The following is a 72,089-nucleotide window of genomic DNA, read 5'->3' as shown; positions in this document are numbered from 1 at the left end:
TACTTTTTTCTTGATTGTGGACTCCGTTTTTCATTATCATTCTTCTTGATCATTTTGATCCTGATCATCTTGATTAAATTCCTCTCATATTAGTTCCATTCTCATTCCAAAAATGCCACTTAAACCAGGTTGGAAGAATGTTAAAGAGTTCAAGAGATTAAAGGCTGATCTCGGGCTTGGAGGTTTTACATTATCCATTTCTCTTGGATCATAACCCACTTCTTCTCTTGAACCCGAATGTTTTTCGTTTGAACAATAGAATGATCAGAAAATTATTATTTCGCTCGGGCAACTGCTCGCTAGTCTGCCCATTCCCCTTTACAATCCTCAAATTCCATTATTCGATGATCTTCTATATGATACGAGGTTTTCTCGCGGCATATTCCAACTAAGTGGTGATTTCATCAGGATAATGGTTGAATACGCCCGTCGTGCGGCTGGGTTAGAATCTCTTTACCCAGAAGATGTGATGAACCCTAAACACGCACAAAAAGAAATCATCCCAGCAGATTACACTGTTGAGAATTTCTTCCTCCACTATGAAGTTGGTATCATGAAGAATGAGTCAACTCGCTGGGGCATTCGCTTGAATAGAAAGGATGGTCTCGCAGAGGACCAGAGGATCATACGGGATGTTGACTTTCATGACAGCACCAATAACACCGTGCGAAAATCAAAGAATGTTTGTTAGGTGGAGTACCCTATCATTTTGGAGGTTTCTTACATCTCTGGTAGGAGTGCTGATGGTTCAACTCTTCTACTCCCTGCGAACCTTGCCGCCTACAAACCTTGGGAGTTTAAATGGCCTAAGGAAAATGATGTGGTGCATTTATCTTTAACTTTATCTTTCCACTTATCTTCAGTGCTTTCTCTTATTATTTTCTCCGTGTTCAGATTTGTAAGCAGAATAAGAAGGCTAACAAGAATGCGTCACAGGCATCAACTTCGCACGACAATGAAGTAAGAAATACTCATTTAATTTTTTAACAATATTGTTGCCTCTGTTTCTTATCTTTCATTGTGTGCGTAGGTAGAGACTGGAGATGTTGAAGGTCTCAATGATGATGTTCCTCTCCCTAAAGGTGGTGGCGTTTTTTCAAAGATAAAGAACAGGTGAAAAAAGCATACTTCTAAAAAGAGAAAGTTATCTTCTCCAGCTTTCCCAAATACCAGCTCCCATGATGACGCGTTTCCTCTTCCTGATAATTTCTCATCAACATCTTCTATGGAGCAATTGTCAAGTATCTTTTCCAACTCATTAGCTTCTATTGGTGATGATGGACTAACTCACATTAGCTTCGATGAACTTTGTTCGAAATATAAAATCCTTAATAGAGAACATAGGTCCATGCTATCTGTCAATAATGGTTTTAAACGCCTCCTTCATTAAAATAAGGAGGAAATCAATAGACTTGTGGCGAGAAAGAACACACTCATTACAGAAAAGGATCAGGCAGTTCTTAAAGGTGCTAAACCTTTCAAGGAATTTAATGAAGTTCATCTCTAGATTCAGATGAAGAGAGATCCAAGTTATAAGTGAAAAAAATGCTCTTCTCGCCCGTGAAAATGAGATTCGCTCTCGTCTTCTTATAGAGAATGATGATGTGTTTGAATGGGATGCAAGGGTTATAGATAATGCTAGGACCGGTTTAGATACAAATGTTAGTTTAGAAGCTGTCCATACGGCATTGGTTAGGACCATCCCTTTCTGAAAAAGAAGGTTGCTTATAATCCTTACATAGTGTCTTCAATTTGTGTTGCTTTCTGAATTTTGTTTGCGTGCGGTTTTAATCTCTTTATTCCCTTTTGTAGATACTGAAAAGGGGCATCTTAAGGAGATTGAGGATTTAAAGGAGAAGCTTTCCGCCAGAAATGATAAATTCCTCGGACTTAAGAGAAACTTGGTGGTTACTGTTCCAACTTGAATAAGGACGCTCCGTGTCTGTTATGCGGCTGTCAAGGAGAGTGATGTGGATATCTGTACCAATCATAATATTCCCGTACCTGATTATGATTTTGCTGAGGTTTCCGCTAATGAAGAGGATTCCGAAATCTCTGACAGTGAAGTTGATTATGAAGAATATGAAGTAACCGATGGAGAGAAAAGCACTACACCATTTTTTCCGGAATAGCAACAACTACATGCCGTTGCAAAAGGGACTTGCAACAGTAGCAAGCCGTTGCAAAATGTGGTGTTGCATATTTTTTGCAACAGCTCTTAAGTCGTTGCAAAAAAAAATTCGCAACGATTTCCAGTTCACCCTGATGTTTTTTTTCCCGGCTTTGCAACGGTTTTGGCTATTGCGAAAAGGTTTAGCAACTGTTGAATGTTGTTGCTATATTATCGAAGCTGTTGCGAAATGGAAAATTCGCAACTGCTCAGTAGCAGTTGCAAAATTTAGAACCAAAAAAACTTAGAACGGCTAAACTTAGCCGGAACCGGTTTTAATATTCTAGTTCTAAATTTAACAACAGTTTCTGGCCGTTGCTAATTTTTTGCAACATAAAAAAAAAGTCAAGTCAACTAGTCGTCGACTTAGTCAAGAGTTCCCTGTGCCAAATTCAGGCCAAATCCAGGCCAAACACTACTGAGAGACACATTGAGTGCACACTAGGCAACAAAGTCTTCCATTTGAAAAATTTATTCATGCCAATAACATATAATCAATATACCCAATGAAGTTCAGTTTCTAAACTCAGGCCAAATCCAGGAAGAATACCAATGAGAGACACATTGGGTGCCACACTTAATAACAAAGTCTTCCATTTGAACAAAACATTCAGGCCAATAACATAAATCAATACCCGATAAAGTTCAGTTTTAGAAGACATTTCTTAAGTTTCTGAACAATGATATGAACAACCAAAAGATAGAAAATTTCAGTATATTTCTCAACTTCAGTTATGAGTTCACATATGAGTTCAAATTCCAGAGATGATATAAGCTAGTATAGAGGAAAATTAGAACCTCTAAGGCATACACTAACTACTACTTTAGAATCATATTATATAGGTCGTAGCATTTTTGTTTTCGGTTTTTCCTGATATATTATAACTGGTATATAGGTTCTAAATTTATGTTTCCAGTACTGTGTATGAGTAGAATTTCAGTATAACACATACCTGTCAGCAGGGGGTATGAATTTCACCATCTTTCCAGCATGTCCTGTTCTAGGAGTAACAAAGACAAGTTGCTTAAATTCGGTAGCAAAGACAAGTTGCTTAAATTCGGTAGCACATAGCCCATGTATTATCATAAACAAAAAAAATAAAATGGTAAATAGAAGCATAAGTGGAAAGGCAGTAGAATCACAAGAGGCACCAAGGCTTCTAATTCAATCTGACTAAATAGATCAAAGCAAAACAATATTCCTCAGCCAAATAGTTGTCAGCTAATTGGGGCATGAATCCATGGTTGAATCTGGAGTCAGAAGATGATCAATGCTAAATGAAACAAAAAGCACAAATTAAAAACAAACAAACAAATTTCATTTTTTTTTTGGATGAAGTCAAAGCCATTCTTTTAACTTCCTACAGTCAACAACAATTTTAACACTAACAATAAGTCCAAGAAGGCACTGCCAATAATGCAAAGACCTCAAAATAGAACAAAAAATTAGGAATTCTAAATTAGCACCAATCACATAGTCCAAGAAGGCACTATTCCAACTAAGTAGTGATTGCATCGGGATAATGGTTGAATACGCCCGTCGTGCAGCTGGGTTAGAATCTCTTTACCCAGAAGATGTGATGAACCCTAAACATGCACAAAAAGAAATCATCCCAGCAGATTACACTGTTGAGAATTTCTTCCTCCACTATGAAGTTTGTATCATGAAGAATGAGTCAACTTGCTGTGGCATTCGCTTGAATAGAAAGGATGGTCTCGCAGAGGACTAGAGGATCATGAGAGATGTTTACTTTCATGACAGCACCAATAACACCGTGCGAAAATCAAAGGATGTTTGTTGGGTGGAGTACCCTATCATTTTTGAGGGCTCTTACATCTCTGGTAGGAGTGCTGATGGTTCAACTCTTCCACTCCATGCGAATCTTGCCGCCTACAAACCTCGGGAGTTTAAATGGCCTAAGGAAAATGATGTGGTGTGTTTATATTTAACTTTATCTTTCCGCTTATCTTCAGTGCTTTCTCTTATTATTTTCTCCGTGTTCAGATTGGTAAGCAGAATAAGAAGGCTAACAAGAATGCGTCACAGGCATCAACTTTGCACGACAATGAAGTAAGAAATACTCATTTAAATTTTTAACAATATTGCTGCCTCTATTTCGTATCTTTCATTGTGTGCGTAGGTAGAGACTGGAGATGCTGAGGGTCTCAATGATGACGTTCCTCTCCCTAAAGGTGGTGGCGTTTATTCAAAGATAAATAACAAGGGAAAAAATCCTACTTCTAAAAAGAGAAAGTTTTCTTCTCCAGCTTTCCCAAATACCTGCTCCCATGATGATCCGTTTCCTCTCCCTGATAATTTCTCATCAACATCTTCTATGGAGAAATTGTCAAGTATCTTTTCCAACTCATTATCTTCTGTTGGTGATGATGGACTAACTCGCATGTGTGATGCGGTTGCTAAGATTTGCGATGCTCCCTCTTTGAGTCATAAGTTTCTTCATGGATTTTCCTCTACTTTAACTCCAAATTTTCAATTCGCGCTTGGGTCTTTGGTGAGTTTTCTTCTTGTGCGTCAGCTTTCGCTAAAGTTTCATATTTCACTCATTTTTTCCTCCTTTTCCTCGTTGATTTATAGTTCTCGTGTATCCTATGCGGCCACCAATGATTTGCATAGGAAGATTCACCATCTTGAAACGGAGAACCATAAAGTCAGTGATGAGCTTTCCAATTATAAGGACAGGGTGGTTGATCTTCGTGAGAGGAACAATCAGCTTGTGGGTACTTATTTTTCGCTCCTCCTCATTTTGATATCTTTGCATTGCCTTCGTCTTCTTTTAATTGCTTGTGTTCGCATAAATCTACAATTTGTCTGATGAAGCGTCTAACCTTCCTAATGTTGATGAGACCCTTCTTGAGCATCTTAACTTTTCCTTGAACAATTTCCCTAATGATGGGTTAGATAACATCAGCCTGGATGAACTTCGTTCGAAATATAAAATCCTTAATAGAGAACATAGGTCCATGCTATCTGTGAATAATGGTTTTAAACACCTCCTTCATTAAAATAAGGAGGAAAGCAATAGACTTGAGGCGATAAAGAACGCACTCATTACAGAAAAGGATTAGGCAGTTCTTAAAGGTGTTAAAGCTTTGAAGGAATTTCATGGAGTTCATCTCCAGATTCAGATGGAGAGAGATCCAAGTTATAAGTGAAAAGAATGCTCTTCTCTCCTGTGAAAATGAAATTCTCTCTCGTCTTCTTATAGAGTATGATGATGGGTTTGAATGGGATGCAAGGGTTATTGATAATGCTAGGACCGGTTCAGCTACAAATGTTAGTTTAGAAGCTGACCATACGGCATTGGTTAGGACTATCCTTTCTAAAAAAGAAGGTTTCTTATAATCCTTACATAGTGTCTTCAATTTGTGTTGCTTTCTGAATTTTGTTTGCATGCGCTTTTAATCTTTTTATTCCCTTTTGTAGATACTGAAAAGAGGCATCTTAAGGAGATTGAGGATTTAAAGGAGAAGGTTTCCGCCAGAAATGATAAATGCCTCAGACTTCAGAGAAAGTTGGTGGTTACTGTTTCCAACTTGAATAAGGACGCGCTCCGTGTCCGTGATACGGCTGTCAAGAAGAGTGTTGTGGAGATATGTACCAATCATAATATTCCTGTACCAGATTATGATTTTGTCGAGATTTTCGCTAATGAAGAGGATTCTAAAATCTCTGACAGTGAAGCTGATTATGAAGAATATGAAATAACCTATGAAGAGAAAAGCACTACACCATTTTTTCCGGAATAGAGACAGCTGCCTGCGGTTGCAAAAGGGACTTGCAACAACATCAAGCCGTCGGGAACGTGGTGTTGCATATTTTTTGCAACAACTCTTAAACCGTTGCGAAATTTTCCGCAACGGTTTTCTGTTCACCCAAGTGTTTTTCCCGGCTTTGCAACGGTTTTGGCTGTTGCGAAAGGGTTTAGCAACTGATGAATGATTTTGCTATATTATTGTCGCAACAGCAGGGGGATGAATTTCACCATCTTTCCAGCATGTCCTGTTCTACCAGACCTATGAGAAAGATCTCCTAAGTGCTAGGAAGCTCGTAACTATCACCTTTATATAAAGAGATGATATTACTGAACAAGAGATTGATGATACACAAGACATATATAGTAAGGATGTACCCTGAATCTCAAATGGAAAGCATCCTTCCCAGCAGACTTGGTCATGTACTTGTTGCCAACATCATAAATTCTAATGGACACAGAAACGGAACTCACCAAATGGACACAGAAAGGAACTCATCAACTCCTTTCTTTTTCATGCCACGACAGTACCTTGACTTTGGGTAAGGCTTGTTCTTAATCTGCCTGTAACACCTAGCAGGTCCTGCAATATTTAACCAATGCAACAAGTATAAGAAAAAAGACTCAAACCTTTCTCTAATAACTCATATTGCATGTCAATAGTGAGTAACAAAGACAAGTTGCTTAAATTTGGTAGCACATAGCCCATGTCATATCATAAACAGACAAATAAAATGGTAAATAGAAGCATAAGTGGAAAGGCAGTAGAATCACAAGAGGCACCAAGGCTTCTAACTCAATCTGACTAAATAGATCAAAGCAAAACAATATTCCTCATCCAAAATAGTTTTCAGCTAATTGGGGCATGAATCCATGGTTGAATCTGGAGTCAGAAGATGATCAATGCTAAATGAAACAAAAAGCACAAATTAAAAACAAACAAACAAATTTCTTTTTTTTTTTGGATGAAGTCAAAGCCAATATTCTTTCAACTTCCTACAGTCAACAACAATTTTAACACTAACAATAAGTCCAAGAAGGCACTACCAATAATGCAAAGACCTCAAAAGAGAACAAAAAATTAGGAATTCTAAATTAGCACCAATCACATAGTCCAAGAAGGCACTATCAAGAATTCAAAGACCTCAAACATTATCAACCGAAAAAAAAAATATAGTACTGTATGATATTAAACAAGAAGTTATATAAGTTTTGAAATCGTTTCAAATATTAAGAGCCTTGCTAGATAACTTGCACAACATTGTTTCCAAATGTTGTCTGACAAGTAAAGGACATAACGAAAGATACCATGTGGTGATTGGACATAGGTACAGAGGCTCATGAAATTGAAAGAAACATATATAATGTGAAAAAACAAATTAGGTAGACTGGCTAAATTGACTAGTAGGATAAGAAAAGGTCAAGTCAATCTTTCGTTGACCTAGTCAAGGGTCCCCTACAACATTGTCAGGCCAAAATTCAGGCCATAATATTGAGAACATATCAGAATCACCCTAATAATCTAATATTCAGTAAGAAACACTGAAAGCATACAAAACATAACTTATTAAGACATGCATAACTCATGCTGTAAAACAACATTAGAATTTCAGGTGACTGCATTTATAAACCTAAGTTAGAGAAGAAATAGCAAACTCCAGATACATACGAAAGAATAAATATATTGCAAAAAATCATTATACTTGTGACTTCGATATATCCCTGAAATTCTGGATTAATTGGTAACCTATTACATCCAACGACAGCTTACGAAATGTGTTGAAAAAGGAAACCTAACAATCTTAGTAATCTGAACACGGTGCAGTCTTGGAAAATCTGGCCATACCATATTTAATTGTGAATAATGATTGTGTTCAACACCATAGAGCCAATTATCTTGGATTATATCCTATTGAGCACCTGAAAATCATAAGTGACAAATTAGTAATTAGTGCACATTATGCTACTTATGTGAACTTGCTCAAGTGATGAAAGTAGGTCAAAAACAAAATTAACATACACAAACAAATACCTGAGTAACATGATTCTCATAGACATTTTCTTCAGTATTTGTGCCTGAACCAAATAGAATGTTTGAGAAAATTAGTGCAAGTGGTGAAACGGATAATGTTCTTCCAAGGTTCAAAACCTATCACAGGATTAAGTGAGCATGAAGCTAAATGTCAACATTTTAATAACAAAGAAAAGATTAGGAAGCTATAGGGGAGAAGGCATGAAATTACAGGGCTAAGAGAAGTGAGAATTGGAGAAGGCATCTTACCGCAGGCATGCTTTCGCTAAGGATGAATGTTAATTGAGTGTACAATCTCAGATGCCACAAAGGCACCACTATCAACTCCACCAAAATAAAAAAATCATAATTCATTGTCTGAAACAACAAACCAAATAGAGTAAGAAAGTTACTTATTCTCATACTTAGTGGAATAGAATCATTTTATCAACCAGATGAAAAAGTGGCAAAGACGAACCTGTATCTCAGTTGGAAAGATAGCACTGAAGAGCATCAACCAGTTTATTATAATAAGTTAAGTACTTCAATTTTACTATTATTTATATAACAACAAAAAGAATATAATAAAAAGCAACCATACCCATGTAATAAATATCCACTCATTGAGAAAAAGCAAGCATTACATATAGCTAATATTACAGTTAGTATCAAATCCTCCATCATTACCTGATATCTTTGCATAGTGAAATGGTAATCTTCTTCTGAATTCTCAATTCATTTTGCAAAGTCCATACATATAAACAAACTAGTATTAGTTTGAATTAGTCTGAATTCTCAATTCATTTTCCAAAGTCCATACATATAAACAAACTAGTATTAGTCAGTAATAAACATGAAAAATTAAAAAGTACTAGTACCAGGAAATGGCAGCAGCCGTAGGCTCATTGATGATACCCATAACATTAAGACCAGCAACGACCTAGCATCCTTTGTAGCTTGACGTTGAGATTCGTTGAAGTATGCAGGGACTGTAACAAAAAAGTTCTTAACTATAGAATCAAGGTATGCCTCAGCAATCTCACGCATCTTAATCCAGTCCATGGATGAGATTTCCTCAGCGGCGAACTGCTTCTCTTCTCCCTTGTATGAGACCTCAATCATGGGAGATAGAACATTGAATGGCCAGTTCTTGATACCAACTTGGACATCGGTGTCACAGAAGCTCCTACAATCAAACGCTTGGCATCTGTAAAGCCAAAATCATATTAGTGATATCTCTTGACAGCAAACATATTTGGTAAACTACCATCAAAACAGATGTAACTAAATTCCTATACTATTGTAACAGTGAACTAGATTCATGGATACATATGCAAAAAAAAAAAGATTGATACTTCATTCACACACAAGGTGGTAACATCAGAACTTTTAAACTTATTTCCATCGGACTAAACCCTACCATCTTGTATAATTATTAAAGAGACATAAACCCTATTTATACAATGAACAGTTCAGACTGTGAATGAAATCGTGAATCAGTAAGCTACACATGCTTTCAATTCAGACTTCCTAACCATAAATCAAATTATAATGAATAATGAATTATGTACATATATTGTTGTATCTAATAAACCACTACTAAATCAGATCTATGCTCCAAAAACGAATCTAACAAAACATTAACAATAACAAATATAAGAAACATGCAAGAATGAGCAACTTGTAGACAAATCAGTTGCTTACTGAATCATATTGTTCTGCAGCCATTCACCCTCATACCAGTAACCACAGAAGATACTTGACAAGCCCCTTTTGAGCAACATACACTTTTCTATGAGCTAAATCATCATGTTCCTTCATACCTACACAACAATAGATCATCATGGACATTCATTAGTCAATTACTAATACAAAGAGTGAAGAATTGAGCGATGGGTACTGAAACCTCCGACAAACAAATCAAAATTCGAACTACCAATCTAACAGAAACTCTAAAGTCTAATAAAATTACCTTTAGATGGTGGAGACATAGTTAGCTAAAATTAAGATACAAACCAAAATTAAAACAAAACAAAATAAATAATCATAAACCTTAATACAAATGAACAGAAAGAGTTCTTGATTTGAAGAAACCCTAACCTGAGTTTTTTTTGTTAAGGGAGAACATCAAGTCTTCATCATTAGAAAACTCTAAAACCCATATCTAAGAAGCAAAACAAAATTTAGTTAAAACCCATAGGTAAATTCTCTCCATTATAGCAAAAACCTCACAAAACAAAGAAATTTTTCCAAGAACCCTAGATTAAGCGAACAATGTAATCTTCTTCACCTAAAACGAAATGTTTTGCTTAATTTAATCGAGAAATCTTCTTCAATTAAAATGAATCGAGATTTTGTCTAAAGATTGAGTTGTTAATCGAGTTTTTAGACTGAGAGGGAATGAAAACTTCAGAGTTTTTTGGACTGGAAAACAGAAGTCGGCTAGAGAAACAAGAAGTGTGAAGTGAAGAGGGAAGATGAAGCGAGGTCAGTGTATACGAAAATGTTTGGTGCACCGTGCGGTATGTACACCGTGTTAGAGGAGAGTGGGGACCATTCCTGCCCCACTCCTTGTCCCGATGTTGAGAGGGGATCCTGGACTGTCCGATCCCCTCTCGGTGCATATCACGATGCACAATCACGGTGTGTCTATCACAGCCGAAGTGTATATGGGTTAGGATTTAATTTAATGGTTTAGATTTTATTCTAAAATCGGTATCTACCGCGGAGATTTACACACCTAAATACCCGTGTAAAATTTAGGTGTTACCAGGCACACAACCAGGTCGCACACGGGAAGTTCTGGTGTTACCTGGCACACAAACAGGAAGCACATGTGGTTTCTCAGCAGTTGCGAATTCGCAACTACGTAAGAGCTACTGCAAATTTTATTTGCTATTTTGGAAAAATGGTGTAGTGAAGCGACTCAGAGGTTGAGAAAGATGGTAAAGACGATATGGTCGGGAAATAGACGCACTTTTTGTATGTCCTCCTCCTCTTCGCGCTTGTGAATCCTTTATCAGTCTCTTGTATAATATTCTTCTTTTCCCTCTTTTGTATACCGGATGCTCCTAGTTTTTGGGATGTTTTCTTTAATGTGTACTCCTAAGCGTTTGGGGCTTTTTTATTCAATGTAAATTCTCCTTGTGTTATATCTGCACGTAATCAAGAATAAAAAAAAATACTATACTTTCTAACCGCTACAACTTAAATCAATAATGATAATATATTGCATAAGTGCATGAGTGTATCATATGAAGGCGAATAACATTTCATATTGACAATTGTATTCCCATTCTTGCCTCTATTATTCGCGTTTATTTGATTCACAAACATATACATGAGTGCGATATGGTATAATTATGCGTACGCTATTATCCGCAGTGATTATATTATAAGTTATTTATTGTACCTGAATGTTTTTATCTTACCCTTTTATACCTTTTTCTGCGTCTTTATTGATTTCTGCCTCAGTTCTTACCTCTTTATTGATTGGCTTTTCCCCTCAATATTGCCTCAGTTGTTCTGCTTAATTATCATTTTCGCACCTTAGCATTTTTCTTTTCTCCTTGCTCTTGTTTGCCATCATTTTGCGTTAATTTCGCTTCTATTTTATGTTGCGTCTTTATAAGTGCTTGTTCCTGGATAAAAATGTTAGATGCATATATAGGTCTATTTGTGTTTGTTATGAGGTCTTATCGAGCCTCTCTAAGCAGAGGCATTATTATGCCTCCCCTTGTTGATAGGTCTTATTTTTGCTCCAAGGTATTGTTTTTGGTCGGGCGACAAAATCGCAGACAGTCTTTACACTTTCATGCAATGACCCATTGATTTTGCCTTATCATCTTTCGTATTATTGCCTCTGCAGGATATATTGTCGTGCCAATACGACAGGCCTGTACTCTCCCTTGAGTCACAACCCCATGATATTGAAGACTTTTGACACAATTCATCTCCCTAAAGGAGGGTGCCGCCCTTATATTACCCTGACTGCCCCTTCAAAGAAGCTCCCCCTACCGGGTTAGGGTGGACTCTTCCCATCCAGTTATGCCAACAATCAGCTATCTTCGTGATCTCGTACGAGATCACACCTTAGTGGGGTTTCTTTGGGGCCGAGTGCATCATAGTCAGGACTTGTCAATGATGTCCAGGTATGCTCCAGGCACCCTTGACTCAACCGTATACCGCGGCGTCGTGATCGAGTTTCTGCACTTCTTAAGAGAGAGCTTAGTACCTTAGTCTTTCGACTAAGGAGTCTCTGTTGGATAGGCTTTCGTTTCGCCCCAATTATACATGACTCAGTTCCCAGGGATGGTATGGCTCTCGCCCGAGTCATGCATTCTAGGTTTTCCCCAACCATGACGTGATTTAGGTATTATTGTTGCATCTTGCAATTATGCGAACTAGGGTGCACGCCACGATTGGATGCCTAGCCTCCCTAGATAAAGGTATTAATTTTTGTTGCCTCCTATTGAGGTCTTATTGTTGCCTCGTTCTTGTACTTGTATCTTTTTATAAAATATTCAATTTTGAAGAAGTAAAATTTTTCATTATCATTCATATCGTCAATTCATACATTGTTGATTTCTTCCTTCTTCACATATTCGCTTGCATAATAACTACTACTTAACACATCTTATCCACTACTACTTTGCTGAAATGTATTTTTATTGCCGCATCTCCTAATCGTAGTACTTCTTCATGTATATTTGGTTCCAAACCTGATCGAGAATTTCCCCTTTGCTTTTCCATCTTTATCAATCAATTCATACATTTCGCTTCCAGCATCATTCTTTATAGCATATGTTCCATCCCAAACATTCCTTTCTTTTCCAATTCCACCTTTCTTGTAGTGCGGTATTATTAGCAATACTAGTTCTCATGGCTGGAATTTACCTTGTTTTAATGCGGATGTTGTCGCCTCAGCGTAGATCTGCTTTGCTGCATCTTTATTTTTCTCTGCATCTTTGCCTCTCACCATCGCTGTTTCAGTATAACTATTATTCATTTCTTCTCCCCTGGTCACTACATCAACCATCAATAAGTATCTGTGTGTTCTCCTCCTTTTATTTGCGCGTTCTTCACTCTTCTCAACATAAATTTCATTACAAACTTTTGCTTCCAAGGTATCTCTTCTGATTACTCCTACTCCTTGGGGTAGTAGAAAATTGATGCACTGATGATATGTAGATGCTACCCCCAAAATATTATGTAACCATGGTCTGCCTATCAAGGCATTATATGGAGATTCAACGTCGACCATGCACACAAAAAGTTATTTCAGTGGACATAGTGTTGAGTGGAATCCGCATTGTGAATTCTCCTTTTGGCTTATTAGCTGATCCATTGAACCCATAGATTTTGTAAGTTGAAGGAATAATTTCTTCATCTTTGCCACCCTTGGTCTTATACGCATGGTAAAATAGTATATATACCGAGCTTCCAGAATCGATCAGTATACTATTTACTGCCCATGCGTCTGCGTCATTGTCTTCTTCTCCTTCCATTTTTCATTTGGGTATGCTTTCCAACTTAACCACCAATGAGTTTTCATGTAATTCTCCTCCTCCTGGTACTTCTTCCGCGCTGAATGTGATTGGTTGCTTTTGCCAAGCCTTTAGTTTTGACACCTTTGCCAGGTTGAATATCTCCTTTCCTTCATCATCTCTAGCATATAGGCGGCTTAATACATTATCATGAAAATCCTCAATACTTTTTTATGAATGAATGATTGAATTGGAGTATAAGCTCTTTGCGTTCACTCCCACTTATATTGCGTACGTTTTCTTCCCTGCATCCATTCCTGATGCCTGGCCTTCTGGTGGTGGTGGTAGGTTTTGTGGTTGTGCGGCTAAGAAATGATTTAATTTTCCTTTATCAATCATTTTTAGTATGATTCTTTGAACATTTCGACAGTTATTAGTGTTGTGACCGTGGAAGCGATGATACGCACAAAATTCTCTACTTCTTCTTCCTGACGGTGGCTCTTGCCCTAGATTTGGTGGTGCAGGTATTTCTTCCATCAAGATTACCGCCTCCCAGATCTTATTTATTGTTGTATTCAGGTGCGGCATTTTGATTTCTTCATAAACTTTGTTGTTTCCACCTGGTCCTTGGTTATAATATCTTTTTTGTCCTCCATATCCATCTGCTTGGTTGTCATAACTGGGAATACTGTTATTACATGATTGATTGTTATATTGTCTTTCTCTATATTATTTTTCATACATTTCTTGATCTCTACTGCTCATTGCTACCTGCTTTTGCTTATCCTCCATCACTATCTTTTCTTGACTCCCTTGGGATGTGCTTACGACCGTATTTGTTGTTCTTGGTAGTAGGCTTGCATTCCCTTCATTGACATTTGTAACCGTAACTGGATAAGATTCCATATCCCTTTGTTTTTTTTCAAGAGAAATGTACTATTATTGGAACTCGTGCAGGTCTGTCATAGTAATAATATCTTTTATCCTGAATATCTTCGTATACAAGAAATCAGTTGGAAAAAGTGCGTTAATGAAAACCAAGATGAAATTTCTCTCATCCACCCTTCCAGCCATCTCACTACACATGGTCCTCCAACGTGTGGTTAGGTTACGCAAGCTTTCATTGGTTCTTCTTCTTAAGATGAATATCTTCACAATCCCTGGACGTAACATGTTGTTACTGATGCATGCTCTTAAGAATATACTTTGTAGATGATTGAATGATCTGATTGTTCTCATTGGTAACCCTTCGAACCATTGTAACGTTTCCCCTGTTAGACTTGCAGTAAAATACTTACATAGGACCGCATCGTTATCTTCCCATCGCAATAAAGATCTATTGTACGCCTTTATATGATGCACTGAACATGTGGTTCCATCAAATATATTAGTGAAAACAGGTAAAGTGTATTTATCTGGTATTCCTTCCATTTGTATATGCTTTGCGAAAGGTGTTTTGCCTGATTCTTTTATTGCTTCGTACAATTGCCGCCTTCCTCCATCTCTCTGTGTTGTCATCATCGTTCTTACTTATGCTAATTCTCTTAAGATTGTTTCGTTCATAGTTTGATCTGCATCTTGCTGTATAGGTCTTTTCAATCTTGCTTGTCTTACTCTGTTGTCATGTATACTTTGACACAGTGCCTCTTGTAGTTCTCGTTATTCTTCCTCTTCTCTTCGTCGCCTGCGTCTATCTCTCTCGTTCCTTTCATTTCTTGCATTTCTCCGCGCTACCCTGCGTTTTTCATCTTCTTATACCTGGTCGCGTTTATTTCGCAATATTTCTTTGCCTTGTAATATCATCCTTCCCTGTTCTTCATTACTTTCATCCTCCTGATCATAGTATGTGCGGTCATTTTTTCCCTGTTGTGCATGTTGATTTCCCCTATTATCTCCTTGTGTGCGATGATATTCACCTTATTGTATGTATCGATCCTCCAAGGTTGGTGTTTCATGCGATAATGATCCCGCCCTTCCTGTATATTATCTCCTACCTGAAAATTCCCTACAGTGTTATCTAGTGGTTTCTCTCGTCTATCATCCCAGCGGTTAGATCTGGTACGTCCTGACGTGCTCCTACTTGTCCTTGATCTTGAGCTTGAACATGTTGTCATTGATGTGGTTTGTGACCTCCGCTCTAACAACCTGTTATTTTCTTCTCTTAGTTCATCATTCTGACGCGTCAAGTTCAGACGCACTTCTTCTTCTCTTCTTCTTTCCTCAACTAATCTTTGTCAAAGCTATTCTATCGTCATATTCTCCTCATTTTCTCCTACTAGCCCTTCTTATCCAATTCTTTTCTCGTTTTCATCCGCTGTGTCTGTATCTGTAGTATGAACACTTACCTCATCATAATTCTTACGGTTGTTTTGCTCTTCTACTTGCTGGATCTGAGATTGAACCTGTCTATTCTGGTTGTTTCTTTCACCCATTCTTGACGATCTGCGTGTTCGCCTCTTCTTCTTCCTGCAATTCTCCTACTCCTTCTAACTGGCGTTACGTTTTCTCCTACAAATGTTTGTCTCACCATCTGAAATTCCTGTAACAATATCTTCTCTTGACAATGAAAAAGGTGTTCTTCAAAGTACTGAAAATGTTATTAAAGAAAACTTCGTTTCCCAAATGAAAATGGTTTGCTTTGTTTTATAGATCTGAGTTTTTAAAACTCTCAAAGATGAATGATAAGACAATTGAAAGAAAATAATATTTTGAAACATATTTTTTAAAGAGATTCACTAATAAGTAGTATCCTCCAAGCTGTATTCTAGCGCCAAAATGTAGTTGCAGGAGATCCCTCAACTACACCCTAGTGATAATCTATCAAATAATCTAAGAAACCATGATGAAATACTCTAGATCTTTTATTAAAAACTTAGAACAAATACAAAGAAGATATGATGAAACCCTAACTTGAGAAACAAAAAACAATCTCTCTCCTAAAATTATATCCTCAGCTCACCAAAAAGATCTCTCCCTTTTGCAATGGCCTTTGGCTCATTTTATAAGAGTTTACATAGTGGAGTACAGCTAATAAAGCCGCTATTTTCGGATCTGACGTGCGTCAAAGTCGTTGAGACATTTATATTGCCGCACAGATTCTTTGTTGACGCATAGATCTTCACACTTTTATCTTGACTTAGTGACATCATCAAATTCGACATCTTGGATATAAATGTGCTTCGTCTTCGCATAATGCTAAATATATTAATTCGCGTAACTAATGAGTGTGCGGTATTTTGCACCCACATTTTGCCTCTTCTCTTATCGTACATTCAAAGAAGAGGCGATGAGAGAAACTTTAATTTTCTTCTTGCCGCACATATCCATATTTTCGTATTCCTTTCAACCGACATTCTTCCAAGTTTTTGGCATGCCTATTCCCACGTGTTGACTTCACCTCTTATCATTTCACACGTCCCTGTAGGATCTGACAACCGTCACTTCGTATCTATCTCTCCATTAATGAGTCTGTAAAGGGATATCTCCGGAAGAGGAGATGTGATACTTTATATACTCTAGTACGCTTTCTCCTTCATCTTTTTACTCTTTCTCTCATTTTATTTTCTATGCAACTTTTATTGTTCATGTGTTCTTCAGTTTTTTGATTGACCATCATACTATACTTCGCGCTTTCTTTCCATCTTTAATTGTTTCTTCTATCTTCTTCTTACTTTTTTCTTGATTGTGGACTCCGTTTTTCATTATCATTCTTCTTGATCATTTTGATCCTGATCATATTGATTAAATTCCTCTCATTTTAATTCCATTCCCATTCCAAAAATGCCACTTAAACCAGGTTGGAATAATGTTAAAGAGTTCAAGAGATTAAAGGATGAGCTCGGGCATAGAGGTTTTACATTATCCATCCCTCTTGGATCAGAACCCACTTCTTCTCTTGAACCTGAATGGTTTTCGTTTGAATAATGGAATGATCATAAAATCATTATTTCGCTCGGGAAACTTCTCGCTGGTATGCCCGTTCCCCTTTACAATCCTCAAATTCCATTATTTGATGAGCTTCTATGTGATGTGAGGTTTTTGCGCGGCATATTCCAACTAAGTGGTGATTGCATCATGATAATGGTTGAATACGCCCGTCGTGCAGCTGGGTTAGAATCTCTTTACCCAGAAGATGTGATGAACCCTAAACATGCACAAAAAGAAATCATCCCAGCAGATTACACTGTTGAGAATTTCTTCCTCCACTATGAAGTTTGTATCATGAAGAATGAGTCAACTCGCTGTGGCATTCGCTTGAATAGAAAGGATGGTCTCGCAGAGGATTAGAGGATCATGAGAGATGTTTACTTTCATGACAGCACCAATAACACCGTGCGAAAATCAAAGGATGTTCGTTGGGTGGAGTACCCTATCAATTTGGAGGGCTCTTACATCTCTGGTAGGAGTGGTGATGGTTCAACTCTTCCACTCCCTGCGAATCTTGCCGCCTACAAACCTCGGGAGTTTAAATGGCCTAAGGAAAATGATGTGGTGTGTTTATATTTAACTTTATCTTTCCGCTTATCTTCAGTGCTTTCTCTTTTTATTTTCTCCGTGTTCAGATTGGTAAGCAGAATAAGAAGGCTAACAAGAATGCGTCACAGGCATCAACTTCGCACGACAATGAAGTAAGAAATACTCATTTAAATTTTTAACAATATTGCTGCCTCTGTTTCTTATCTTTCATTGTGTGCGTAGGTAGAGACTGGAGATGCTGAAGGTCTCAATGATGACGTTCCTCTCCCTAAAGGTGGTGGCGTTTCTTCAAAGATAAATAACAAAGGAAAAAATCCTACTTCTAAAAAGAGAAAGTTTTCTTCTCCAGCTTTCCCAAATACCTGCTCCCATGATGATCCGTTTCCTCTCCCTGATAATTTCTCATCAACATCTTCTATGGAGACATTGTCAAGTATTTTTTCCAACTCATTATCTTCTGTTGGTGATGATGGACTAAATCGCATGTGTGATGCGGTTTCTAAGATTTGTGATGCTCCCTCTTTGAGTCATAAGTCTCTACATGGAGTTTCCTCTGCTTTAACTCCAAATTTTCAATTAGCGCTTGGGTCTTTGGTGAGTTTTCTTCTTGTGCGTCAGCCTTCGCAAAAGTTTCATATTTCACTCATTTTTTCCTCCTTCTCCTTGTTGATTTAAATTGCTCGTGTATCCTATGCGGCCACCAATGATTTGTATAGGAAGATTCACCATCTTGAAACGGAGAACCAGAAAGTCAGTGATGAGCTTTCCACTTATAAGGACAGGGTGGTTGATCTTCGTGAGAGAAACAATCAGCTTGTGGGTACTTATTTTTCGCTCCTCCTCATTTTGATATCTTCGCATTGCCTTCGTCTTCTTTTAATTGCCTGTGTTCGCATAAATCTACAATTTGATTGATGAAGAGTCTAACCTTCCTAATGTTGATGAGACCCTTCTTGAGCATCTTAACTTTTCCTTGAACAATTTCCCTAATGATGGGTTAGAGAACATTAGCCTGGGTGAACATTGTTCGAAATATAAAATCCTTAATAGAGAACATAGGTCCATGTTATCTGTGAATAATGGTTTTAAACGCCTCCTTCATTAAAATAAGGAGTAAATAAATAGACTTGAGGCGAGAAAGAACGCACTCATTACAGAAAAGGATTAGGCAGTTCTTAAAGGTGCTAAAGCTTTGAAGGAATTTCATGAAGTTCATCTCCAGATTCAGATGGAGAGAGATCCAAGTTATAAGTGAAAAGAATGCTCTTCTCTCTCGTGAAAATGAAATTCTCTCTCGTCTTCTTATAGAGAATGATGATGGGTTTGAATGGGCTGCAAGGGTTATTGATAATGCTAGGACCGGTTCAGCTACAAATGTTAGTTTAGAAGCTGACCATACGGCATTGGTTAGGACCATCCCTTTCTGAAAAAGAAGGTTGCTTATAATCCTTACATAGTGTCTTCAATTTGTGTTGCTTTCTGAATTTTGTTTGCATGCGGTTTTAATCTTTTTATTCCCTTTTTTAGATACTGAAAAGAGGCATCTTAAGGAGATTGAGGATTTAAAGGAGAAGCTTTCCGCCAGAAATGATAAATGCCTCAGACTTCAGAGAAAGTTGGTGGTTACTGTTTCCAACTTGAATAAGGACGCGCTTCGTGTCCGTGATGCGGCTGTCAAGAAGAGTGTTGTGGAGATATGTACCAATCATAATATTCCTGTACCAGATTATGATTTTTTGGAGATTTTCGCTAATGAAGAGGATTCTTAAATCTCTGACAGTGAAGCTGATTATGAAGAATATGAAATAACCGATGAAGAGAAAAGCACTACACCATTTTTTCCGGAATAGCGACAGCTGCCTGCGGTTGCAAAAGGGACTTGCAACAGCATCAAGCCGTCGTAAACGTGGTGTTGCATATTTTTTGCAACAACTCTTAAACCGTTGCGAAATTTTTTCCGCAACGGTTTTCGGTTCACCCAAGTGTTTTTTCCCGGCTTTGCAACGGTTTTGGCTGTTGCGAAAGGGTTTAGAACCAAAAAAACTTAGAACGGCTAAACTTAGCCCGAACCGGTTTTAATATTCTGGTTCTAAATTTAACAACAGTTTCTGGCCGTTGCTAATTTTTTGCAACATAAAAAAAAAAAAACAAGTCAACTAGTCGTTGACTTAGTCAAGAGTTCCATGTGCCAAATCCAGGCCAAACACTACTGAGAGACACATTGAGTGCGCACTAAACAACAAAGTCTTCCATCTGAACAATTTATTCATGCCAATAATATACAATCGATATACCCAATGAAGTTCAATTTCTAAACTCAGGCCAAATCCAAGAAGAATACCAATGAGAGACACATTGAGTGCCACTGAATAACAAAGTCTTCCATTTGAACAATATATTCAGCCAATAACATAAATCAATACCCAATAAAGTTCAGTTTTAGAAGACATTTCTTAAGTTTCTGAACAATGATATGAACAACCAAAAGATAGAAAATTTCAGTATATTTCTCAAGTTCAGTTATATCCTCAACTCACCAAAAAGATCCCTCCCTTTTGCAATGGCCTTTGGCTCCTTTTATAGGAGTTTAAATAGTCGAGTATAATTAATAAAGCCCTTATTTTCGGATCTGACGTGCGTCAAAGCCGTTGAGACATTTATATTGCCGCACGGATTTTTTGCTGACGCATAGAGCTTCACACTTTTATCGTGACTTAGTGACATCATCAAATTCGTCATCTTGGATATAAATGTGCGTTCGTCTTCGCATAGTGCTAAATATATTAATTCGCGTAACTAATGAGTGTGCGGTATTTTGCACCCACAAGCACAACCTATTCAAAAAATTTAAGAAAAAAATTAAAATAAATTTGAAAAACTTACCTGCTGGGTTGTACATAGACGGGTCTAAAAGGAATTAATTCCTCGTAATCCGGATTAGAACCATATTGCCATAGCCTGCCATTGTACCGAGGTAGTAATGAATTTCTTTACTTTGCTAGGTTGTGTAACATGTGAAAATGGCACCAGGTATTTTATGAAACCAAGATGTGAAAATGGCGCTTGGAAAAGCGTCAGAGTTTAAGACTTCAAGTCTTGTAGGATTGACGGATAGTCAGGCATGGCCATGGCCCCCATTGGACCAAAAAAAAGAAAAAATAGTACAGTACTGCACTTCTCGTCCCTTCAATTTCGTAACTCAATAATTTTTAACATGTAAATGAGCTCCGGAAAAACATTTCATGGTTTTGTAGTTTGTTTTAGCCTTAAGGTATCATACATACCACAAAAAAAAACTGACGGATACTGAGTGATTGGTGAAGAGTGTTGCAACTCCCACCCAATAACTGACAATGATAAAGAAGGTCGACTCCTTCTCCGCCGATGTCAGTATCTTCGAAGCACATGACTACAGTTGTGCTGATAGATATGGAAACAAACATATTTAAGTTCATAGTTTTTTTCCGATATCCGAAAGTAACAAATCCAATTGTCTTAACTCATAAATTCACAAAAATTAAATTGATTCAATATTCTCTCAAACATAAAGCAGTTTATCTGTCCGCAATGATGCATCAACCTCAAAGATTGCAATCAATGAAATGGCTTAAGAGTCTTTATGCATTGTATTACGTCTGATTTATTTAGAACTATTTACAGCTTAGTCTATTTTATTAAAGCAAACTTATGCTCATGAACGGCACATCTCCATCTCATGAAAGATCAAAATTTTATGACCGCACTTCGCAAGCAAGTAGTTGCTTTGATACATACAAACCTTCGCCTACTTCTTATTTTATTTTCTTGTTCCCGGAAGTTTATTCAAGAAAACAATCACTTTCTTGAACCTGGAATTTAATCACATAGCTTATTGGTTTTCTCCGGTATCCCAAAGTATTTTGTGGCATTTGTTTATCTGAAGAACTCACTAACGCTTTACATATTCGTTTAGATGATCCTCAAACAAATTCCTTTCTATTTTTAACTATTTTCAAAGTTTTGTAATGCTCAAAGATAGCAATGAAATGACTTGGAACAACTAGTTTGATCACTTCAATTTATCTCCAAAAATAAAGATTAAAACAAACTCATACTCATGAATGAATAATGAAACATCTCAATATCATGAGAAATCAAACTTTCATGAGCCTATTTCACGAATATACTGACATTTATTAACTTTTTTTTTTTTTTGAAACCTAGCGATAATAATAGGCAACTGAAATTACGTTTGGTTGCCAAAAAAAAATCATATTAGAGCTAGAAGTAGGTAGGAAGGAAGCCATATTTGTTGTACAGTTAATTTGGCAGATTCAATCATGATATTTCTTTGCTCTGGTATTTAACTAGCAAGGAACCATATTTGTTGGGATGGGGAGCCGGAGACCCAACTTTACTTCTTTATCCTCTTCATTTCTCTGGCCGTGGTCCTGAATGATACTCTATTAATCAAGAAAAGAAAAAGGATTTTTAATCTGAAATACTTATCTTAACGTGCTAATGGTTATTATAAAGGCAAACAATGGCTGTTGGTAAAAAAAAGAAAAAACTCAGAATTTACAATTTTTACCACAACCACTCTCTCAAACACCTTCCTTCTAGTTTACAATTTTCAACTTTTGTCCATATTTTTTTAAGGTATATATTCATTATTCAAGAAATCAACATTCAAACTATCTCCGGGTATACAGGTAAATAATAAATCATCAACTTGATACATTAAAACGCGTATATCTTCAAAGTTCACTAGCTATATACATATTCATATGCGACTTGGTATATTTTTCTCGTTTCCTGATATATACAAGGAAGCGTTTATACTCTATACGGCTTTAGCAGTCAAATATAAAATCGTAGTAGGCGGCAAAATTGAATGATCTAAGAGCTGAACGTTCACATCTCCTTATGTGTCTTCTTGAAGTGTAATCCATGCTAATGATAAAATAAAAGACGAGGAGAACCAATCAAACCCTCTAGTTCCATTAAATAGTAGGTTTGTAATGCTATATATACGTTATACGATCACCTTCATATTTACAACAAAGATGAAACAAGCAAATATGAGAACATCTTTCTTACTATTAGTTTCAACATTGTTATCTTTCTTTCTCTTATTCTCGAAATCGTCTGCAAATTTAAGCTCAACGCATGGGGTTTTCCTAAAATGCATTTCCATTCATTCTGATATTTCTATCCCAATCTACACCCCAAAAAATGCAAACTATTCATCTGTCCTGCAATCCACTATGGCAATGCTAAGATTCAATACATCCTCCACTCCCAAACCTTTTCTTATATTGACACCTTTGAAAGAATCTCATGTTCAAACTGCCGTAATTTGTTCTAGAAAGCATGGAATTCAAATGAAAATTCGAAGTGGAGGCCATGACTTTGAAGGACTTTCATATGTATCAGATGTTCCATTCATTATTGTCGATTTATCAAATCTTCGAGACGTACATGTGGATGTAAAGGGTAAAATAGCTTGGGTTCAATCTGGTGCAACCACAGGTGAAGTCTATTATGAAATTTCCAAGAAAAGCAACACTCTCGCCTTCCCTGCTGCCATTTGCACAACTGTGGGTTTCGGTGGTTTTATTAGTGGAGGTGGGTACGGGGCCATGCTAAGGAAATACGGAACTGCAGGTGATAATGTTATTGACGCTCGAATTGTGGATGTTCATGGTCGAATACTCGACAGAAAATCAATGGGAGAAGGCTTGTTTTGGGCCATCCGTGGAGGTGGTGGAGGTAGCTTTGGAATTGTCCTTTCATGGAAGCTCAAATTAGTATTGGTTCCACCTACTGTAACAGTTTTTAGAGTAGACAAAACCTTGGCAGAAGGTGCATTATCTCTTGTTCATAAGTGGCAAGATATTGCACACAGGCTCCCTCAAGAACTTATCATATTTCCCTCATTACGTGTAGTGAATGCTACTACTACAACCGGTGAAAAAACAATCACAGCATCATTTAGGTCCCTATTTCTTGGGGATGCTAAGAAGCTTAAAATTGTGATGGACGCAACATTTCCTGAGTTGAGTCACAGTAAAAATTTCATCGAAATGAGTTGGATTCAGTCGGTACTTTTCTTGGATGGACTTCCTTTTAACAGTTCAATTGATATTCTAGGGAGGTTGCCACAAGCTAAGTCAAACTTTAAGGCAAAATCTGACTATGTGAGACAACCCATTTTGCAAACTGGTCTAGAATTGATATTCAAAAGACTGCTAAGTGATGAGCAAAATATGATGGTTTTTATGCCTTATGATGGAAGAATGAGTGAGATTTCAGAATCCAAAACTCCTTTCGCCCATAGAAATGGAACCTTATTTAAGATTCTTTACATTGCTTCCCCGACCGGAAGACAGGGGGCGACAACTGACGATTATACTCATCGCCTAAGAAGAATGTATCAATTCATGACTCCTTATGTTTCCAAGTCCCCAAGAGAAGCATATGTCAATTATAGAGATCTTGATTTGGGTCAAACGAGTAAAAATGGCACTGCAAGTTACTCACAAGCTAAGGTTTGGGGCAACAAATACTTCAAGGGTAACTTTGACAGATTAGTATATGTGAAGACCAAAGTTGATCCAGACAATTTCTTCAGAACCGAACAAAGTATCCCAAGTATTATGCACTAATGATTCAACTCGTAATAGGGTGTTTCGATCACATTTATATTTATCCGTGTTAATAATTATATATGTATGTATGTATCTAATTAATTTTGAGTGAATAAGACATGTTTGAGAAACATTTAAGCTTCATTGCTTATGTTAACGTTTGGATTTTAGATTGAAATTCTTTTTGGTACTTTGGTGCATATATTGTTTCATCTAACTGTTGCATAAGTACCGTACAAAAACTATCTCTTTTAAATACTTTTGTTAAATCATATGGTTTAATAAATTCAGATATATTGTACCACAAAAGAAATAGAAACATGTTGCCAAGGAAGAGTGTTGATTCGGGATGCTTCTTCTTCTTAAATGACCAAATGTAAGATCCAGGGATAATTGACCGGAAGTGGTTTGCCGAGGACTATCTTTGAGGTTCCCACATATTTCCTCCGAAGACAGGTTTGCTGAGGACTATATTTGAGGTTCCCACATATTTCCTCTGAAGCCAGTGGCAATAGATGGCTTTGATAACAAACATTTTCTTCACATAATTTCTTAGTTTTCTCCACCATTTCAAATCCTATTATTTAACTCACAATTCACACACAAAAATTGATTGTTTATATTAGGCTGATAGTAGTAATGATTTGAGCGTCTTTCTGCACTCTATTACGATTTATAATTATAATGGAAAACTATTTATAGCTTGGTCAAATATGTTAGAGCAACTCGGCCTCATGCACATCTCCTTCTCATGAAGAAGATCAAAATTCTATGACGGCACCTCACAACTATGTTGGTGTTCATGAAATTAAATTCTGGATATGAACTAATTAAAAAATTTATATCCAAATAACTGTAACAGAAACTTGCTCTAAACCACTAACTTAACTCTTCACATAAATGTTTAATTACATATACTTTGCCCACTTCTTATTTTATTTTCTTGTTACTAAAATCTAATGAAGGATCCGATCCTTTTTCTTCTGTACTTAGATGAATACCAGAAATTTTGTTTTCTTTACTTGCTTAAATTTATTTGAAGAGGGAGATTTAGTGTTTATTTTTCCTGTAAAGAGGGAGGGTATGTTACGTACATGTACTTAGATGAATACCAGAAATTTTGTTTTCTTTACTTGCTTAAATTTATTTGAAAAAGGGAGATTTAGTGTTTACAGAAACCAGAAATTTTGTTTTCTTTACCTGCTTAAATTTATTTGAAAGAGGGAGATTTAGTGTTTATTTTTCTGTAAAGAGGGACGATACGATACGTACATGTACATTGTTACAATGACACGCTGTATTATATTTTCGCCGCTATTTTTATAGAATCTAATTGAAAAGTTTTCTTTTTCTTTTTCTTTTTTTTGATTGAAAGAGAGATTTATATTAGATAAGAAGGATGAACAGAATTTTACCTACACTAATATTTTTCATTACCTACACTAATATTGTATTTACATGACTCTTTCCATAAGTTAGCAAATATTATGACATGTAATTAGAGGTGTAAATTGGGACGGGCCAGCACGTTTATGGCACAACACAGCACGTTAAAATTCGAGCACAACACGTCACCGGCCCAGCATGGGCACAACACGTTTATTTAATGTGCTGTGATGTGCCAGACAAATAGGCACATCGGCATAACACAGCACGCGACACGTGTTAGCACACGACACAATACAGCACGCGAAGAAAGCACGCCACGTCATGCGTTAATTTTTTGTTTTGATAAGCGATTGAAAAGTGTTGATTTTCATAATACAGGGAAATGTGAAAACTAAGAACTTATGTTCGATATATTCATCCAAGTATGCATTTGATCTGGTTTTTACTCAATTTTCTTGACAATTATTTTTGGGATAATACCTCAACAAATGTTATTCCCTGATCGGTCCGGTGATATATAAGTGTGGGTAAATCAATTCATCGGCACCGTATCATCATCTTCCCATTAGTAAATACTTACAACATGATCTTTTCCTTGCTTCTGATATAATTTTGATAATCATGTCGGTTACTTTTACCATATCATAAACATTATTGTTCAATGTTATTTTCCAACTTACTTAACCGTATCTTAGTTCAGTTTCTTACTCCTATAAATTTTTGGTTTCCTCTGATACCCCAAAATGTCCATAAGCCATTTGCACAACTCAACAATTTTTAAAACTCCACATATTCAATTACACAATCCACAAATAAATTATTTCTAATTTTTCTAATGTTTTCAAGGATTTATATGCTTAAAGACATTAATGGAATGACTTAGAACAACCAAGCAACTTATTATAACTTGTGTGATGATTAATAATTTGATGACTTAGATCCGACTCAAAAAAAAGATATGAAAAGAAACTCACACTCATGAATGAACAATAAAATATCTCGATTTCATGTGAAATTTTGATTTCATGAGCCTACCTGCCTTACAAATATATGGACATTTTATCAATAACAAAGTAAATAAATGATATTGTCCTCTATTTTTGTCACTCTTTTCCTGGAGCTGTGAGATCAAAAAAGTAGGAAACACAAACTATTATTGTTTTAGTGTGGCATTATTGTACATTTTATTCTTTCGATTTTATTAGATAAAAAAAATTTACACAAGAAGTTAAATGACTATTATATGAGGTTCTATTTATCTACGTTTTTATTTTTTTTCTTTTATTTGAAATAAAATTTCATGAAGATATAAAGGATGTTATCAAGAGTTGTTGTAGTAAGATTTCAGTTTTTATTCTCTTATTTTGATGGATGGATTTATTCTGGTATCAACTCTTATAATTTCGATTTAACAAGTAAAAATTGATATGCGGAATAACATAGGTTAATATTTCATATTATTTTAGATAAGTCATAAAATTTTATTATGAACATTAAGAGGTTAGAAAATAATAAAGAAAACCTGAAAAGGCTCATTAAAAAAATTATTTAAATCCATCAACTTCTTCTTCTTCCTTTGCTCAAATCTAATCCTTTAGGGGTTAGATCTGACCAAATTTTTTTGTTTTCAATAAAATTAGATATGGTTTATTTTGATTTAAGAGCTATTATTCGTTGTTTCCAATTATTTCTTCGCTATTAGAGCGATTTTTATCTTCGCTAAAAGCAATTGTATCTGCAGTTTTATAATGTTTCTTTCTAAGGATTGGTTCGTGTTCATAAAAGTACATTGTCGATTCGGCATGGACGAAGATCAAGTTCTTCTTCATCAGAAAAATAGATCTAGGGCTTCGGGTTAGCCGCTGCACATGAAGAATTTTTGGGGCAAATCACTCCTTTGTCGTAGGAGCATCTCTTTTTGATTCAAGAAAAAACCTTATCAAAATGGTCGAATTATATTTTCGAGCACCATTTCTTCTCCAATCTATTAGTACAAGATATAGGTACTATCCTGGTAGATCGCTCTTTCTCCTCGCGATTTATTTGCGTTTAGTATCTTTCTTTATATATGTTTCATGTTATGATGTACTTTGTTTCCTTTAAAACTATCACTTAAACGTTTTTTATGGAATGAAATACTTATGGTTTGATGATAAAAAAAATATATATATTTAAATCTTAAATAGCTAGTACCACGACGCTAAAAATAATATGAAAATTCAGCTTACCATGAAACTTTAACCAGTTACCTTATTTCAAATTCGCTGCATACTTTGACATGGTATCATCCACAAAATTAACCTCTCTGTAAATATGTAAAACTGATATTTCTGTGTAGCTTTCAAGTTCTTGAACTTGTTATTTACTTCAGCCCAAAATTGAAGACTTCCTAGCATACTACCTTTGACGAGCATGATTATAGTTATGCCGATAAACTTTGAAAACACTCACTTTTTTCACATAAGTTCCTAGTTTTCTCCAATGTCTCAACTGTATCCAAATCCTATCATGTAACTCATAATACACAATAAAATAGACTGACATATACCCTCAAACATAAACTTTCTGGATTTTTATCCGTCTACAAATACTTTATAGAGTTTTTATTTATGCGCACCATCACAATTAATTATGATTTAAAATATTTATAGCTGGTTCTATTTCATGAAATCAAACTTACGCTCATGCACATATAAATCTCATGAAAGATCCAAATTTTATGACCACACTTCACATAAACTTTCCCGACTGTAACCAACAGTCCCAAATAGCTGTAATAGAAATTTACTCTACATTCTACAGTTTAGACCACTTTCTTATGCCCTTCGCCACTTCAAATTTGTTTATCCCATTCCAATATTACCCTTCTGTAATTAATTATAATTCAACAATATTTATAGCTTGGTCTATTTCATTAAATAAAACTTACAACTCATGCACATTTCCATCTTACGAAAGATCCAAATTTTATGAACATACTTCACAATTAAGTTAGTATCCATGAAATTTTTTTTTGGATATATCCTATCCCGTCTTATCTAACTGTCCCAAAAAGCTTCAACAGAAACTTAATATACAATTTAAACCACTTTCGTATGCTTATCCTCCGTGAGAAATGAAAACTAGTGGTTAACGATACAGAAATGTGACACACATCTTTGCCATTTCTAGTTATATTTTCTTGCTCCTGAAGTTTAAACTAGGATACCATCATTTGTATTCTCAACTTAAATCAATATGGGTAAATATCACCAGTTAGGAGATCTTTTTGTTTTCTCGACTTGGTTAAATTTATTTAAAGAGGGTTTTAGTGTGTAAATTTATTTGTAACGAAGGAGGTTCCATTTGCTTTGTCAGAATAACACTATCTTACATTTCTTCCATTATTTTTTCGGAAAATTGGTCATTTGTCCAAATATTTTTAAAACACGGTTCTAATGGACGAGTAAAAATTAGTATGGGTGAAATGGACACAAAAAAATAGCAAGGATGAAACTGGATTCATCTTGGCTTAAACTTAAAAAATAGCGAGGATGAAACTGGATGCATCCTGTGTAAATTAAAAATAAGAAAAAATATTTGAAAATGGGTAGGATGAAACTGTTTACATCTTGACTATTTTTACATTTTTGTCCATTTAAACAGTATCAAAATCTAAATGTCTTTTTCACCTATAAATTATTGATTTTGGTCTTTTTAACCAATTTTGCGTTACTTTTTATAGAGTCCAATAGAGAATCATTTACTCGTAAATTTTTTTGGGGACTTAGTTGTTCATTACGTACACTAATTTTGTATCTGATTTTCCTAAAAAAATAGCACATCCACCGACATGATGTTGGAGAAGATGAGTTTTAATAAAAGGTTTTATGGTCTTGGTGTGGTTTGATATAATGACCTAAGGGTCTAAGGATACTTACTCATTTTTTGGGTGAATGAAATGGAACCTTTAGTCTCACATTGTGGAAAACTAAAGAGGAGATCTAGTATATAATCATACTCTTATGTATGTATTGTAAAACGTGGGTGGAGCGTTTTGACCCATGCGATATGCACGTATGCCATGCACCAAGTCTCTTTTCTACACGGATTTATTTTTAGCGAGTTTTTCTTTAGGAAATTAATTCCAAAATTATTTCTTAAGAGTTTTATTTATGGGTAAATTCCTTTTACATGTTTATGAAGAAAACCAAAACCTAACTTGATTTGCAAGTATTTCATCTATAAATACAACTCGAAATTCTGTTTTAAAAAATACACAAGAAGCAATTCTTTTTATCATTTTCTTTTATTGTTTGTGCGGCGTTTTACTTCCATCCCCGTTGCTGAGTTCAAGAGTGGGTAACTTGCGTTGTGCTAACTCAAGTTATATCGGGCAGTCTTATCCTGGACACATCTTCGTTATGAGGGGTTTAGCATTACTCAACTCGAGTATACCCGTGAACTAATGTGTTAAGGACAACTTGTTGAACCTGTGATTCTGCCCTCGTCAAGTTGATTCGGTGTAGTTATTTCGGATTATTTCTTCACATATTAGTTTTTGATACATCTAACTTGTTGTTTATTGTTGCAAGATTTCAACACATGATACCTCACCATCCGCAAAATCAATTGTTCATGAGTTCATCGGTAGTGACTAGAACTTATATCGGTAGATGATAATATAATTAAGTGTTACAAAATGCATTGATAATTTGTGAAATTAAACAAATTAAACTGATTAATTCAATAAAATGGTGGATGTTTAGCATACAACTTTTTCTAACTACATTAAGATCTTGATTTTGGGAAGCATTATAAGATGTGGATCACCTCTTGTGTCTTCACAAGTAGTTGTAGCCTGGAGTTTTGGATCAAACCAATATTGCACCCTCTCTCTCACTCAATTATTTTCCGATTTTCTCCGGCATCTCAAAATTTGAGTTCCCTAAAATACAAAGCCAAGTATTATTTGCACTAATTAATGGTACTCAAAGCCAAAGGGAGGAGTGGTAACTTGACATGGATACACCAACCAACACTAACTACATGCGTACGCGGTTTCAATTTAAAAGTTTGATCCATTCAAAGTACTATATTTGTTAAAACACACTTACACTCCGTAACAGCACATAGGTACTGATCTCATGAAACATCAAACATTTCATGATCCCACAAGTTGGTTGACTCTGTTTGACTGTCTCAAGGTCTGATTTCGAAGATAGCTGAATGCTATGAAATCTGACTAATTTTTGAAAGTACTTCATTTCTATGGCGTGAAAATAAAATGAAACTGGTGCTTAGCATTTTTCTTTGCTGACTTGAACTGCGGTGAAGCCATCCTATGGTGATCACACGGAAACTCAATTTCCATAAAATAGTTTTTCAAATGGAAAATAAGTATCCGTGCCATTTTTCTTCCCTACTATCTGGATCAGATCTGATTCAGTTTGAAATGTAGGCAAGAAATATCCTTCGAAGTAGCAAATGGGAGACTATAGCAGATGATTTTTGAAAATCTTCTCTACTTTTGGGGATATGGAAGGAAAATTATGCACCATTCTGCTTGGCCTTACAAATCAATTGTTCATCATCTATGATCAGGGAGATGATAATGTCAGGTGTTATAAAGGGCACCAATATATTGTGAAATTAAATTGACTAACTGAACACTGATCTAAACAAAAAGTAAAATTTGACTAAATGAATAAAAAGGTGGAAGTTTAGTACACAACATTTTACAATAATAGTACATTAAAATCTTGATTTTTAAAAACCCCATAAATAAAACACTCGTTAAATTTAGTTAAGATTTATAATAACCATTTGCTTCTGAATAACCCCCAAGTTCCTTATTATCTTAACCATTTCACCTCTTATAAATTTAATGCAGGATCTTCATAAGTATTGGTACCTTGGTTTGTACCTTGCACAAATGGGTGGTAGAACTACTCTCACTCGACACTACACAGTCTCCCTCACTACAATGACTCTCTCACTCATATTATTTTCTAATTTTCTCCTACATCTCAAAACTTAAATTTCCTAATACAAAGTCAAAAAAGTATTTGCAGTAATTAATGATACTGAAAGGTGATACGGATACACCACCAACAACTATATACACGGTTTTAAGTCTGATCTATTTAAAGTAGTTTTTGTTTTTTTTTTTTTGATCTAGTGTCTATTTAAACAAACTTACACTCATGAAAAACTCATCCCGGTCTCATGAAACATCAACATTTTATTCCACAATTTTTTTTCACTTTGTCTGACTGACTCGAGGTCCACAATGATTTCTAACTAATTCCGAAAGTACTCCAATTCTAGAGCTTGGGAATGCAATCATACCGAAGGTTTTTCCTTGCCGACTCCTAATGAGGCGGAGCTGGCCTATGGCAAAGGTGGATGTTGCCCACCCAACCTAACCGGTTTCCAAGCTCATTAAATCTGGGCCTTGTAGCTTTTGGTTGAAGGATTTTCTGGGGACTATCGTTTTTCTTGGGAGACTATTAGGTTATTAGGCCAGCCACTGTCTAGGGATAAAGGATGTCATAGTAAGCATAAATGACTATATTGTCCCTTATTTAACTAAAACTTTAACTCTCTTTTTTTTTATTATTTTTTTTCAATTATATTCTTAATTTTTGATTATTATAATTATTTTCATTTATATTTTTTTTAATTAAAGAAATTAATTAAATAAAAAAATTAGTTTAAATAATATATTTTTTAAATGATTGAAAAAAAGTTTTGTTGAGGATAATGGTCCCACATAGACCAAACCCCTAACTAGGATTCTCCATATAGTTGTATGGGTCACTCCATTGATTGCCAATTCGTTTTGAGTTGGATACCCACATTTTATTATGGTATCAGAGCTAGCTCGTACGCGAGTAAGTCCAACGATTACCCATACTTTGTCCAAGCCCAAACTTTCCCTATCATGGAGGGAGCTACCCGCATGAAGTAGAGGCTCCAAACTCCGCCCACCGTGAACTTTGTCCAAGCCCAAACTTTCCCTATCATGGAGGGAGCTACCCGCATGAAGTAGAGGCTCCAAACTCTACCCCACCGTGATGGGAGCCACTCGTGCAAAGGGTCAACGTTGTAGAGGTTCCAAACTCCTCCCTGCACGTTAAGGGGGTATGTTGATGATAATAGTCCCACATAGACCAAATCCCTAGCTAGAATCTTTCATATAATTGTACAGGTCACTTCGTTTTAAGTTGAATGCCCACATTCTATCAGAAAGATATAATTAAAATAATATAAGGGTATTTTTGTCATTATGTAAAATATGTGGATAAGAGATGTTTAACTTTACTTCATAATGACCTACCGAAAATAAAATAGTGGTCCCTTCAAAAAATTTATGATTCCCCAAAAACCCTTCTTTTAGTTGGCCACCTTTGAATTTTTTCTTCTCATCGTCTATATAATCCCAGATGCGCCATTGTTTGGCTCGGTGTTTTTAATGCGTTAATATTGGTTTATCATTTTTGTTTGTGATTACATGCCTATCACTGTGTTTTTAATGTGTTAAGGATTTATTATCTTAGCCCGTGAATACATGGCGGCTCAATCTTGGCATGACGATGAACCTACCTAATCCACCCCATGAGACAGACCTTAAAGTAAGTGGTATGTTCTTGATGTCATGATTCAAGCTGAATAATGTTGATTTTTTGTTTGGATAAGCGACCAAATAGTGTTGAAAATTAAGAACTGTCAGGTATAATATATGCATTGAAGTTGCAGAAACTTCTACAGTATTATCTATTGAAACATCGAACGAAAAGCTTGGTGGTGTTCTTGGATAGTTCCAATATGAATTTAATATGGTTTTTACTCTTATGAAACTCAATTTTCTTGACTCTTTACATTTACTTTGCGGTCAAAACAGTTGACCAATCAAACCAATACCCTAACAAATGTTATTCCCTTGATCGATAACCTGGTATAGCAGTATGAGTAAATCAATTCATCAGCATTGCATCATCATCTTCTCCAGTAGTACGTTCCTGACGAAAGGCTCTTTCCCTTTCTTCTGATATATTTTGATAATCATGTTGGTTACTTTTAATCTAATTCACACCCATTATAATTCAATGCCATTTTCCAACCAACTTAACCATATGTTAGATTAGTTTTTTACTCCCTTAAATTTTTGGTGTTCTCCGATACCCCGAAATATTCATATCTCATTTGTATAACTCAATATTTTATTAATTAATTGTTGTTTCAGAAAAAGTTAAATGATTATTGTATAAGGTTATATTTATATATGTTTTACTGTTTTTTTTATTTAAAATAAAATTTCATGAAAATATGAAGGATGTTATTAAGAGCGGTCGTAGCATGTAAAAATGATGGATGGATTTATTCTAGTTATAATTTCGATTTAACATGTAAAAATTGATCTGCGAAATATTCATAGGTCGATATTTTATTTTAATTTAACTAAGCCATAAACTTTTATCAAGAGGTTATAAAAATAATAAAAAAGATCTGAGAAAGCTCATTAAAAAATTTATTTAAATCTTAAATAACTAATATTATGACGCCACAAATAACTAATATTTAAAAATTTATTTATTTAAATGTTAAATAACTAATATTATGACGCCACAAATAAGTATGGAAATCTGTCCTACCATGAAACTCTAATCGTTTACCTTGATGTGAATTCACTGCATACTTTGACAGAGTATCAGTTGCAAAATTGACCTCTTATATGAAAAACTGATATCTCTGTGTAGCTTCCAAGTTCTTAAACTTGTTATTTAATTCTTCCCAAAATTGAAGACGTCCTAGCATACTACCTTTGACGTGCATGACTATAATTATGTTGATAAACTTTGAAAAATGTTACTTATTTCACATAAGTTCCTGGTTTCTCCAATTTCTCAATCGTATCAATCGCGCAACTCATAATTCATAGTAAAAAAACTGATTTGATATATCCTGAAACATAAACCTTTCGGTTTTATCCGTCTGCAAATACTTTAGAGTCTTTATTTATGCACACTATCATAATTAATTATAATTTAAAAATATTTATAGTTGGGTCTATTTCATTGAATCAAACTTAGGCTCATGCACATCTCAATCTCACCAAAAATCCAAATTTTATGACCACACTTCACAATTAAGTTATTGTCCATGAAATCATTAAAAAGAAACACTATAAAAGTGCAGATAAAATCGCCTGATAGCGAAGATAAAATTGCTCTAATAGCGAAGAAATTATTGAAAAACAACGAGAAATAGCACCTAAATCGAAGTCAACTATATCTAATACTATTTAAAACAAAAAACTATTTCCTTGCCCCTAAAGTACTAAGTATGAGTAAAGGAAGAAGAATAAGTCGAGGGTTTTTTCTCTAGTTTTTGAGAAGTGAGAGAAAATAGAGAAAGAAAAAGTTAACTTTATGACTAATAAATAAATAAAAATAATTCGTGAAAAATGAAATCTGGTGGTTAATGACACGCGATTGTTTAAACACACATCTTTGCCCATTTCTTGTTATATCTTCCTCCTGATGAAATTTAATCTTGATATGTGCCATCATTTTTATTCTCAACTCAAATCAACACAGATAAATATCACAAATCTTTTTGTTTTCATTCCTAGTTTGGGGTCTATAGGTTTTATTAAAGGCCCATCATTTTCTTGCCCCCAACCTAGAGAAGGATATATGGTATGTCTAAAGTGTATTAAGATACCAAATTACCATTTACACTAACCTTAATTAATACTTCTAATCATCTAAAACGGATTAAAAGACCTAAATCATATATATTAACGGTCTTCAGTCAAGAGATTAATTTTTTTCAATTTCTTTTATAATCAAAAACTAAAACCTAAATCCCGAACAACAATGCAAATTTTCTTTTCTTTTTCAAATAATATTTTCAGCTACAATGCAAGTAATTTGTTCCTTTTAAGAGAGATTCATCAATGATTTAACTATGAAACTCCGAAATTTCCTTATCGATTTTTTCTGAAAGTCAAATAGAATCAATTGATATAAGCATTAACATATACCAAATGTTGTTGATGTTTACCAAACACGAAGAACGTTGCCAGAATCGGTGCATGGATTTTAGAAAAATGTATCATGAATTTTTGACAAAAATGAACTAGATGCTTAAAAAACCAAATATACAGATTATGAAGTTATTTTCAAAAAAAATAAGAAAACATCTATCAGGAATTTTTGGCAAACACCCAAATTAAGAATTCAACACTAACTATAGTTCCATTAATCAATTTACTATTATAATCAATTATCATTAATCAAATATGTGCAAATTATCCATTAACATCATAATAACCTTTTTTGTTTTCTAGTAATAGGCCTCAAATTAGCTAGGTTTATTTCCTCGGTTTAATTAAATTTATTTGAAGAGGCAGTTTGGTGTATAAATTTATTTACCAAGATGGAGACTCCATTTACTTTATTTAAAGAGGCAGTTTGGTATCTTATATTTCTTACGTTATTTTTTATATTGTACAAATGAAAATCATTTACAAGTAAATCTTTTTGGGGAATTAGGTGTTCATGCGTCCAAATTTTGCACCCCTAAAAACCGGGTTGTACATTCCGTCCCTTGTTATTTGTCTAGATGTCTTTAAATTTTGATGAACAGTTTTATGTAATATTTGCTTTTATTTTATTTTCCTTATATTACGTTGAAAAAGAATATATAACCTCTGTTCCTTATCTCCATTAATGACTTCTTTCTCTTCTCTTTGTCTCCTGATTGTGCCTGAATTATCCCAGAATTTGTGTATACTTAATAACAGTGGATAAAATAACGATGATCAACCAACAAATTTAGCAATTAGCATATAGCGACATGAATAGTTACAGATGATAAGACACTCAAAGTTCTTGGATTTCAGTTTTTACCTTCAATATTTCACGATCTCTATCAAACACTTGCATGCGTCAAAATGGTGATAAAAAGGTAGTTCTTTTGTGTTTTCTGCCCCTCCCTTTATATGTCTCTGCACCTGGAATCGCGAATCAGATATAATCTTAAGTTTCCTTACTCAGCACAAGTCTAAAACGCCTTCAAATCTTAGTCATTCATTGTAAATAAAAATATTCAAACAAGAAAAAGCTCTCAAGAAAGTAAGTTAAACTTACCATTAGAAATACGATCTCAGAACCATAAAAGTGCTTCCTCTATTGCTTCTATACTTTCTCTTAAGCGGCACTCATGCCAAAATCAGAATTACCACCAATACCAAAACCCCTAGTTAGCTCCTGAAAAATCTTACAATCTGTTATTTAAAAACTCATGCGACAAAAGGTATTAGAACACCATGGATTCCAACACCACAACTTCAAGTGAAAATAGAACAAGTTGCTCATGTCATACCAACAAAAGTATTTGTAACTGTAAACAATTAAAGTAGGGAGCTTAATTACCACGCCTACCTCGATGTTTTCAAGTGAAATTGAAGATGTAAAATTGAGGTTAATTTTCAATTAAAGTATTTATATGGACACAACCCGTCTGCACTGCCTAGATGTAAAATTGATACCAGTTCCGCAACAAGTGAAAGGAACATAGGAGAAGAACGCATACAAAATATAGCAAAAGATAAAACCTAAACTTCACAGAAATTTCATGTGAATTCTGTCCACCCGCTAAGGAAAAAAGTTGAAAAATGGATTTACCTACACCACCGACTCCAAAATACTCCTCTAAAACCTCTACCTACGCCACCACAGCGACGTATGAAAAAGAGGAAATACTTCGTATTAAGAATTTCGCTAAGACAAACATAAAACAATTCATACACTTGAGGTGTGACTTCTGAGTTTCTAACTAACCATACACATCAACGAAACACCAAATAAAACATCATGTATATGTAGGCAGAGTGCATCTATTTTACAAAAATGCTCAAAAATAAAGCAAATGAAGTGATGTTAAAATCAGAAAGCAGGAATCAACTTACTTCCGGAAAATCATCGTACTTGATTGTATTCCTACGCAAATACATCAAACAAATAGTCCCTCCAAAAACCTCAAAAACCAACTGTAACATAGAGAATTCGATGTTAAATACTGAATCTGATAATTTCTCCACAGAGAATAAAATTTTGATATCAGGCAATCAAACAACTAATTCCAATTTTGATTGCATTAAAATAAAATATTCAAGATCATATACAAGTAGATATTAGCTTGAACTACTAAAAAGATAAACATAGATGAAATCATAACAAATAGATGGGTAATAGAGATGATGATTCATAGATTTTGAATATGAAAACCGATTTTCAAAAGAGATTTAAGATAAACTGATCGATTGATCTTCAATTAAAAAACCTAAAAAAAATTATGTGATTTACTTTCAGAATTTTTCATGTTAAAGCAAGATAATGATTAGATTATAACAAATCTGAACTCTAATTTTGATTTCATTGAGAAAATTTTAGTTGAAATCATAAAAAAATTACAAATAAGGGCTGATTACAAACCCTAAAAAATATTTCGTAAACAAAATTCAAAAAAAAAATAGTTCGGATCAAAGAAAATGATTAAAGGATGATAGATTGAAACAACGATTCTAAAATCAAATCAAACTTCGAAGTAAAATCGAATTTATTAGGTATTTGAAGTTGTCAATAAACTTTTCAGAACTTCTTTTTGGTTAAAACATAATGAGAATCAATAGGAACAAAAATATGATGAGAAACTTATCTTGTTCTTTCAATATGATGCTGAATCTTCAAGTTTTTTCGAGTTTGATCAAATTAATCTTCCATTCTTCGATCTTCGCTGAGCAGGGGAGAGAGAAAAAAATAGAAAATGAACCGAAAATGAAACTAAAAGCTAGCTTTATTAGCTATATATAGTAAATGGCATTTTTGGTATTACGAATTCCCCTAAACCCTAAACTTTATTACCAAGCCCCGAAATCTAAAGTTCTAGGCCTGGAAATATTAAAAAGTGAAGCTATGGAGTTGATAGGAAATGATCCATTTAGTGGGGATTCTATATATTGAAACCACATAGTAGGGGTTTCTCGTATTTTTCACAAACAAAATTCCTTTTTCCTACGCTTCACAACGACCATAGCCCTGCAGGCTGCAACCTGTTGGAGTTTTCAAACACTAAATTGTGCCACGGTTGTTCCACCCTACCAAACAAACCTTGAAATCGGTGGTATTATTCTTTTTACGATTATAATTCAAGGAAAATTTGCTATTTGGTCCTAAGCCCATATAGTTATTTATAGTAGGGTCCTATCAGAATTTTCTTTTATCCGAAGGTCCAAAATTAATTAAAACATGGAAATGACCATAATACCCTCGACTACCAAACATGTGTGTCTACATGCTCATTATATTGAGTACATATCTGCTACACTGTTTACAAATTCGAGTACATATCTGCTACACTGCTTACATAATTTGAGTACATATCTACTACACTGCTTACATAATTTGGGTACATATCTGCTACACTGCTTGCAGGTTAAATTTCATTATTTGCGTAAGTTCATCACTTACTTTAGTTGTTTTTTACAATATAATTCAGCAGTACACATATGATGTACTTAAAAGAAACGGGTTAAAATGAAATTTTTCACTACATATATGTAAAAATTCATATACTACAAAAAACAGGATCTCTCTAGTGCTCCACTCCCATTGGACCACGTCCTCCCAGAGCGCCAACACTTTTCTTAACAGTAGACATATTGAACCTGTAAATGTGACCAAAATGTAACAATTAAAACACAAAAACAATCCATATATGAATAATAGATAAAAATGAACAGTACAAGTAATATGACAAACATCAAAATTAATATTACCTAACGATGGTTCAATTTTATTTCGGTATTCCATATATGCATTGCCAAAATCATAAGAATTAACTGACTAAAATCTATGTATAAAACATATTCAAAAAGCAGTTTTTCGGTATTTAATATATGTACTGTTAATTCACTATATAAAACAACTCCATGGCAAAAAAAATAACAGAATCGAGATAGTCTTATTTCAGTATCGCATATATGTATTTGTGGATGAAACAACAACAAGTGATAAAACTAAGAATAAAACATAATCAAAAGCAGTTTGTATAAGTATGCCACATATGTACTGCTGATTCATGAACTAAAAAACAACTACATGCAATGAATCTATAAAAAAAAAGAATCGAGATAATCTTATTTGAGTATCGAAGATATGTACTTATGGATCAAACAACAAGTGATAAAACTAAGAATAAAATAGAATCAAAAGTAGTTTGTATTAGTATGCAACATATGTACTGATGGATAATACCCCTGAAACAACAAATAAGTATGATTTTGAGAAAATAAAGAACGGAAATAACAAGAAAATCAAATTGAGAGTTCAAATAAGTTAAAACCATCATAATCTAACCAAAAAATCGAATAATTACGATCAAGATTCATAAAAACAATACGTCATATACGTACTGATGTTTTATACACAAGCAAAAGCTGAAACCAAACATATAGAAGCATTGTAAACACAAAAAAATCGGTACGTCATATACGTACTGATGGTTAATACACAAAACCAAACTGAAACCAAACCAAAAGCCACCAAAATGAAACTAAAATACCAGATCTACAAACGAAACGAACATAAAACATGATTTTATAACTAAACCTGGACTATTTTCATCAAAAACCACCAGTACATCATATACGTATTAATGATTAATACACAAAAGCAAACTAAAAACAAACCAAAGACCAACAAAATGGAATTAAAACATCAGATCTACTAATGAAATGAACATAAAACATGACTTTCTATCTAGATCTGAAGGATTTTTACCAAAATTGAAGTAAAAAATTAACGAATCAAGCATGAAGATCGTAAACACAAAAAAAACGAATTCAATTCCTCTTTTCGGAACCCTAAAATCTGAATTTTGAATTTTTCTCCATGAAATCAAGAGATTTGGATCTCAGATTAAGATAAAATCAAGAAGAAACTTAAAATAATTAAAGATCAATATAGGTAAATCAACTTACAAGATACCTCAGGAGATCTTCATAGCCGGAGCTCTTCACCAAACCACATATGAGAAAATGAAGAAGAAAAAGAATAGATCGAGAAAATGAAGAAAAAATGGATTTGGTTACTGCTTTTATATACTTAAGGGTGTTTTCGGTATTTAAAAATACGTCCTCATATGTTACACACATATACAAGACCAGGGGATAAAGTTTTAGGTCCAATTTTGTTGTTTTCTTTTTATTATGGACCTCCAATTACTGGGCTTTAGTGGGTGGACCTACCACTAACTAAGACCACTGTAATAGTACCTATTGGTAATTCCTACGTAATTCAAAGCTCAAGCATCAACGAGTTAGCTCCTTGTCTACACCTGACTCATTGACACCGTTGACTCACTTTCTAGTCAAGTCGCTCCCGAAACAAAACTTAAAGCAGTGTACACGTGGACTGCACGTGTATATAAAATCCTGTCCCGACAACTGTGCCTGTGGACGTCCAAGTGTGCACAACTTCTATGTGTATCCCTGAGTTTGACGGTTATAGTTTGCTCCCCACGAGTGGTATGCGATACAACAGAAACAAATGATGATATAAAGCAGTGAAGACCATAGTCAAACCTTCAGAAATGACAATAACGAGGCCATTGAAGGTAACGAAATCAAAATGCATTTTGCATATATAACTATCATTTCTCTGATTGTAAATTTAAGTTGGTAATGGAAAAGATGATGAGTTCATGTTATTCGGTATTCCCTTTGTTGGTCGTCCTAATGCTCCTCTCCTTTTCATATGGTAGCTCTCTGTCTCATTTTTGCGATATGTAATGAATTTATTGGTAGATTATGATATAAATGATTTTTGATTCATAGGGGTTCCTACTTCTTACAAATATTGAGAATTTCTTACATATTACCTTGTTTATTTCTTTTTGTATATTCTCTCAAATTGATCCGGTCTTCGTGATCTCTCCCCTCTTTCTTTTATGTTTTAATCTAATCTGTTGTTTCAAAAAAAATTGCTTGAAAATTTCACTACTTACCTGAGTTGTGTTGTTGCATGCGTGTGTAGGAGGGGGATATGAGAATTACAACCAACCAGGTATTTGCAAAGACAGATTTGATTTATTTATGGAACCAAGATGTGAGAATGGTGCTTGCAAAACCTTGTGTTTCAGGAAGAACTTTGGTAGGCTCTATGCTTCAAGATGTGTGGATGATACTAGTTGCGAATGTACCTATATGTGCCCTCGGCATCACTAGTTGCGAATGTACCTTTGCTATGTAGAGGAGTCGCTATTTTATTTCCTTATTATCTTCATTTCAACAGCTAGAGTATTTTGTTTACAGATGAAAGTGGATTAGATCTGATCCCCTTGTATGGAAGGGAAATCACATGGAAACTCAAAAATTGCTTTACGTAGCCGACATGGAAACTCAAAAATTGCTTTAAGTAGCCGTTTGAGATTTTTATATATATATATATACTCTTGGTTTTCATTTCTAATTCTTTTATTTCCACTAAAACTCTTTATTTTCAATTATATCTCCATCTTTTTCTCTTCAACTTTTTTAATCCATAATAAATATTTATCTAAATTGGTAGAAAAAAATTTGGAAGAAAAAAAACGGAAACTAAGTTTTCGTGCAGTGCAGGGAAAGCATAAAACAAACCATAGTGAGGCTACCTTTTGAGTCATATCCCTTCCCTACATATGAGGGATAGGGAACGGATGCCCTCTCCCAGGGGGAGAATCGATATTGGGGCCGATGGGGTCACTGGCCTCCTAAACTTTTGGAAGAAAAAAGATTCCCATGTAATTTTCACTTGAAATAATCTTGTGCCCCCTTATAATACTTACACCAAAATGTGTATAAGATATAGTACCGAAACTATTTCAACCTTGTTCTCATAGACCAAATCCACAAACTAAAAACTGCCCTAAAATTAAGGGTAACGTGTAGATGATTAAAATCACTTCCTTAGGGTTGAAGTACGTATATATGATTCAAATCAACAGCCAAGTAAGGGTTTCTAGTATTCTATTGCTATCTCCTAAGTACTCTATTTTTTGATTTTTTTCTTCTTGGATCACTTAATTTTTGTATCTTTTCTTACTGATATATGCAATTTGGGTTTATTATGAAGGTGTTGGATTTTTGTTTCAAATTCGAAGAAACCTATAAATTTTAAGGAGAAAAGTGTAGCTGCAATTTTACAAATAGCCCGTGCTTGCCATTGCTTGATTTTGTTGTGGTAAGAAAATTAAGTTAGACAATAATCATGGTGCATTTTACAATTTGGGTTTATTATGATGGCGCCTCTTTCATGGCTTAATAATCATGGTATGGTGAATTAGCTAGATCAGACTCCATTGCATTTTTTTTTTGAATTCTATTGGGTGATTTAGGTAGATCAGGCTTTCTTAATTTTCTATATAAGTTTTATTAAAAAATGTAAATATTTTACGATTTGAATGAATATTGTGGTATTTAGTTTATTCTTATATTGATGTCCCAGATTTTCTTCGGTCAAAATTTTAGTTATGTTCTTTAAAGTGTGCCCCCATTAAATTTTTTTTCTGGATTCGCCGCTGCCCTCTCACATAGTTCTTGGCCTCAACAAGCTAGTAAACATCGAACATTAATATATAAGGGAACAATGGTTTTTGATAAATTATAATTATAAATATATGAGTAGTTGACCCAATTTCTCATAAATAACCGTAATAGAGTGTGCTCAATTTTTTGTTTTTTCCTCCGTCGCTCGTAACAATATGATTTGTATACAATGGGATCTCGGAGAAAACTAGGCACCCACTTGAACAAAATGTTCTTTTATCCGATTTATCGACGCATGTGGAATCATATACTTCAAAATAAGCTGTCAGGAAATCTTATTTGTCTTTCGGACCTTTGGTTTGGGCAATGAGGACGAGGCAACACTATTAATGTTCGATGTTTATGAGAAAAATTGTTCGGTCTGGTATAGCCTCAAAAAAATTGTTCTTGTTCTTCTGACTAGTATAACACGCACGCGCGATGCACCTGCCTTTCCATTTCGAAAAGAAAATAAAAATTGAAGTATTAAATTTTTTTTTCCATATATACGACACCAAAATTTCCCAAATTGACATTGAAACATCATATATCAAGAAGTTATAAAAACAGCTAGTATCCACAACTCACAAAAGAAGGAACAATAAAATACTGCACAGTAGATGCTTTTGTATACTGGCAATGCTCGTTAACATTACTGAAATAATGAGTCGTTAACACTACATAAACAAAGAGTAATTTAGAACTTGAAGCAGCAGAGTCAAGAACAACTTAAACAAACATAAAAAGGTTAAAATCATACATCTTATAGGTAGTCACTACTCATGCTGCATTGTTGGACAAAAACTAACGAAAAACACATCAATGCTAAGACTAACACCTCATGTCCAAACACGTCTAGATCCTAATCTGCAAAAAAGAAAAAGAAAAAAACTAAAATTAGGCATTTTAGAGTACGTCCTATGAACATGAACTTTGAATCAACCCAAAACTTTCCATTACATTTTGAAGTTGGATGCATTCATGGAAAATGGGACTGTAAGCCCATACTATTGGCAACACATCCAACAATCACAAAGTTACATAATACCAATATTCCATTTATCACTACCACTTTAATCGATTTTTTTTCTTTTATTTTATCGATGCAATCTACCACACAACCTGAGATGAATTCTGACAATGAGAAGTCATCTGGTTATGTTGGTCAGAAATTCAATAAACGATTAATGCTATCTAAAGTTCCACATTTTGAATGTTAAATGCAAAATGTTGATAAATGTATAGAAACTCGCATTGTTGATAAACAACTTGTTTGTCAAACTCCTGATAAAAATGCACATGTAAAACTTAGTAGATCAAATACCACCGGTAACTAATATTGTGAAGTTCTAAACATAAAGAAAGTATGTCAAAAGATAATCTTAAGCATACATACCTAACTTTTCTCTTAGAAATTTCATCAAACAACAAAAAGGCATACACCTAAAATCTATATCACATCCAACAAGGTAACAAATCCAAATCAATCCTAAGCAACTAAAATGCATACATTTTTTACAATCCAACTTAACTTTATCAATTAACTTGCTAATCCATTTGCTGAGAGCAAGTGTAGTTATTTTACCAACATCACTCAATTTATATGGTTTGAAACTAACTGAAAATGGAAACCCAAATTAAGAATCACCAAAAATAGTTGAGTAACCTGAATTTCAATTTTGGTACCCGATTCGTATGATTTGAAGATCGGTGACTCGAATTCCCAAATTTGAATAAATTAGATTGTAGCTAAGAATTTGACTAACCTGAGTTGGAATGTGATGTTAAGGCCTCAGGTGTTCGTTAGCATAAAGAATGGAAAGCAATTGCAATGGTTGCTGAAATAGGAAGCCAAAAACTAGGTCAAAAATCGGTGATTCAAATTGTAAACATTAAAGAAGAATAAGATTAACAATCGAATAACCTAGGCTGAAATCTGTTGTTAGGTATCATATTTGTCGTAGTTGTTGTTCTTGTTTCATGGTGGAGGTGGAGGTGTTGCAGAAACCATAGCGGAGGTGCTGGAGGTGTTTCAGACGGAAAGAGTTGGAGACAGAACGAAGAGAAAACGAAACTCCTTTACTATTGTGAAGTCAAGATACTATTTTACTTTGTTGCACAGTTTGGGTGATAGAATCAGCGAGGGTGGTTACGTAAAAGAGGGTGTACACGGTCCAAAAATCTCTCTTTTCTTTATAGGGTTAATTTCCGTTACCTCCCCGGAGAAGATCATAATTTGAGTTACCTCCCTACGGAACAAATATTAGTAAAACCTCCTCTCGTCACTTTTTCCATCCAAACCCGATTAGCTGAGTCAGATGCTTCGTACAGCTGGATGCTCTTAGGGGAGGTAACTCAAATTATGATCTTCTCTAGGGGAGGTAATTCAAATTATGATCTTCTCAGCTAACCAGGTTTGGATGGAAAAAGTGACGAGAGGAGGTTTTACTAATATTTGTTCTGTAGGGGAGGTAACTCAAATTATGATCTTCTCCATGGAAGGTAACGCAAATTACCCCTTCTTTATATTAGTAAGATATTTGCTGGAATGTCCCTGTCTGGTGGGTCCCAGGTATCATCAGGGGTAGAATTTCTTTTCCTATTCAAATTCATGTTATTGCTTCAACATATGTGCCAGGCTATTGTCATGGGATGTATGGTATTTCTTGAAAACTAATTCATTTCTAGACGTCCAGAGATTCCAGAATAGAAAACAGAAAACTGATATAGTGGGGTATGATTAACGTCTTGCAGAATTTGTGAGATGGTTGTTTGATTGTTTATAGTGATATATGGGCGTTGAGGTTGGTTCAGTTTGTTGATAGATAAGATATCAGGTCGTTCCAAGTAGCTACTGTTATTGGGCAGTGATTAAGCATATGCTCCGCTATTTCTTCTTCGGCGTTGCACCGGGGCATTGGTTGAAATTGGTGAGTTTGATGCGGTGTAACATAAAAAAAGGTCGGAAGACATCCATTGATAGCTTTCCACAAGAAAAGCGGGTTTTTTGGTGGACAAGGTAAATTCCACAAGAATTTTGTGGGCGGGAGGGGATTTAGTTGGTAATGGTTGTCTTGTTGAATTAGAAAATTGTAGCCGGTGGGAGTGATGTATTTTTCGGACTTTGAGTGTGGCCATAGGATCTTATCCGGAGGATGTCTAGGGAAATGTGGATGTTTATTATGTGTTGTATAACATCAGGTGGAAGGTGATTCAGTAGTTCATGATTCCAGTTATTGGTGAGAGGATCAATGAGATCTTCTACTGAGTGGATTGGGTAGCATTGGGTCTGGTCAAGGTTTTGAGTTTGAAATATCTAATTTAACATCAGGTGGAAGGTGATCAGTAGTTCATGATTCCAGTTGGATAGATGTGTCTAAATCGTTTCCGATACGATGGGATGATGAGCTGATGTAGGGTAGGTATGAGGGAGGCCATTTGTTTCCATTATGGACCGAAGGAGAAAGGTGGTAATGTTAGGTGTGATAAATGCATTTTTGTGTCTATTTTGATCTCGATTATCTATATTTTTAGTACCCATTTTTGTACTTATTTTGGTATTTTATGTGTGTAGGTATTTTTGGAGAAATCATCTCTTGCACAGTTATTGGCTCGAAAAGTGGTATTTGCACCCCGTGAGGAATTACTGAAAGTACCCAGAGGATGTGTTCAAGGCACCCCAGAGAAATGATGTAGGCGCCCAGAAAATTCACTAAAAGCACCCCCAAGGACGAATGTTAAAGGGACCCCAGCTTTGCCTAAGGCGCACTCTACTGGTAAGGGGAACCCACTTCTGTTTGATTTTCTTGCACTGAGTATGGGAAGTATGTAAGGATTAGAGGAATATATTGCTACGAGATATGATTCTATCGATTATGGAAGGAATTTTGAAAGATGTTGCAGCTCAGAGACGCGTAAAAATGGAAGAGAATATCGAGGATTTTTGGAAAGGTTACACGGATAAAACAGGAAGGATATCTTCTCTGATCTGATTTAGCTCTATCTAAAGGAAGTTAGAATGCATGAAGGAAACACATGACGCATCAAGAAGATAAACCAAGGAAGAAAATTATGGTAACTTGCAGAGAAGAAAACGGAAAGATAGTTGAAATGTTTCTCGAAATAACATCACCTGTTGTGTATATATAGCCTGGGTATGAGTCATAGAGGGGATACATAGAATTTGGGGAAGTTTGGATAAGAATAGAGCCGAGAAGATGAAGTTGCAGGAATCTCTTCTGCTGCTGCATCATCAAGAACACGAAGAACATTAGCTCACACAGAGTGTCGCGGGAGCAGTCGAATATTCAACAACAAAAGTCTTTTACCGTTTCCAACTGGAATTGTTTAAGACTTTCAGCAACAACAGTGACTTCCCTTGCAAAAGGCTTTCTGTAACTACAGTTCATTCTTTTCATCATATACCTTCAATAAAAACACCTTTTGAGCTATGAATTATTATTTTGAGTGTGTTTTGAGCATGAGGATCTAAACCCAGTCTCCGGGGCGACGGAGGAAGCTATTTCGCCAATAAAAAATGGTATTTCCTAGTTTTTTTAATTTGTGCAATTATATTTATGATTATTTGCCTAGATAAAAATTGACTTTATGATTTTTGTTAAACAATTGTGTTTTCAATTGATGGAACATGCTTAGCTTAGGGTTTGATGTGCTATACTTTCGATTTATGTGAATCACTTTAAAAATTGGAAAATAGTGAAATCCTTAGCCCCAATCTCTCTACAATCTTGAAATCAAATTTTAATTGAGTTTTCTTTGTTTTAGCATTAAAAGTAAAATCTAAAATCCAATTCTTTACAAGTCTCAACGAACTTTTTCTACAACTAAGAAAATCACATCAATTTTTGGCGCCACTGATGATCGCTGTCGTATGCGTCAAAAATAAATTACTTTCTCACTACTCAAAATATATGATATAGCAAGGGCAAGAAAGGATCGTTCCCATAGAGAGGTCTTGGGTTGTCAATATGTTATAGTTTCCTATAGGTAGCAAGGGGGGTTTTCTGATTTTTATAAAAGTATACTAAAATAAAAGCAAAGCAAATAAATAAATCACGCAAATCAAGAATGTGAAAATATTGGATAAAGGTTTCATCTTCAATTGCCAACAAGTATTTGAATGTATGAATAGAATTCGTATTTAATCTCGCTATCATCAAAAGCCCTAGAATACCTTATTGCAAGAATACTCCGTAAATTTCCTAAGTCATCAACATACACATTAGAGTTGCGTATGTGAATTCTACCTAAAGAATAACCTAACGCCTTGCTCTAATTAAGTTCAATTCCTAGGAGCATTAAGTTTCAGAAATATGATAACAAATGCAATTGTAATACATTGCGCACACAATTCGAACAAAGGTCAATTTCTACATATGATTACAAGGATGTATCACTAGAAACCATAATCATATCATGCTACTCGTATTCAAGGTTATCGCTCGATGACGAACCCTAAATTAGCTATAGATATGGATGTGAGTTCAATCAATTCTAGACTTAACTAAACAAATATTCAATCATATTGCAATATATCATCATGCAATTATTAAACGCAGTAGAAATCAAACGATAATATTGAGAGAAAACTAATTCATAAAATCAATAACTTGGTTGCAAAATCCACTATATCTTTAACCAACAATAAAAACTTAGTTACTTGTGTTTTTGGAAATCATCATAGAAAACAAAGAAGAAATATAATGTGAAACCCTAGAAAACAAGTAGAAGCCTTCTTAACGGGGATATATTCAATAATTAGGTCTCCTCTTCGTTATATACCTCCTGCCGAGTTCTAAATTTAGGTTGGGAGCAAATAAACTCTGCCTAAAAGAAATCTGTGGAAAAGCCCATGAGTGGAGCCCAGTTAGAACAGATCCAAGTCCTTCTGAGTCAGGTACCAAGTTAGGTGAGTTGGATCAAGAATCACCGAGTCGACTCGTTGGAGAGTAATCCGGCAAAGTCTCGCCTGTTTCTGGCTGTTTTCTTGGCCAAATTCCGGCTCCTCCCTGCACATTTAATCCTACGCATTCATCTAATATATACTCAGGAATATCATTCATGGAAAGCACAGCATCAACTCTTTCTTGTTTGCAATCACCCTGCAGCTTCAACTGTAACATAACTCTACCTGCACCAGTTACATTGCAGCTGCTCTTCCATTCATACACAACCCATTCTATCAGACTCACAGCCATTCAAGCTCAAGCCATTCACTCATTTCACAGCACCAGCTCAACCCTTCCATCCAGTCGCTGCTTGCACCTGCATCATCAGTTCACATCTCAGATCTTCTCGGCACCAGCTGCACACTCGGGCTCTGTAACTGCATCTGTTCTACCAACATCACCAATGCCTTCAACAAGACTTCAGTTCTTGTCAAACCCTGTAATACAACTCACAGCAGCAGCATCTCCAGTGCCAAACCTGGTAACCCCCAAAATCCTTGCCTTTTAATCCCTGCACACTCCATGTCAACAGAACACCATCTCCTTGCACTTCCAGCTTCAACCTGCTACTGCAACCAACACCAGCATATCCATCGGCATCTCCTTCTTTAGCTCAAAGCATCGAAAACATCACCACTGCTTCAACCAACTACAGCATAACCAGTTAACAGCCTCAACTCCACTCTGCCAATTCCATCTCCCAACTTCAGTTGCACTTGCACCTGCAACTTCAAATGATTGATTACTACACCATCTTGACCACCAGTTCCAGTTCTGCATCCATCTGTAGCTTTACCACCATCTTCACTGCCATACTTCCAATCTCAGTAAACCCTTGAAAATCAACATTCCCTTCTTTCTTCATTTCCTGAATCTCCACCATGACAGCAGCTCCAATTTCTCCATCGATGGCAATCATACACAGCAGCAACAGTTGAACCCATCTATTATTCTTCATGAATCGAAAGCAAATCTGCAACAACGGATGTTGTTCATCTTCTTCATTACAAGAACCCATTACAACTCCATCCACTGAATCATTTGAACCCGTCTTCAACTCTTGGTTCAAACTCAAATCCGAGTTGAACCCATCTTCTCTTACTCATTACAGAACCATATTTCTTCTCCATAACCTCCGTTAATTCACAGGCAACAGCATCAATTATTAAAATCAAAACCCCCTCTTCACCTAAATCCAGTTCTTCTTTCGGTTCACAGAACAGTAGCCATCCCCATTTTATCTTCGATTTATCCTCTCTCATGAATTCGAGCGACAATAAATCGATTTCTTTCCCAAACTCTCTCAATTTGAAGCTTCCCCCATTTTTTTCTCTCGCTTATTTACTCTCAGGTGGAGAAAATGATTTGGGAAGTGATGGTTCTCGATCTAGGGTTAGAAATGATTGGGACGGTTATTAGAACCTTACGGGTTATGATAAGAGCTACCTCCATAATTCTTCTTGTAGTGTCAATTTTAGGGAACTGACAAGCTTAATCATCGATTTTGTTCATAACTCTATCGTACGATATCGGAGTGACCTCATTCTTTCGCCGCTGGTTTCGACTTTTCTTTATCTTCAACATGATGAGAAGAAATTAAACGAGTTTCACTTCCTTTTGCTCTAATGACTCCAAAACACCTAAATAACTCAGAAGCACACATAAGATACATAATTTACAAAAAAACTCGCAAAGAAAGCATAAACAATAGATAAATATCAAGGACTTTATAAAACCTATCAGCCGACGCAGACTTGTTTTTAGGTTTAGGTTTCAGATTTTTTGTTTTTAGTCTTTATTTAGTTTAATTAGAATTTTTTTATTATTATTTTTATTTCTAGATTTTACTTTGATATTTTTGTTTTTGGTGCGCAGGATTGACTCAAAGCGAAAGTTGGAAAGTTAGAATTGCTTGCCATAAAAGGAGAAAGCCGAAGATTTTATTTTTAAAATCTTTTATTTATTAGTTTTTTTATTTTCTTTTATTTTGTTGCTTGTTTATTTTATTTATTAAAAAAACACGCGCACACCAATTGCATTTTCATCCAGCACCGAATTTAGTAAAACAAGTGGTTTAGTACGGTGAACCTCTGGGCGTTATCATCCGAAACACCACAAACCTCAGCCTCGTACCTTTGCATATATTTTGTTATGGTAACCTCAGCCTACCTAAATTAGTTAGCCCAGCATTTGCATGTGCATAATTTTTGGTTGAATTCTTGTATGCCAGAAAGTAAGAGAGACGCTCTAGGACGGTTTATGCGTGAAAAACCTAGAAGTGATATTTTAGGAAACAAGTGTCTTGATTACCTTAATCTAGAGAGTCCTATTTTTGAACGTCATGATTTTAGTGAGGAAAAGATCCCTAGTACTCCGATAGTACCAGCAATGACTACTGTAAGAGATTACATGTACTCAACTAGGTCCACCCGACCATCATGCATAAGATTACCAGCCTTTTCGGCTAATTATGAGTTGAAACCTAGTACTATTCATATGATCCCTGTATTCTTAGGGAAAGATGATGAGAACCCATACTTTCATGTAAGGGACTTTGAGGAAATTTATGAAACCGTTAAGATTAAAGACCTTAGTGATAAATTTTTAAAAATTAGATTATTTCCTCTTTCCTTAGAGATAAAGCTAAATCTTGGCTTAATAATTTACCATCTGATTCCATAACTACATGGGATGAACTCACTTCTATGTCCTTCCAGAAGTTTTACCCAAAACATAAAACCTCGTCTATTAGGCAGAAAATTAGTGTCAGTATGCAACAAGAAGGAGAGTCTCTTTATAGGTTTTTAGAAAGATTCAATGCTCTCTTGGCACAGTGTCCCCATCATGGGTTTGAAAAAAATGAAATTACTGCAAATAATTTTTGACGGGTTAGACTACTCGACTAAATCCTTGGTTGAGTCATTATGTGCTGGAGGGTTCCTAAATAAAACTGCTGATCAAGCATATTCCTTTTTAAAATAAGTAGCTGACAAATCCCAACAGTGGGAACCATGTGTAAATCCGATCCCCCTAAAAGACTTTTGGTAAATAGAAATAGCACCAATGTGGTAGACTCAAGCTTTGAGTCAGATGCAAAGTTTGCTGCCTTATCTAGACGGTTAGAAGCTTTAGAATTAAGTCAGTCTAAACATAAGTCTTTTGTTGAAACTGATGATAGTCTTAGAACCTCTCAAGAGTCTCTAGTTGTGGTATATAGCCCAATAAATTATTTTGGGAAGGACAGATTAGTGAAGAGCAAGCTCATGCTCTTTATAACAACTCTAGATTTGAAAACCGTCAAAAATTTGACCCATATTCAGAGACCTAGCATCCTAATTTTTCATGGTCTCAGGGTCAAAATCAAGGTCAGATTATTAAATCTCAGGCCCCTAGGTTTTGGTTATTCTAAGAATCTTTCGGGTTCAAATCAATATAAAAAACCTTCTGAGAATAAAAGATCTAGCTTAGAGAAAACTCTTATCATGCTATCAAAGAAACATGAGATGTTATCAAACAATCACTATAGCTTTCAACAGGAAACCATGCAGAGTTTACAAAATAATTCCCAAACTCTTGCTAAGTTAGAACATCAAGTAGGTCAAATAGCTAAGACTCTAAGTGAAAGAGAGAATGGAAGGTTTCCTAGTTCGCCCAACCCAAATCCCAAAGGAAAAAATGCAATTAGAACCCTTAGGAGTGGTAGAGTAGTAGAAAATCAGGTAACCATACCCGATAGTGAACATACTGTAGTTCACCCCTCAGGACCACCAGTAGCTGAGGAGACAAATAAAGTTCATGGTGATGCCAATTCAGTTCCTGAGAGGTCTGATTCTATGCCTAGAGCCCCATTTCCACAACTACTAGTACCAACCAAAAAGGAATCCCATTTTAATGACATATTGGAGGTTTTTAAGCAAGTTACCATAAACCTTCCTTTATTAGATGTAATTAGGAAACTTACTTCTTACGCTAAGTTCCTTAAGGATATGTGCACGAGAAAGAGAAAGCTAGATGTCCCTAAGAAAGCCGTTTTAGCTACTCATGCAAGTTCGATCATCAAGAACACCACAACTCCTAAATAAAAAGACCCAGGGTCCCCTACCATTTCTTGCATAATAGGAAACTACAAGGTAGAAAAATCATTACTTGACTTAGGAGATAGTGTGAACTACTTCCGTACCATGTACCTCGAGCTAGGCTCGGTGAAATGAACCTACCAAGATAACACTCCAGTTAGCTGATAGGTCTGTAAAAATTCCTCGTGGAGTTATTGAGGATGTTCTTATTGAGGTCGACAAGTTTATGTATTCAGTGGATTTTGTTATCCTAGATACTCAACCTGTCCCAGACCCATAAAACCAGATACCTGTGATTTTAGGTCTCCCATTATTAGCTACATCCAATACGATCATAAACTGTTGAAATGGTATTATGAATCTATATTTTGGTAATATGACCATTGAGCTTAATATTTTCAATATTTGTAAGCAACCTTCTGAGTTAGATGACTCGTCCTTTGAGGAGGTAAACATGATATGAACCTTGTTTCAGGATTCATTACCAAACATTTTTCTACAAGATCCATTATAGAAATGACTAGCCCACTTTGGGTTTGACTTTGATGAAGATAGTATGATTAATGAGGTAAATGCTTTTCTAGATGCCGCCCCTTTGATGGATACTAGTAATGGATGGAGACCTAAGTTCGAACCACTACTAGTTTCTAAATCTTTACTTAATTCCTTCCTTAGAAGAGCCCCCTAAGTTGGACCTTAAACCATTACTAGATACCTTGAAATATGTGTTTTTAGGCCCATCTGAGACTTTACCTGTGATTGTTGCTTCCGACTTGGATAGTGATAAGGAAAGTAGACTAGTCACTGTACTTCAAGACAACAAGGAAGCTTTAGGGTGGACTATAACAGACATTAAGGGTATATGTCATACTGTTTGTATACATCGGATTCATTTAGAATATGACACTAAACCCTCTAGGGAGATGCAACGTCAATTGAACCCTAATATGAAAGAAGTATTTCGAACTGAAGTGCTTAAGTTGTTAGATGCGAGTATTATCTACCCCATTTCAGAAAGTAAGTGGGTCAACCCCGTTCAGGTTGTTCCAAAGAAATCAGGTATCATTGTAGTTCAGAATGACAACAATGAATTAATCCCTGCCCGAGTGACCACGGATGGCGTGTCTGTATTGACTATAGGAAATTGAACAAGGTCACAAGGAAGGATCACTTTCCACTTCCTTTTATCGACCAAATGCTAGAGAGATTAGCTGGACATAGTCATTATTGCTTCTTAAATGGCTACTCGGGTTATAAGTAGATCGTTATTGCCCCAGAGGACCAAGAGAAAACTACTTTTACCTGTCCCTTTGGTACCTTTGCGTATAGACGCATACCTTTCGGGTTGTGTACTGCACCTTCTACTTTCCAGCGGTGTATGATGAGCATATTTTCTAACATGGTAGAACGGTTCTTAGAAGTCTTTATGGACGACTTTTCAGTGTTTGGTTCATCGTTTGATGAGTGCTTGCATCATTTGACACTAGTGTTAACTAGGTGTGAGGAAAAGAATTTAGTGCTTAATTGGGAAAAATTTCATTTCATGGTTAAATTAGGAATTATGTTAGGACATATCGTATCTTCGAAGGGTTTACAGGTAGACAAAGACAAAGTTGACTTTATTAAAACTCTACAGGACGCAAAAACCATAAAACAGATTAGGTCATTCTTAGGGCATGAAGGATTTTATCGTCGATTCATTAAGGAATTTAGCTTGATTTCTAGACCTCTTTGAAATTTACTTGCTATATGTTAAGTTTATCTTTGATGATGCTTGTTTAGAGGCTTTTGAGAATCTTAAGACGTTACTCACTCCTGCTCCCATAGTCCAGGCACCTAACTGGAACCTACCTTTTTAAATTATGTGTGATGCTTCAGATTATGCTATAGGTGTTTGATAGACACATTTTTGTGTCCGATTTGTCTCGATTCTATATATTGTTAGGGATCATTTTTGTACTTATTATGGTGTTTTATTTATTTGTAGGTATTTTTGGCCAATAAACATTTTTGGAAAAAATTGGCTCGAAAAGTTGTCGGAAAGCACCCGGAGGACATTTGCTATTCGGACTCTCACTTTGGATAAGGGGTAACCTAATTACTAAGGGACATCCCATTTCCAGGCATTTGCTAATCGCACCACTACTCTGGATAAGGGGCAACCATCTTCAACATTTCAAAAACCAGGTTTTGGCGGGAAAATAGGTGCAGTGAAGAACAGTTTTGGCCATCGTGATTTGGAGGAGTTTGAGGTCGATTAAACCTCTGATTTTCATAGGATAGACTCCTTATGGGTCTAGGAATCTGATATGGGTGTTTAAATCGATTAGACTGGGCTCAGTCGACGGATTTTTCTCACAACAGAAAATATGGAAAGTCACGTGTGTGACCTGTTTTAGGGAATTTTAGAGAGATTAAAGCGCTGTAAACCTTCCCAAAGATTTGTATCTATCTAAGGAAGAGCTTAGAATAAAAAGGAAAGCTCAGAAACGCGTAGAAATTCTAAAACAAGAAATTGCCGCAACTTGGCCGTGAAGAGAAGGAAAGAGATTTTGGAAGATTTGGGAGAGATTTAATTGGTATTTTTGATATAAATAGATGTCTTGGGTCATATAGAAGAGGCGTCGAGAGTTTGGGAACCTAAGGAGAGCCAGAGAAGAAGAAATCAGAGTTTTTCCAAACTCTGTTTCTGCTGCTGCTACTGCTGAAGTAGAAGAATGCGAAGAACATTGACGCACGGGAAACAGTCGCAGAAAAGTGTCGTTGTTTAATAGCTGAAGAACATTAAGCTGTGCAGGGCAGTCGTATTCTAGGGCCTTAAAATCAGCGCCAAAGCAACAGTTTTTCTGTAACAGTTCCATTGTAACAGCTGTTTTGCAACACCAATACACTGTTGCAAACAGTCTGTGTTATTACTTTTCACTCTTTTAATCATCTTTTGAGAAACGAACACATATTTTGAGATCATGATTAATATGAAGAGCTAAACCCCATTGCTGAGGCGATAGAGGAAGTTATTTTTCCAACAAAAAGTGGTATATTCTATTTTATCTTTTTATTTGCAATAATTATATGATTATTTGCCTTGAACTATTATTGAATATGATTTTTATTTGAGTGATTATGATATGTTTTGATGGAGTATGCTTAGTTTTAAGACTTTTGATGCTTCATACTTGGTATTTACAATTATTACTTTTGAAAATCTACTTGTTGCAATATTTTAGAATCAAATTAAACAAGAAAATTGCATAAATATAAGTATTGGTTTAATCACTTTGAACTTGGAAAATAGTGGAATCTTAGCCTCAGTGTTTCTTTTAGTATTGATACCATCTTTGATTGAGTTTGCTATAATTTTTAGTAAGTTTTCTATTTTAATATTAGAATTTAAGTCTAATTAATATCCTTCACAAGTCTGAGAATCGAACCACTTTTACCACTATCTACAAATCACATCAATTTTTGGTGGCACACCCGGTGGGACGTTACTCACTACTGCTCCCATAGTCCAGGCACCTAACTGGAACCTACCCTTTGAAATTATGTGTGATGCTTCAGATTATGCTATAGGTGTTGTGTTAGGTCAGAGAGAAAATAAATTACTTCATGTGATTTACTATGCTAGAAAAACTTTAAATGATACCCAACTGAACTATACAACTACCGAAAAAGGAACTGTTAGCCATTGTTTTTGCCTTGGATAAGTTTAGATCTTACCTATTAGGTTCTAAGGTCATAATTTTTACTGATCATGCTGCTTTGAAATATCTTTTGTCTAAAAAGGATTCCAAACCTAGATTGATTAGATGGAAACTGTTGTTACAAGAATTCAAGTTAGATATTAGACACAAAAAGGGTATTGAAAATGTAGTAGAAGATCACTTGTCTAGGCTTGTTGTGGATTCCCCTGACGATTTCACTTTCGTTAGGGATAGCTTTCCTGATGAAAATTGTTCTTTGTTTCCCAATCACCTTGGTATGAAAATACAGTGAATTATCTTGTTACTGGTCGAATGCCTCAACATTGGGATAAACAAGATCGTTCTAGGTTTTTATCCGAGGTTAAACATTTCTTTTGGGACGATTCTTATTTGTTTAAGTATTGTCCAGACCAGATTATTAGGAGATGTGTACCTGAAAATGAACAGTCTAGTATTATCTCCTTTTTTCATGAATATGCGTGTGGGGGTCACTTTACTACTAAGAAGACTGCTGTTAAGATATTGCAGTGTGGATTTTACTGGCCTTCGTTGTTTAAGGACTCCCATAGTCATTGTGATTCTTGTGAGCGTTTCCAGAAGTTAGGGACCATTTCTCGTAGAAATATGATGCCTTTGAACCATATTTTAGTGATTGAGGTCTTTGATGTGTGTGGCATTGATTTTATGGGTCCATTCCCTAATTATTTTGGTTATCTTTACATACTTGTCTCTGTAGACTATGTGTCTAAGTGGGTTGAGGCGGTTCCATGTAAAACAAATGACCACAAGGTCGTACTCCAGTTTTTCAAAGATAATATACTTACACGTTTTGGTACACCGCGAGCTATAATTAGTGATGGAGGAACAAACTTTCTTAATAGGCCATTTTCACTTTTAGTGAAACAATGTGGTATTACCCACAAGGTATCTACCCCATATCACCACATACTAGTGGCCAAGTAGAGGTTTCCAATAGGGAAATTAAGCGTATTCTAGAGAAAACAATCAATTCTAATCGGAAAGACTGGTCGTCGAGGTTTACTGATGCCTTATGGGCTTACCGCACTGCGTTTAAACCCCCCCATTGGAATGTCCCCTTATCGCCTAGTATTTAGAAAGGCATGTCACTTACCTGTTGAGTTAGAATATAGAGCATATTGGGTTGTAAAGCAGCTAAATTTTTCACTTGACAAAGCAGGAGCTCACAGAAAACTCCATCTCGATGAGTTGGACGAAATTCGTAGAGATGCATACGTTAGTGTTAAGGAGTATAAGAACAATTGAAACTTGTGCATGATAAAAATATTTTAAGAAAGTCAGTTTCTCCAGGTCAAAAAGTTCTTCTGTATGATACTCGTTTACATCTATTCCCCGGGAAATTGCGCTCTCGGTGGACCGTTCCTTTTGTGGTCCCCCACTGTTTTTCCTCGTGACGCTGTTGAAATTGAAACACTAGATGGTAGTAGTTCTTCTAAGGTTAACGGTCAGAGATTGAAGCTCTTTTAGAACCTTTGCCTACAGGTGATATTGAGGAGGTCCCTCTGGAGGACCCTATTTACCTTGATTGACCATCGAGGTATTTGGTATTTGTATGTTGTATATTATTTTTGCTATTTGTTTTTAGGTTTTTATTTTTATTTTTCTCCTTATTCTCCGAGAAAGGATTGTTACGCTTCACCCAGGTACTATCTTTCTGACTTCTCTCTTTACTGAATCCTCTTGTTACTCATACTTTTGATATTGCTCTTTAATTAGAAACATTGAGGAAAATGTTAGATTTAAGTTTAGGGGTAGGGAATAAACTTTTTTTTAGTTGAAATAAATAAATTCCAGATCCTAGAAATTTATGCGTATTAAGGATGACACTAACCAACTAAGTGGATGGAAGCATCTTGATTGTAGAAGTTGAGGAACCAATCTGAGTGGATGGAAACATCTACATAGAGTCTATTCATAAAATCACAGAGTTCAGGTATTAGAAATAACATAGTAGTTTCTCCATATCTCGTTGAGTCCTTTTCACATTTTGTTTTTATTTTATTTTGTTTTTAAAATATGTTTCTCTAAGTGATTTGGTGGGGCACACGCATCGAGTTGTTACCACAGCTGGGATAAGAAAGAGTGATTGAGTTACCAAACAAAAACCCAGACCAATCGGAATAAATATTAACACTTGGATAACAATATGTGTGTGTTCTCCCTGTCTCCGTCGCCTAAACAAGCGTGGAACACAGGATCCACGGGAATTACCATTTAATCTGCTGACAAGAAGCATGCACATGGATCCGCAAGATCTAATCATGTTGTTGTGGTTAAAAAAAACAAAAAAAAAACATATGTTCAATAAATCGATCACTGGTTCCTTTGTATATGTTAGCTGAGTTGATCTAGAATTAGGATTATCGACCAGTGGTTCCCTTGTATATGCCAATTGTGTTGATATTAGTAGAGCTCTGTCACTTATATATGAATTTTAGTATGCTTGAGTGCAAACTCAAGTACAACAATTGGAATTTCGCATCTGTGTACTTCCACCTGTAATCAATGAAAGTATGCCAACCAAGGAGATTCTTTAGTGCCTTTAAAGGTTCTGCGTAGATAGCTAGGTTCTGGAGTAAAGGTTTTGTGGGTATATCTATGTAAACCCTCCCGAGACTATAACTCGTCCACTAGGGCCACCTAGCGGTTTAAAGGCTTATTGCACACGCTAAGTGCAATCGCGATGCCTGCGACAGTGAGATAGGATTTTGTTTTGTAGATTAGATTTTCTTGGGACTAGCAAATAACAAATTTGGGGGTATTTGGTAGACACATTTTTGTGTCTATTTTGATCTCGATTATCTATATTTTTAGTACCCATTTTGGTGTTTTATGTGTGTAGGTATTTTTGGAGAAATTAGCTCTTGCGCAGTTATTGGCTCGAAAAATGGTATTTGCACCCTCGTGAGGAATTACTAAAAGTACCCAGAGGATATGTTAAATGCCCCCCGGAGAAATGATATAAGCGCCCGGAAAATTCACTAAAAGCACCCCCCCAAAGACAAATGCTAAAGGGACCCCAGCTTTGGCTAAGGGACACTCTACTGATAAGGGGCACCCACTGCTATTTGTACTACCATCTTTGTTAGGGGTAGAATCATCATCTTCGTTTGAAATGAAAAATGACCGGAAAATTATTATCAAGAGCGAACTCCCCCTGGATTGGATTTGGACGTGACTTTCTCGGGGATTTTCACCGGACCAAGTTGGTTTGGGCTTGGTTTGATCAGACATGCAGGTCTTGATGGTGGTTTTTAGCTTAGGGTTAAAATCGTAAAACCTTACATCTGACATGACGTTACTACGACCACTAGCACATTTATTGAATCATTCAACATGGCAACGTAAAAATTACTGGGGTACCTTTTTTTTATATACGCTATATTCTACGACAGAACCCTCGATACTGACTGGCAACATCTCTGCGCCAAGGCATGCCAACCATGCTAGCCGCACCACAGTTCCAATGGCATAACATGCCAGCCACATCTTCGCGCCAAGGCATGCCAACGATGCCAGCCGCACCACGGTGCCAATGGCATACCATGCCAGCCACATGTCAGCACCAAGGCATACCAACCATGCCAGCCGCACCACGGTGCCAATGGAATACCATGCCAGCCACATCTCCGCGCCAAGGCATGCCAACCATGCCAGCCGCACCACGGTGCCAATGGCATACCATGCCAGCCACATCTCCGCGCCGAGGCATGCCAACCATGCCAGCCACATCTATACGCCAAGGCATGCCAACCATGCCATCCGCGCCACGATACCAATGGCACACCATGCCAGCCACATCTCCGCGCCGAGGCATGCCAACCATGCCAGCCGCACCCCAGTGCAAATGGCGTACCATGCCAACCACATCTCCGCGCCAAGGCATGCCAACCATGCCAGCCACATCTCCACACCGAGGCATGCCAACCATGCCATCCGCACCACTGTGCCAATGGCATGCCATGCCAGTCACATCACCGCGCCAGGGCATGCCAACCATGCCAGCCGCACCACTGTGCCAAAGCCATGCGGCCCATCCACCATGCCCCTGGCTGCCAAACGAAGGGTTGCAACAATCAAAGGTTGCCCTTCCATCTGAGATGCAGATCTCAGCCGTACAAGTTCACCACCTAACGCATGGAAACTTCCGGCCCAAGGCCAAACATCACGGTTTATGCCAAAACCCTAATTTTGGCCGCGCCCAAAACATGCCAAAGCCATGCGGCCTTACCACCATGCCGCTGGCTGCCAAACGAAAGGTTGCAATAATCAACGGCTACCCTTCCATCTTAGATGAAGATCTCAGTCGTCCAAGTTCGCCACCTAACGCATGGAAACTTCCAGCCTAAGGCCAAACGTCACAGTTTATGCCAAAACCCTAATTTTGGCCGCGCCTAAAACATTCCAAAGCCATGCGGCCCTACCACCATGTCACTGACTACCAAACCAAGGATTGCAAAAATCGACGGCTACCCTTCCATCTGAGATACAGATCTCAGCCGTACAAGTTCGCTACCTAACGCATGGAAACTTCCGGTCCAAGGCCAAACATCACAGTTTATGCCAAAACCCTAATTTTGGCCGCGCTTAAAACATGACAAAGCCATGCCATCCCTACCACATTCCACTGGATTCCAAACGAAGGGTTGCAACAATCAACGACCGCCCTTCCTCCTGAGATGCAAATCTCAGCCGTACAAGCTTGCCATCAAACGCATGGGCACTTTTGGACCAATGCCAAGAACTAATTTTGGCCGCACCTAAACTATGCCAAAACCCTAGTTTTAGCCGCGCCTAAACAACGCCAAAATCCTAGCTCGGACACGCCTAAACCATGCCACTGTCTGCAAACAAAGGGTTGCAACAATCAAAGGCCACCCTTCCTCCTGAGATACGAATCTCATCCATACAAACTTTCCACCAAAAGATTTATGGCAATCTCTTGGACACGACGCAAATTCTTGGCCACGACGCCAAAACCCTAATATGTCCGTGCCAAGAGCATGCAACCGCTGCAACCATGCCGCTGGTTGCCAAACGAAGGGTTGCAACAATCTACGGCTACCCTTCCTCCTGAGATGCAGATCTCATCCGTACAAACCTGCCACAAGACGACTTGTGGAAATGTCTTGGCTGCGATGCTAACTCTTGGTAACGGCACCAACTTGGATGCGATGCTAACTCTCTGGTAACGACACCAACCTGGATACGGTGCCTATTCTTTGGTCACGACAACAACTTGGCTACAAATGCCAAATACTTTGGAAATGCCACATGTAGCAACATTTTACACGTTTTCCACGAAAACAATCGAGACATCAAAACATGTCATAAACTGGGGGATGCTCATAAGAGTATTTGTCTGGCGGTTTACAGCGTGCGGCGTACACCACGCCCGTTACAAGAAAGTGTCATAAGGGTGAGGCGGTTAGTAAATACAAGAAGTAATGGTGAAACGTTTCCTTCATTATGGAAACATCAATTTCAGGCGTTACCCGTTACCATTTTCTTGCAGTTACTCAATCGGTTCCACTTCTTACGAGACCAGGGTACGTTTCGTTGAGACTTGTATAAATATAGGTCTCACCTATTTCCACCAAAGACAAGTTTTGGTCAGGAAAATATAACACTCAGAAATCACTTGTTAGCTTTCTCGTCCGTTGGCTTTCCACTTTCTGGTACAAGTCGTCAAAAAACTACTCTTCCCGAATCAACTATTCTGGTCTCAACATTCTCTTCGCTTCCCTCCCTTGACCAACCCTTGTCCTTCACTTTGTGACCGAAGCAAGTCTGGAACGACCATTTCTTGGTTTAGGCCGGATTTGTACAGATTGATCTCTCGAATCAAAGTACTCTCTTGCAGTATATTGTTTAGGGTTTAGACTCGTTTCTCACCCACACACTCAAAATTACCGAAATCAGCAAAAACTGTTTTCGCCCTCAAACAATTGGCGACCACAGTGGGAGATTAATCTACCGGTCGCAATATCAATTCCTGATTTCCGATTCCATCTTTTCAACCCAGATATCGAGATGATGGAAGCAGACTAGCCGCCGCCTCGGTTATCAGACGACTATGGAACGACTGGGGACTTAGGAATGTTTGGGGACTTTTCACAGTCATGGCGTCGCCTCCCAAAAAGACTTAGATTTACATCCGGGAGATCCATTTTGTTGGGATACTCTAAAAATAAAGTAAGTCTCGTCAGACGAGTTGCATGTTCTATTGCCTAGAATTTTCACATAAGATGGTAGAAACCGACAGCCATGCTATCCCCATGTTTTCATCCCATGCTTTCCACTGAAAACACAACATTCACAACTCCATGACTCTCCTGGGGTATTTATGCCGCATATAGTCATAACCAAAAAACATCATTATTCTAAAAAAAAAGAAACAATTCATCCCAAAAGAATAATCCAAAACCCTCATAGGTAACAATTATCTATCAACCCAAAAATCCAGAAAACCAAACCATAAACTAGGCGTTTTGTTTGCCTTTCGAAAAAAAAAACATAAGCAAAAGAAGTTCAGAAGACAGAAGTACATTCAAGGAAAACCATCTAGTAATGGCTTGCTCTTCTTTGAGAAATCCTTTTTCGTGCTTTCGAGAGCCGCCCGTTTCAGCTTCAGCTCCGTGGACAACCTTTCGATCTCCGCATCTTGCTGTGTGACCTCATCCGCGGAAGGGCCTTCAGCCGCCGTGGTCTGCAACTTTTTGATCTCAGAAAAACCTTCAACAAACCAGGGAACGTTGAACCCGTGGTCTACGCACACATCAGTATGAAACTTCCATCTTGAGACCACGTCTTCAGAAACAGTATGGCCAGTCACTTTGCACATGTCGCCAATCGAAGATAAAGCTTCCTCCACACGCTTGACCAGCGCAAACCGACTAGTAACCTTTTTGGTTGTGGTGATGTATCCATACCTTTCCCATATCTTGGTATACAACGTCCCGTATTTGGATGGCACGCTGAAGCCTCCGATCAACACATGATCTGGATAAGGAACTAAGTATGGAGGAGGAAAAACGGCGCTTGCAACCGAACCGACAACTGTCAAGGGATTCCTAACTACAATGGCGCCAGCAGTCGCTGGAGCACTCTCCGCTACTTGAGCCGCAAAAACATCTTCATCTTGATCGACCTCCATTTCCGGGTTGCCAGGCGCAGCTGCCACGGTTGGGGGCAAAGCTGTATCTCCACGGTTTTCCGCCTCGGGGCCATCTTCAGGAGCGGGTTCTCCCTGCGACATCGTGGTTTAGACTTTTTTTCAAAAAAAGGAGAGAGAAAGGAAGAAGAAGAATGCATGAAATACTTACCGATTCACTTTCAGACTGACTAGAAGAAGACTCAGCGCTGCTGTTGGAAGAGCTATTTTCATCATCACTAGATTCCGAGCTTTCCTCCTTTTGGAGCTCTTCTTCACCGCAAGAAGGCTCGGCATTGTCACCCTCTGCCGCGAGGGCCGCCAATCTCTGAGGCAGAGCATTGCCACCCTTTGCTGCGAGAGCTGCCGTTTTCTGACTACGTGCAAGCTGGGAAAAGGCGTTCACGCCCTGGTTAAGGAATAAGGAAAGATTTTCAATAACGAAAGAACTGTGCAATCCGACTGAGTTGGAAAGAAAAGAATACATACCCGAACGTGGACAGAACTTAAAGTCACAAGGGCCGTTAAATATGATTGAAAACCACCCGCGTGATCTTTCGACCTTCGCTCATTCTTTTGGGGACTGTCCGTGTCTGTGTTAGGAGATTTCCGTTTGTGCAAGGAAGGATCCCTTAACAATGGATGTCTTGCTAAAGTTGAAGTAGAAGGATTACCACAGGTATTATTCACTACGTCATTCACGAATCCATGAATGGAAAGGAACTCGTCCTTCCAGAATATGTTGTACTTATAAGTTGTCGTTGGATTTCGTGCCGAGAGCAAGAAGGGAAAACTTATACCCGGCGCAAGAGCACTAGCATCAAGAGTAGCTGGCAACAAGTTTTCTGGAATGGGCGACTGACGAGAGAGCGGGACCTCTTAATCAAATCCCATATGTCGAGCCGCCCTATCAATGTTATAAGAGACTGCCTGACAAGACAATCGAAAGAAAGACGGTACATAACCAGGCGTACAACTTCGCATGAACACAACCTCCCCAATGATCGTATTCTTTTCATAAAGCAAAAATGTATTCGGAACAGAGGCAAAAGTGTCTACTTGAATTATGGATCCATGCACCGGAGTTTGGGAGTGCACTTCTCGAAATGCTACCACAACCACGCTTGAAGGATAGCAACATGGACGTATGAGTCCACTTTCATGTAGCCGTTTGAAGCACGCATGTTCGCAACCAGATGAACCAAATGTGTGTACAGAGAACCGAGAAACAAGCCGCCAATGAGGAGAACAACGCCTTTCTCTAATCTGATGGCAAACTTAATGAGACCCTGTCTTATTTCCTTCTTACCAGATCCGTCGTCAAAAATGTCCCTAGATAACCAAAGAACCAAGAATGCCGCGACATGAAGCGTACTATTCTTTTGCTAATTCAGACCACCAGAGGTCCAAATCATCAATCTAGGAAAACTATCCCCAAGTCCAAGTCCATTAAAAAAGCCCATTACACAAGGCCTGGTCAAACTGGTCACTAACGGTCTAACTGACAGTCAACGGGTCTCTAACAGTCAACGTCTAAGGTCAGGTCAACAGTCAAGATCAAACTCAAACAAGAATTGGTCAACTCGGTCTAGACAGGGAACTCGGTGAGTCTACACCGATTCAACTCAGTCAGATAACTAAGTCAGCTAAACTAAACCGAGTCAGACTGACTAAGTTCAGTCAGACATGCCAAGGGTCTCACACATCTGCAACTCTAACTTCACCACTACACATAACATTCATCTAAAACTTCATAATACAATCTCAAATACAATTTAATTAAACTTCATAATCAAATTACAAATATAACTAAAGCCTACCTGCAATTCAGCAGTTCCCAACTTCTACAAGAGAGATTCAACTCCATACACTCATCTAACCCTCATTCCAATACTTCAGTCACATGACTTCTCATTCCACTTCTTCAGTCAAAACCTTTGTAACTTCTCTACAACTCGACTCTTCCCTGAAACAGAATCTAAGTTCCTACAATACAGCCCAACTGCAGCACAATCTAACTCAGTTCAATTCAACACTTTCCTCTTCCATCTCAGTTATAACTGACCAGTTCAACAACACCAATACACAACTAAATCCAATCTCTATTATAATTCCGCCAATACAAAACAATTCCAATACAAATCCTTGTAACTCATAAACCACCACCACATGTAGTTGCATCTCAACATCATCAACTCAACCCATTCAAATAACCAACACCATCAGTTCACACTATCTTGACCTAAACTACAATCACAGCTCATACCACACGCATACCACCATAAAGAACTCAACCATTCCCTGCAGATGTTGTTCACAATTCAACAACATCTTCATATCCACAATTACAGATTCATTTTCTAATCATCTTAATCTCAGTTTATTACATATTCATCAACATCCATAACTCATATTTCATTAAATGAAATCAAAAAGCTTTACTGATATATTAAGAAGTAAATTACCTCAAAAAGACTCTCTCCACCAATTGAAATCAATCCCTTATTTAGACTGGTTGGACTCAATACATCACCATCTATAAGTACTATTATAATATTTTTATTATTAACAGTGATGGTCGAACTATTATTCTAACTACTCTGACAAATATTATTAAGACCCAAAAATATTATTAACACTTATGCAATTACAATTTGTTGATTCTACGGTATTCAATAAGTTCCTAAGTGACTTTCAATATTTATCAATAATACTGATTTCACTAATTTTAGTATTGAATTGTCTACGTATTCACAGTTTTTAGATTAATTATTCTCAAATCCTTATTAGCTAAAGTTTTTGGTGTACCCTACACTTTTTACTTCATTACATATCAAACAAACAAACAAACAAATCAATCAATCAAATAAATCTTTTAATTATTGATAGCTTTTAGTGATTAAGATTTATCTCACAAACCCAACCCAGTTCTAAACTAATCTAGTTCACTAACTGGCACTGGCTATTCCTGTTGTTTCCCATATAAGATCTAATAATGAGCTCTGATACCAACACTGTAGCGCCCCCAAAGCTAGCAGCTGACTAATCCAAGAGATTAACTAAATAAAGAGGCACTATGAAATCTAAATCATTTACTTAAACATTCAATTAAGAAGTCAGCTACAAAAACTTAACCCAAAACTAGCCCCGATCAGAATATACATACAAGAACTTCTCTCAAATGATACATATACAATAGTCATATGGTTTACAAACAGAATACACAACATAATAAACATAGCGGAAGTTAACCAACTAACGTAAATAATTCTTCGAAGCTTTCATCATCACATGTACATCTTGATTTGTCTCTGAAACTGAAAGTGGGAATGGGTGAACACATCATCCCTAAAAGGGGTGCCCCGCAGGAATAACAACTAGCTTTCAAGTAATCATTAATATGATTCAAATACAATGCAGGTTTTATCGAAAGTCGATAATACAAGGAAAGACAATGAAACATAAAGTAGAAACTTCTTCATAGACATTCATAAATAACAGTAAACATCCACGTATGAGATGTGTGTTGCCGCATATAAGGGAGGAGTAATATTCGTGCTAACCACATTCATTAGGTATTATTCGTGCTAACCACACTCATTAGAATGTTGGATATAAAGGAAAAATAATATTCGTTCTAACCACACTCATTAGGTAATATTCGTGCTAACCACACTCATTAGAATACTGATATTGTGTCGGTACATATCTCATACCACACAAATCACACAATTATATGCATGAATTTCACAACACCAAGATTGATTTGTAAAAGAATAATTAATACAAGAGAGTTCGTTATCTATTCCCACCTCTTTTGATGACAAGCCCTGCATACCTCGAGATTCTCCATCCACTGGTTCGTCCTTTGAATTGATCGTTGTTAATATAGACTTACTGTTAATCACACAATCACACTAATAATTTATTCTAAAGGCTCATACAAGGTTCATAACATAATATAATACAAGTCTCTAGTTATAGGCTAAGTCAAATAACTAACGTTTATATTTCTATCAATAGTTCTATAACCTGGTAATATGTAATTTGGGCAATTAATATATACTCATCAAAATGGGGTCAAATTCACATATAGGTCCGATCAACGGCAACGGAAACACAGTCAACTGCGAGTCAACTCCGGTAGAATTTTGTCAACCTTCGACATCCAAATTTCCGAGTGCGATAACTTCTTCGTCCAAAATCCGATTTACACATTCTTATAGTCCATTTCGCATAAATTTTTGAGATCTATCCAACGGTACTAGTTTCGTATCTAAATAGTTGTTAGATTAATTTCTATTAATCAAGATTCGTGTTAAACTAATCGAGTTATTAGCGGCTAAATCGTCTCTTAACTAGTCTAATAGCATTGACGAGCTTGAGGGTCCTTACAAGTATATCTGTGATTGTCTTGTTAGTTGGATCTGCTTGTCCATTAGTTTGTGGATATAAGGGAGTGGATTTTCCTCTTTGAATCTTGAATGCGTTAAGCAGCATTTCTATGTTTTCTCCTTCAAATTGCTTTCCATTATCAGAAACTAATTGCGTAGGGATTCCAAATCTACAGATGATGTTTTCAAATATGAACGTGAACACATCTTTGTCTCGAATATGTTTCACTGCTTTCACTTCTGCCCATTTTGTAAAGTAATTTGTTGCTACAATTAAGTATCTCCTTTGCCCTGTTTCTGGTATAAATGGACCCACAATGTATAAGCCGCATATTCCAAATGGCCACACACTTGTTGATGAGTTTAACATCGCACCTGGTGCATGTATTTTCTTTCCGTGACGTTGGCATTCTTCGCACCGCCTCGATACTTCTTCCGCGTCTTCATGCATATAGGGCCAGTAATACCCTTGTATGTTTTTTCTGTACGCTAAAGGCCTTCCTCCAATATGGTTTCCTGCATCTCCATAGTGTAATGCTTTCAATATTTCCATTCCTTCCTATCGCTTTCAACATCTAAGGGATGGCCCCAGATATGATTTTCGATAGAGCACACCATCTCTTAGTTCATAATTTATCGCTCTACTCTTTAACTTGTGTGCCTCCAACCTGTTTATTTGGATCTCTCCTTTTTCTAAGTATAAATGGAGTTTGGTTCTCCAATCTGCGTCTTTGTTCTCTTGCTCTTCTTCTGCGTTTTCTACTATCATTACATCTGCGTCTTGTTCTTCTTCTTTCTTGATGGAGGGAGAAAAGAGCGTTCGTATCTTTATAAACCTTGCAGTTGGATCCACCATCATAGACGGAATAAAAATCAAATATGTATGCTAATCGATTATCTTTCTTTGATATGTGTCTCCAACTTATTTTTGGAACTTGTGCTGATAGTTCTGCGACAAGCTTCTTGTATTTCTGTAAAGATGGCTCATTTGTGCTATATGTCCCTTCTATTTGGCGGATAACCAATTGTGAGTCACTAGTTATTCGCATATCTTTTAACTTCATTTCAATTTCCAATTGTAACGCGTGTACCACCGCTTCATATTCGGTTTCGTTATTTGTGGATGCCAATTGTAACCTGAATGAGTAAGCCATTCCACCAGTATCTTCCATCTATTTGAATTATGATATGTCAACAAATCTTTAGGATTCCCATGTTCTTCATCCACATCCATCATTTCTTCAACATGTTGATCTTCTTCCAATGGAAATTCTGCCAAGAAATCTGTGATGACTTGCGATTTTGGTGAAGATAATATTTCATACTTGATCTCAAAGTGCCCTACTTGTGCATTCCATCTTTCGATTCTTCCTGATCTTTTTGAATTTTTCATTACAGACTCAATTGGTACTTTTGTTAATACCTTAATCTTGTGGGATTGAAAGTAAATACGGAGTTTCTGTGTTGCATAGACCAGTGCGAGAATTAGCTTTTCAATCTTTGAGTAATTTTTCTTTGCGTTATTGTATGTTTTACTTATGTAGTATATTGTATTTTCTACTCCTTGATCCAAATGTAGCAAGACAACACTTAAGGCGTGCGGTGTTGATTCCAAATATATTAACAATTCTTCTCTTGGCTCCGCTTTCTGCAAAATAGATAAATTCATTAGGTAATTCTTTATATTTTGCAGTGCTTTGTCGCATTCTTTTGTCCATTCGAACTTGGTCCCCTTCTTTAAGATATTGAAAAAGTGTTTGCATTTGTCTGAAGAACGCGAAATAAAATGCCCCAGTGAAGCTAACAGTCCATTAAATTTCTGTATATCTTTTACTGTCGCGGGTGATGGCATGTATGAACCGCTTGTACCTTTTCTGGGTCAACTTCTATTTCCTCCTTGGATACAATATAACCTAAGAATTTTCCTGACGCAACTCCGAAAATGCACTTTTCTGGATTTATCTTGATGTTGAATTTCCGCATCTGTTCAAAGATTTCTCTCAAGTTGTCAACATGATCTTCAGATTTTTTACTCTTCACCAACATATCATCGACATAAACCTCCAATGTTGTAGGTATCCATTTTTCAAACACTTGTTCTACCATTCTTTGATACGTCGCTCCTGTATTTTTCAGACCTAAAGGCATTTTTGTATAACAATATAATCCTCTGGGCGCGAAAAAAGCAATATGTTCTTGATCTTTCTCAGCTAAAGGAATTTGATTGTATCCTTTATATCCGTCCATCAGTGAGAGCCTATCATTTCCTGATGCTGCTTCAACCATTTGTGGTATGTCTGGTAATGGAAAGTTGTCCTTTGGACATGCCTTGTTTAAGTCACTGAAGTCGATGCAAATCCTTATTCCATTATTCTTCTTTGGAACTACCACCATATTTGCTATCAACTCTGGGTACTTTGCTGGCCTTATCATTCACTCCTCAAGCATCTTCTATAGCTCTGCTTCTATTTGATGATGGTATGTGGTTGTTATATTCCTTATCCTTTGCTTGAATGGTCGTGCGTTCTTGTTGATATCCAATTTGTGGTATGCAACAAAAGGATCTATTCCTGGCATTACTTCCATGCTCCATGCGAAAATGTCTTTGTATTCGCGTAAGATGTTGATCGCTCGCTCTTCTTCTTCGTTACTCATCTTTGGTTCTTCTTTTGTTCCAATATATATTTCTTTTGTCGGCTCCGTTGCGGTGAAATTCTCTCTTGGTTCTCCTATTGGTGTTGGCTCCTTTATTTTGTGTATCGGTTCGCCCTCTTTTTATGTATTTCTCTTGGTATTACTCTTCCTTCTTGTGCTATGATCATGTATATCCTTAATTCTTCTTCCTTTCTTAGTTCTTAATCTCTTATCTAGCGAACTTTTAGCTTCCTTGCACGTCGTTCATAGTTTCTTACATCTATCTGGCTGTAGACTTTCGTACTCATAGTATCTCCTTTGATTTAGCCTATTCCATTTGGTATTCGGAATCGCATACACTGGTGTACTGTTGGCGGTACGGATTTTATCGCATGTACCCATGGTCGTCCCAAGATCATGTTGTATGGTGATTCTACATCAACTACGCACAATATTACTTGCGTTTCCATTTCTCCCAATAGTATTCGCATGGTTATCTCTCCTTTTGGCTTTGTTGTCGTTTTATTAAAACCATGAATGTTGTATGATGAGAGGACCATATCCGTATCCTT

General features: G+C 36.4%; 2 protein-coding genes and 2 long non-coding RNA genes across 9 annotated transcripts; 2 read left to right on the top strand and 2 right to left on the bottom strand.

Moving 5' to 3' along the window:
• Positions 1-6,163: 6,163 nt before the first annotated feature.
• LOC113285449 (chaperone protein HscA homolog) lies at positions 6,164-10,403 on the bottom strand. 6 transcript variants are annotated; one of them, XR_003328666.1, is made up of 10 exons: positions 10,245-10,403; positions 10,055-10,118; positions 9,659-9,777; positions 8,833-9,161; positions 8,642-8,676; positions 8,225-8,332; positions 7,976-8,019; positions 7,790-7,863; positions 6,418-6,526; positions 6,164-6,191 (listed from the first exon to the last, which is right to left on the bottom strand). XR_003328666.1 is itself a non-coding variant. In XM_026534326.1 (10 exons), the coding sequence occupies exons 4-9, from the start codon at positions 9,736-9,738 to the stop codon at positions 7,836-7,838; spliced, it is 624 nt and encodes a 207-aa protein (XP_026390111.1). In that variant the 5' UTR covers positions 9,739-9,777; positions 9,927-9,951; positions 10,055-10,118; positions 10,245-10,403; the 3' UTR covers positions 6,252-6,526; positions 7,790-7,835. The 6 variants fall into 6 exon arrangements, 3 of the variants coding, with proteins under 3 accessions (XP_026390111.1, XP_026390110.1, XP_026390109.1); XR_003328668.1 differs by lacking the exon at positions 6,164-6,191 and adding an exon at positions 8,433-8,457 and having other exon boundaries at positions 6,252-6,526; XM_026534326.1 differs by lacking the exon at positions 6,164-6,191 and adding an exon at positions 9,927-9,951 and having other exon boundaries at positions 6,252-6,526.
• Positions 10,404-22,969: 12,566 nt separating this feature from the next.
• Positions 22,970-24,661, top strand: LOC113285448 (berberine bridge enzyme-like 8). The gene has a single exon (XM_026534323.1). The coding sequence runs from the start codon at positions 22,977-22,979 to the stop codon at positions 24,561-24,563; it is 1,587 nt and encodes a 528-aa protein (XP_026390108.1). The 5' UTR covers positions 22,970-22,976; the 3' UTR covers positions 24,564-24,661.
• Positions 24,662-41,669: 17,008 nt separating this feature from the next.
• Positions 41,670-42,456, top strand: LOC113285727. Its single transcript, XR_003328885.1, has 2 exons — positions 41,670-41,743; positions 42,020-42,456. It is a non-coding gene; the product is annotated as an uncharacterized LOC113285727 (long non-coding RNA).
• A 1,688-nt stretch (positions 42,457-44,144) lies between these two features.
• Positions 44,145-45,656, bottom strand: LOC113285447. The gene is made up of 3 exons (XR_003328665.1): positions 45,473-45,656; positions 45,315-45,386; positions 44,145-44,415 (listed from the first exon to the last, which is right to left on the bottom strand). It is a non-coding gene; the product is annotated as an uncharacterized LOC113285447 (long non-coding RNA).
• Positions 45,657-72,089: the final 26,433 nt, after the last annotated feature.

The sequence above is a fragment of the Papaver somniferum genome, chromosome 6 (genome assembly GCF_003573695.1).
Source record: "Papaver somniferum cultivar HN1 chromosome 6, ASM357369v1, whole genome shotgun sequence".
Classification (NCBI taxonomy): Eukaryota; Viridiplantae; Streptophyta; class Magnoliopsida; order Ranunculales; family Papaveraceae; genus Papaver; species Papaver somniferum.
The sequence above is the reverse complement of the archived record's forward strand: the minus strand, read 5'-3'. Positions and strand labels throughout refer to the sequence as shown.

Bases quoted from the DNA above. Each gene is read 5' to 3' on its own strand.
- LOC113285449 (XM_026534325.1), bottom strand. From the start codon at position 9,738: ATGTTGCTCAAAAGGGGCTTGTCAAGTATCTTCTGTGGTTACTGGTAT. The intron at 8,677-8,832 runs GTACTAGTACTT...TTGAGAATTCAG, and splicing joins ACGGCTGCTGCCATTTCCTG to AAGAAGATTACCATTTCACT. The intron at 8,333-8,641 runs GTAATGATGGAG...TTGTTGTTTCAG, and splicing joins TCACTATGCAAAGATATCAG to ACAATGAATTATGATTTTTT.
- LOC113285448 (XM_026534323.1), top strand. From the start codon at position 22,977: ATGAGAACATCTTTCTTACTATTAGTTTCAACATTGTTATCTTTCTTT.